Genomic DNA, 62037 nt, shown 5'->3' with positions numbered 1-62037 from the left:
ATTTTTTTCCAAAAGGGAAAACTGTGCATTCTTTCTTCTCCATGGAAATGATTCGCCTGCAAAGACAGTTCAAACCTTAATCTGTAACTTTTTGCCCTGAGGCAGGAAGCATCCCTCTCTCCTCTTCATAAAGTGTTGGTGAATACAGTTGCAGTTGCAGGCGTGGGCTTACACAACTTTGAAATTTGAAGTGCATTATTTTCTGAAGTGGACTTCTGTCTTTTGTGGTTTTCTACTGTTGAATAAGCTGTAACTTTGCCTCCAGCGAGCCTCAATTTCAGTGATTAATTGACCTCCTTCAGCAAGATGAGCCTTGTCTTGCGCATCATCACTTGCTATCAGAACTGCAATCTCCAGGTTGATTAGCTTGTTGGTCTAAAGGACAGCAGTGGTATTTGTCATTAGTGCTCGTGGTATTGGGAGTGTCTTTCTAGCAGCTCACAATGAAGAGCCTGTGTTTTCCAGACATGCCTATTCCTGCGTGCAGCAACAGCCTCATCTGTTCCGCTTCAGTTGCTTCAAGTTTGTTTTGCCAGCACAGTCCTTTTCCTGGTGACATGTAAAGTTTAATTCCAGTAAAATTTCTGCTACCATGAAAAACAAACATACAAACAAACAAAAACAAAACAGACGAGCTGTAACTTTCACTTTTTCAACAAAGATGACAAAGCATCTAGGCTTGCGTTTGTCAGGTTGTTTCACTGCCGTTCTGTTTGCCTGCAGGGGCAAATATCGACTGACACATGAAACTCAATAAAGAATAGTTTGACCTGATAAACAGCATCAGTAGCAGAGTAAGAAACACATCTCCAGCTACAGTGTAAATAATGGCGTTAGTGTTGCACAACATACCACCATACAAAGCAACATACACTATGTGATTACCACAGAGGTGTCACTTCAACCAACAGAGATCTTATCTCTTTAATCTCCATTTCTGCTGTTGAGCTTTTTAGCCTCTTATAGTTCCTTGTTTTGGTTTTCATAGCCTTCAGCTTTACTGTTTACAGCAGCAGGCAGCTGTTTGTAATGAACAAAGCTCTAAAAGCCCAACTTGCCCGCTACAAGCCTAGAGCCAAAAGCCAGACAGACTAAAGAGCAGCTAAAGCGTCGGATAATTTTCTTAGAAGATGGTGGAGACCAAAAGGTAGCTAAAAGGAGACTTAATACTGAGGTTACAGTGCATTCAAACGGAAACATAACTCTAAGTGAGTGCTGATATGGCTGTTTGTCACAGACAACAAAAACACAGACAACTTGTAGTATCAAAACTCACACACTTCCCCACTGTATGTTACGTCTGTCCATTCTCATTTCCAGCTTCTGCACCTCCTCAGAGCTTCATTACATAACACCGCACACCATCTTTTGACCTCACATCTGTTGGTTTTTGCGCATCTGCATGATCAGGCATGTCTCTGCAACGTTAAATGTTTTACAAGCAGAGAAATGCCTTGGCACGCTGCCCGGCTGTTGAGATAAATCATCAGGAAATGGATCTGAACTTGACCTTCTAACTGTCCTTTTGAGGAGTAACGTTACAGTCGAATGCACCGCTGCCAATAAGCCTCTCTGTTTTCAAGAGGAAGTAATATAATATGGCTCCAATACACTGTCAAAATGTTTTTAGTTGTATTTATCACATTGCATTCAGTCAGCAGTAAGCTTTTATTCGTGAAATGTTTCTCACATGATGCCACATGTAGTAGTACAAATAGGCTGTATCACATTTTTCCAAGCTGACCAAGGACTGAATTCCTATTCAATAATCCCCCCCCAAAACAGTTAAAAGTGTTCTCCTAAAGTAAGAGGAGGCGACGCTCCTCATATTCTGACAATGTGACACTCATTCACTCAACAAAGATTACACTGAGGCGATCCACCAGTGTTTGTTGACTTTGCTAAGATAACTCAGGTGGGTGACCGACACCTGTTTAGAGTAGGGACACCTGCACAATCATTAGTCATATCAAGATCACAGTGAACCAATTGTGGCTTCGCATTTGACTTGCAGTCTGTTAGCTTCTTTTTACCGCATCATCTTTCAACCATGAGAATGTTGTTTTAGAGCCAAAGAAAAGCTGAAACACTATTTGAAGAAACTGCCATGCAAATTTTGTTGATGTACTGGATGCGGGTAAAACCAAAAGCAAACAGACTTTTTCACCTAATAGATGTCTGTAAGTGTTTCTTTTTATATGAGCAAGCTCTTTTAAAACTGTACAGCACGTTCACTTTTACTCACAAGGTAATTTAATTGTGTACCATGTCATAAATTCGAAATTTGTATGTGGACGCACGCCACACAGACGTATGCATACACACGTCCACGCTTATTCCATATGAATGGAACACACACATGCGTTTAATGCACAAGCACACACACACACACACACATTCATATCCAATTTCATACTGAATTGTCCAATGAAAGGAGGCGGTCATCGCACACGGTTTGATTTGGTGTGTCTACAAACACTCAGCTGCTAAGAAGTCTTGACGCAGTTTGTGCACACCCTCTCTGTATCTCACAATTAGTCCATTCAGACTGTGGAGAACCATATCAAACTCACTGCACTGGAAATAGAAGAATAGAAAATATGTCCTGGAACTTAAAAAGAAAAAGAAACTTTTTAGTGCTATCAGAAGACTGGCCTTTTAGCGACTTACATGGTGAATTAAGAGCAAGATTAGAGGGGAAAGATTAGATATACAGCAGTCTTAAAGCACCTTTATTGTTGCGAGTGACCACTGTTTTTCTCATTTTCTTTCAAAGCCTTTTCACAAACACCTGTTATTTCTGTGCTTTTGACAGACATTGTTCAAACAGGCTTAAATTGCACAAAAATTTCCTTTTAAGGAAACTGTTATTACAATGAATGACACAGACAGTTTTTGCATTTGTGGTTAAGCTTCACTAACTCTAAATAAAAGGAAACAACAGCCTTTTTCACAAGTGAGTTGCTGAAGACAGTTTCTCTGTCCTCACAAATGTCAACATGATGAGGTAATGTGCAATGATAGAGATCTAAACATGTGCTTGTTTTTTTTAGGTTGTATTGCTGGTCATGATATCACCGATGCATCTGGAACTTTTTTGCATATACGCTCGGAAATCACTGTAACGCAAAATCCTTAACAGCCCAGAGGCCCAAATGGTGTACTGTGACTTTATATTAAAACACAAATATATATTTTCACTTTAGCTGTCCAATGTTGATCCTCAGTGTATATTTACTCATTATGGGCTGGATTTTACTCTAGACATTAGAGTGAATATACTCAGCTGGTAATATGATGACACTAAGTTTTGTTCCAGTCCAAAGAAAGCAAAAGCAAAAGTATGTTATGTTGTGACAGTTAAAAGCAAAAATAGTTGCAATGACCAGAAACATTCATCGAACAGCTCAAGCTACACAGAAGCAGTGTGTTGTAGAGCAACATGCCTCTTTGGAACAGACTGAGCATGTGAACCAGCAGCAGAGAAAAAGGTTTAAGTTACAGTTTTCTGAGAAGTTCCTATAAACATTTTGATTTTTTTTTTCTTCCAGTGTAAAAGCTTGTGCATTAATTTCACTGATTCAAGCTGACAACAGTAACTACTCCATGAAGCCAACAACTATTTATGTCAAGAGGAGGTGAGTAATTTTATTTTAATTTCAGTTTTATGTTACTTTACACTTGACAGCACCACTTTTAAGAAGGGATTTTATAATTAGCTATAAAAAAGCTATGATTACTATTTACTTTGGATGATTCATTGCGAAAGTACCTAACAGTGTATAAAGCAGTTAAAATGATCTCCGCCTTCATCACTTACATTATTAAAAACCTGGCACACCCACACGGGTGTTTTGACATAGACTATGGTTCAGTACTCAGAACCAGGGACTCCCAGAGAGCAGTGCTGACAGTGAATGGATTAACCTGGTACATTGAGTACAGCAAAATCAGGTTGAAGTTGATCATAGCTCTGCTGAAAATTTACAGTATGTAAGGTCACCAAAACATATTTACCAGTAAGAATAATAATTTTTTTTAAAAAAAGCAAAACTAATTTATGTGAGTGAGGGAGATGTTACATTTAGAGAAGTATAATCAATAAATGAAAACACCTGTGGCGCTGTAGCATGGTGTGTACAATCTGTAAATGCTTTTTACATTTTAATGCATCCAGTATATAGTAAAACAATATAAGTATAATGTAAGATTATACTGAGGAATGATTTAAGTAAATTTTGTAGATGATAATGCAAGACTTTTACTTCACATGACCATATGTAAACTGAAAGCAACATTTATCATTTTAATTTGAACTTCCTGTTCAAGCAGGCTTCAAAGAGGTCCCGTCTTAAAGCGATCACAGTTTAAATCAGGCACATAAGAAATAAAAGCTTTTTGAACAGTGCCTGACTTTAACATCTGACTAACTGAGCCTGCTGAAGCCTTCTGCTGAACCCCAAAATACATTTTTATGCAGAATGACGACACTGAAATCGCTTTAGACAGAAATCTCTTTTCAGTCTGTGTGTAGAGGAGGAATGATTACATTGTCAAACATCATGATAATGCTTTCAATGTACACATGGGCATGTGGGTATTGTATGAAGACAGACTTGAAAAATTGTGGACCTATTCTTCAAGTTAAAGGTCATAATCTGGCCACACATTATCCACATTATGAGTAAATATTTAAGTTAAGAGCCACTTTTCATCTTAAAGTTTCCTAGACAAATAGTAATATCTTATATGTGGAGTGATGTATGTTTTTCACATATGGTCTGAGCACCATCTGCATTAATCTATTACCTGTCATTTGAGTGTGCCTCTGAACTGTGAAACTAGATGTTTGAGTGGAATCCAGGTGAGCATGGGGGGAACACACAAACTCCAAAAAGTGAAGATGAAAAACCTGCGGTGGAGGAAGAACTCAGATCCTTTACGTAAGTGAAAGTACCAAAACCACAGTAAAAATATTCCACTACAAGGAAAAGTCCTGTCTTCAAAGTCTCACTTCAGTAATAGTAAATGTAATTTCAGCAAAATGTACTTGTTCTGCATAGAGACCCCTGACACTGATGTATTATTGTATATGACATTATTAGATTATTAACACTGATGTGTGATGTTAAGTTGTACCTGGTCGAGGTAGAGTTCATTTTAACTGCTTTACGTACAGTCACCGGCTAAATCTGAGAAGTCGTGAAATGATTAATGAGATAGAAAAAAAACTTCTGCTACACACATTTGTATTCATACTTTGGACTTCTCACTATTATTTGCACAGGATTATTTTACCCTTTGTAGGTGCCAACTGTTATTTGAATGAAACAATCCTGGAAGGTTTTATTTTATTTATTAATTTTTTTAAACAGCTGACACCTCAAACACATCCGAACTTATAGACAATGCTTTTTTTGTAAAGGAGGTTGGGAGTCAAAATGGTTGGGAACTAATGGTTAAATATTGCATAATATATCTTATGGTCCAAGTATAATCCAATACTTTTTAATATACAATCTTAATCTGAAAAGTTACTACTGTGGCCACATAAATATAGTAAAGTGAAGAAAGTACAACAGTTGCTGTGGAGCAGAAGCAGAGTTCAAGTTGTACTTCAGTACTTGACCAAAATGTGCTCAGTTACTTTCCACTGCTGCACCTGGAACCTTTCAGCTGTGAAACAAAAGTGTTTGTTAAAAAACGTTTAAATTTCTTATAAAGTTTTTTTTTTTTTCAAAGTGATAAAATTCTTTAGTCTCTTATCTCTTTGAATTGTCTGTCACCTAAGCACTGAGGTCAACTACCAGTGTTTGAGGAGGTCTGAGCTAATCTGCAAGACACATGGCACTTCAGACACACACACACACACACACACACACACACACACACACACACACACACACACACACACACACACACACACACACACACACACACACACACACACACACACAGAGGGTTGTGTGCATAAGTAAACACTACTGCCCTATAAATACAAATTGCAGTCAATGGTGCTGGAATTCCTTTGCACTCACTCACCCAGTCACTTGCCCTGGCTCCTTCTCACTTTGTACACACCCCCAGCAGGTGCTTTCACTTGAAGTTTGGTTTGCAGTTGTGCTTTAGGCTGTGACTTTCAGGTTAAGTGTAATTCTAACAAAAAGTGAGGTAGGGTCAGAGGCCTCGGGCTGGGGTCTCTGCGAAACTCATCATATTGAAGGGTGGTGCCCTCTGTCTGCTGCACCCCTGCCCTCAGGTGGCGTCCGCACGTCCCGTCTGAGGCGTGCGCTGATCGGAAACGGGACAAAAGGCCATCTTTCACCCTGAACAGAAGCAGAGCTGCTCCGCATCTGCCATCATCCAGTCAAGTTTTGCCTCTGGCCATCAGCGCATCTTTGCCTTGGTAAGAAGAAGCTGCCTTACACAATGTCTCAGATATGTAATGTGTGAAATCCAGTGTTTATTTTCTGTTTTCACAGTTTTATTATTGTCATTTAAATGGAGAACTTTTGTGTGACACTGGGTGTGGTTTGCTGGCAGTTCATAAAATCAAAATTTCTACTTTTCATACGTTACAGTGAATATTAAATAGTATAGATGTTCCACTTGCACCTGTCTATTACATTATCATCATCTCAAGGTTTACATGCATATGTAATTAATTAACTTAAAACTTTGTCTGTGAGATATATATATATATATATATATATATATATAAGAGAGAGAGAGGAGAGAGAGAGAGTTATAGTTGTTGCGCTTGGTTTTACATATTTTGGTCACAGCAAGAAATAAATCTGGAAATCTTGAAACAGTCTGAAAAGGCGGAAAAGAGAGTGGAAGAGAAGAAGAGCTGCAGAAAAAGCTATTATCATTATCATCATTAATTTACCTTTTCAGTTTTGTTTAATTTTCTGTGTGTATCTTTCTGTATCTTAGTCAGGTTGATAAAAAACAAAATGCGGTAAGATAAAGGCCGTCTGAAGGGTTGTTGGAGGTTTCATGCCAAAACCCACAATGATAAAACAAAATCAAATTAGATTTGTCACTGATGCCCAGGATAGGATGGAGGATTTAATTATGATGAATTTCAAATTAATTTCTGAAATATTGGCAAAAGAAAACATTAATTAATGCATACTTATCCACCATTGTTATGCAACTTTTTGGAGCTAAGTTCATCAACAACTTTTAAACCATTGAAGAGGGCGCAACAAGGTGAAACAATTAAAAGCCACTCAAACCTCCAACGATGTGGAAAACTTCAAAAGTTCAAGGAAATATTTAAGGTGGTTTTAGACTAATGTTTTAATTTGAGGAACGCTAAAACCTCCTCATTGGTCCAGACAGATCTTATGTTTTAAATGTGCCGCCATGTTCACTCTCTTCACTTGAGTGAAAGTTTCAATGGATGTTGGAACTTTGTGAATGAAAGTTTCAAAGGTCACATGCTTCACATGCTACTAAATCTGTTTCCATTGTACTTTGTCGAATTTTGCTTCCACTGATCCTCCAACATTTCGACTCTTTTACAGATTTTCTGCTACAGTTGTTTCATATATATATGTATATGAAATGTAGTCCGGTCTGCCTTACATTTCCCTCAAAATGTATTTACTGTTGCAAATTAGTCGTTTATAAATGCAATTAGTAGGAATCAGCACAAAACAGACAGATGGAAATGGACCTTATGTTTGTCCGCATGCACTTCTAGGCCACAAGGCCAGACCAGGCGCTTTCTAAAGTGCTGCTGATTACAGATATTTTTTGCGTAACTTTTAAAACTACTAAAAACCTGCTCTTTCTCATCTTCTCATAATCAGCACTTTAAATCCAGCCGCACCAGCACATGCCTCGGGCTCCATAGTGAGAGTCTCCATATCTTCACTATCTCTGCAGTTTCAAAACAGGTGACAGGTTCATTTCTCCATCCGTCTGCGGCATGTCTCCAATCTTCAGGTCCAATCTCAGTTATATGACATTTATCACCTACATCATTAACTGTGAATACAGCCCAACGTCTAAATGAATTTGAACCAGCAACAAAAGCATTTGAAATGGTTTAGTGTTTCCTAGGATGTTGGCCTAATGCCATCGCACCTCACTAACAGCCAGTGCACCATCATCCCCCCCACTGGCAGTGGTTACAACCCACTCAGGGATGGAAAAAATAAAGAACATAATAAAACACCAAGAATTTAATGAAATATATTAAAGAATGTAGTATAACAGAGAAAAAGAATGATGTGCAATGGCCTGTTAACTACAGATGTTGTAAACAGCAATAAAAATAGAAGGCATTGACACAGAATCCGTCTTTATTTGCAATTCATAAAACTGGCTAAAAGCCTAAAAATAGATTATACTGCGACACCTAAACCTAATTTATAATGTGAACAAAGCACCTGCACATTACTATTGCCATAAACTAAAAGATGCAAATCACTATCTCCAACCTGCAGGTTTTCTACCCTGCATTCGTCACATTGAGCAAGTAGCTCGACACAATGATGACACTCCTTCTTTCCTTGTTCTTGGAACAATGACTTCCTTAGTTGGTCCAAGTTTCCCATGAGAAACAATAACAAGGAAAAAAAAAATCTCCCTTTAACGCTCACATGGCAAATAGTCACGCCTGGCTGTACACACTCCTTTAACTCCAGACTCAAACAACACAGACCTTTTTCTTTTTTTCCCCTTTTTTTTGTGATGAGCTCAAACATTTTGGTCACCTTTAGGTGGATGTTCTGAAATCTTCCCTACATGTGACATTTTCTTTTTTCAACTCGGATTGAATCAGGTTAAACAGTTTTGAAAGAGTATACCTTTGGTTGTTTTAATCACTACTCATTAACTTTAATCTAAACACTCTGTTGACTTTTGACACAAAAAGGTTTCAGCAACAATGATGAATGGGCTAACGGGTTAAGTTTAAGCTAGATTGGCTGTATTGGTCTGCAAAATATTCTACTTTTATTTGAACATAGAGTTCAGAATCGAGGAGTTTTTGTGATAATTCAGGCTTCTAGCTTTTTATGTGTAGGAAAATGATCCTGAGGTAATTCTCAGATTTATTTTTTTTGCAGAAAAACACAAAAACAAATAGAAAAATGTGATGACACAGCTTCAGTTGTATAAAATAGAAGGCAACCTCTTCATGTTAAATGAGACCAAGCATAAAGGGGGAATATGGTTCCCAGCGTGGAGGTCTGCAGTCCTGAGTCCTTTTCCTTGGGTGTCAAAGGCTGACTTTGCTGAGTAAATGGAGCAAACTCTAATGCTCCTGAAATGAATATCAGCGTCTTGACCAAACTCATTTAGAGATCAGTCAGGGTCTTAATCCCTCTCCCCGGGGGTGTGTGTTTGTGTCTTTTTCTTGTGCCCCCTCTTCCTTTTGGAAGAAGGTAATATGGCTAAATTTGCTTTGCTAATGGGCTTAGCGCAAGCTGTTACAGAGCAGAGTTAACACGCAGCAGCCAGGCTGGGATACCGGTGGCTTTTAATCTGACTCCTGATGGAGTGAAAGGGAGAGTGGGTTATAGTTTACGAGAAGTTTGGAGATAAAAGGAAGACTGGGGAGGTTTTACAGTGGGGGGTTGAGGACCAAAGACCGGAATCTTTTCTGTGGGGGCAGGGAAGATAACTTTATTTATCTTTTGGGGAAGTTTTGTAAGAGAAACTATAAGAGCAAAAAAAGTATTTTTTCAACAGTTGACAGTTGTTAGCAGCTCCATGAGATCACAATTAATTGATTCTTGCTGCATCCGAAGAGCCTCTTCTCTTTTCTGTAAGTGTGCAGCCCCCCCCCCCCCCCCCTTTTTTTTTTCTATGATAAAGGTTTAATGTGACTTTGATAAATGATATTGGCTGATGGGTGTAGTCTCACCATCATTTGGCAAACTTTATGAGACTCTAATTCCTTTGTGTCTTGACAAATAAAGCCATGTCTCTCCTCGAACATGTGCTCTGTGGGAGCACACTTCCTTTACTGTGGCATCAGCAACAACCACTGATAACTTGATGTGTATGTGTGTGTGTATGTGTGTGAGACAGCAGTGTGCCTTCCCATATGCCAGCTGTGGCAGGTGCACATTATGCCATATCAGAATTTACCCTGAGATTACAACACTTGTGCTACAGCTGACGTCCATAAATGAGCACTTATGATGGCAATTTCCTGTTGAGAAAAAGCTGTCGCACCTATCAGTCTAATCTTCATAAAACAGGCACCTTTCTTTTTTTTTGGCACATGGTTTTTGTGCAGAGCGTGTGCACGCTCTTCTCCACATTATCTGGCTTCCATTTGATTAAAATCTCCAGCTGACAGTGGAGACAGAGGGCTGCGGAGACGGCACCTTGAAAGCTGAGTCAGGCGGCGGAGCGGCTTCAGGTCTCAATACGAGTCACCTACCCCCAAGACTTCAGCCATTCTGGGCAACTGACCCACAAATAAGAGACTCAGTCAAATCCATTTTGCCCCATGCCTGTCAGCGCTGTGTGTGTTTTAACTCTCTTGAGGGTCATTTTCCTGGTGTCTCCATTAGGCTCTGGGTTCTTATAGAGACACGAGCAAGCGCGGACTCACCACAGTTCTGCTCGTGACACATTACGTAAGGATAAGGATTTTTGCTTGCAGTTACTCTGATGGAGTTTCTTACAAAGCTCAAACTAATGCTGGTTTAGCAGCCAAAGAATTGTAAGAAAGGAACTGTTGGTAAAGGTATTGTCTTTTTGACTTAAATCGTGACATGATTTTAATCAAAGTGATGCTTGAATGTTGCTTGAAAACCTTTGTCAGACAGGATCATCGCTGATGTGCTCTTGTCGACTGCAGATTTAAAGCATATATTTACCTTCAAATCTTCTTTACTCATCTTTATGTTACAGGCAGATCTGTTGATTCTTTTTAATCTAACACTATTCAGAATAAGTTTACTTTTTTTGTATTAACATTTTGCAATGCTGAAAGGATGCTTTAAAAAGTTTATATAGCTCACACTTCATGACTTCATGTGCAGGTGACAGGTTGGAAAAAGTTTAATGTTGCTTCTTTGTTTTCCTTTATCTTCAGGTACCAGTTATGTCAAACTCAGTGGGCAGTTTATCAGAAGGCACAGTGTATGGGTCCAGGATTGGGATGACTGAGGACTCCCTCGCCATTCTGGAGCGGAACAGGGGCTCTGGAGAGCCCTGGGACATGACGGAGACCAAACCAAACGTGGAAACTCTGGAGCGTGGCATGCCAGGCCTCTACCTCTCCTGCTTTGACATGCTTCTCACCGAGGATGCAGCGTGGCTCGTGAAAGTTTCAGAGGCCACCCCAACGCTGGCTGTACCCATGACTCACATGGAGACCCGGGAAGAACCAGAACAGTGCCCGGTCATTGACAGCCAAGAACAGGGACTCTCCCCGGGGCTGGAGGGCCAGGAGGAGGAGCGTTCTCTGGAGCAGGTGCAGAGCATGGTGGTGGGAGAAGTGCTGAAGGACATTGAAACAGCCTGCAAACTGCTCAATATAACGCCAGGTAGGCTACCTTCCACCACACCTGCTGCCACAGTTTGTCATCCTCAAGCGGGGTGTTACAGTATCAAGAGAAATAACTGGCAAAGAAACAAATCTTTAAAGTAAGCAAAGCTTTTTTCATGACAAAAAAAAAGAAAAAAAAAAAACAAACAAAATGCTGCCTGTTATTTGCAGGTACAGGAATATTGATTCAGAGACGCTTAAGCCACTGGTTCTTGCTCCCAAAATCAACACATATTTGTGTGGATAGCCAAGGCAAGATGACAGATCCCTTAAATCATGTCCTTACTGACGCATAGCCGTGTTTGCCTGCTCCAGGATCTGTTTAATCCTGACCTTTGCATGAGTTTTCTTGGGTTATGACAGTGATGGTTCTTTTCTGCCAGTAGACGTGTACACAGTCTTAAGGGCGAGGTCTCTCATGCTCCCAAAGCAAACACAGGAAGCATTATGTATTGTAAGGCTTCTGGCTGTCATAAACCACCGTGATCCCCACTCAGCTATTCGACTGATTAGAATTGTAGTAATTGCGGTAACCAGATAATTTATTGTAGAGGCAGCTGAGAGTTTTCTCACCGTTTTTCATATCTTTCTTTGTTTTTTTTATAGACCCTATAGAGTGGAACACGGGAAATGTGCAGAAGTGGCTACTGTGGACAGAGCATCTGTACAGGCTGCCCCACGCAGGAAAGTCTTTCCAGGAGCTGACAGGAAAGGACCTTTGTGCCATGAGCGAGGAGGAGTTTCGCCACCGTTCGCCGCAGTGTGGAGACACACTGCACGCACACCTGGACATATGGAAGTCAGGTAAGGGTGTGATATTTATTTAACAAGTTCATCATAGACTGCTGCACCTCCTACAATGACTGTATTGCCTAACGTTTAGCTGTTTTGAACTTCTAAGTGCGTGCACGTGTATATTAGTATGTTTCTGCATGTTTGGGTGGGGGTAAGAGGCATCAAGCATTGATTCACTTGAAGTAAAAGCTTTTTCTTAAGTTAAACATTTGTCTGTCTTTTCCTTCCAGCTGCCTGGATGAAAGAGAGGTGTTCAGCTGGAGACACCAAAACTACAGGTAGGCTTGTTTTTCTTACACACCTACCATTAACAAACTATAACAAATGAAAGGAGCATACATGCTTTGCACAGAGTTAGTCAAAATAAATCTAATGCACTGCTGACCTTTAAATTTTTACACACTTTTAACCACTGGACGGGCAAATCAAGCTTTTGTACTGTGTATTTTCAGTGTCCTGATTAAAGCTTAAGAGCCTGGTACTCTTTGGTATGAGTCTTTTCTCAGTGAATTACAACACAACAACCCAGCATTGTTGTTTTGTTGTGCAGGCAGCGAGGAGCTTTGGTCTGAGGCCGATTCGTCCTGTTCCGGTCAGCCCATTCACCTGTGGCAGTTCCTCAGAGAGCTCCTGCTCAAACCTCACAGCTATGGACGCTGCATCCGCTGGCTCAATAAAGAAAAAGGTTCTCTCATTTTTTTTTTAATGTTGTGTGCACACATGCTCCATCTCCAGCCACTTTAATACAGACTGTTTTAAACACCCAGTAGTTCCCTGAATTTTACCTATCAACTCACAGTTCAGCTGCTTTCATAGCAAATACATAGCAAATTTTAAAGGCTTTAATGGCTTTAACTGTAATTGTCTCTTCATTTCCTTTTACTTGCTACATATGAACTGACATTTCAGCTGCTTCCATCTCTCGTTCTTTAAAGCGGTCACAATTGTTATTTTACAGTAACAATGAGTTGCTTTGCTTGGATTTAGAGATCTTTGTTGTAAGCTTCAGTTCAGCGTTTAGCTTTCAGGCCCACAGCTTCTCTGTTCTGGTTCATCTCACTTGTCTCGTAGTGTCGTTTCCAGAGAGAACAAGGTCTGAAAACACACTGCACACTACCCTGCTCTGCAGTACCAATAAAATACTGTACCAACTGGAACAATTAGCAAAAACAGATATTTGCTTCAGGTGGTGGAGATCAAAAACAGAGCAAAAAGAGAGTGAATATTGGACAGAGGTGGAGTTTGCTACTCCGAACTGATATTTCAAACCCTTTTAGTGCTTCAGCTGACACTTCAGCTCCTCCAGAGCCTCAGTCTCAGCATTAATTGCTTCTATCTCTTTCACCCTCAACCTACAGTGCTATTCAACTTCTCAGGTGATGCAAAAAAAATATTACTATTGAACTGCTCTCTTTATGAGCACACATACAATGACTCTTTTGTACATTTTGTGGCACGTTCTTACAAATGTCACATCTCTTGTGACTCTCACCAGGTATCTTTAAAATCGAAGACTCGGCTCACGTCGCTAGGCTGTGGGGACTCAGAAAAAATCGACCTGCAATGAACTATGACAAACTGAGTCGCTCCATACGTCAGTACTACAAGAAGGGCATCATTCGCAAGCCTGACGTGTCTCAGAGACTGGTGTACCAGTTTGTTCACCCAGTATGAGGCTGCAGCAGAGTGGGAGGAGGAGGGGGAGGAGATGGAAACCTACAAAATTAAAAGGACACGCTATCTCACCATGCACTTGAACACCTAAACCCAAGATGAAAAGGTGACAGAGAACACGTGCACTGACCAACCCCAATGGTACACACTTCTACTGCCAACACTGAAGCAACAGCTGGCAGCTGCTGCATGAAGGCTTATCTGTGCACGGGCCGAGAGGAAGAGACAAAACAATGTGGCTGCTGAGGCTTTTTCCTGCAGAATGAAACAAACACAGTTTAAAAAAAACAAAAAAAAAACATTAAAACGAAATGAACTGCCTTTTCATTTGCATGATCTGCCTGTTTATTTTTCCATAATGTGATTCTCAATTGTCCTTTACTCATTACGATAAACAGTTAGAAGTGATAGCTCTCACGTACCAGCTTCAGGAAAACGCCCATCGCCCACAGCTACATTTGCTTTGTCTTTTCATTTAACTTGCCTTGACCACGGTTTCTGTTTGAATTAGAGCCCGTTTTTTTGACACGGTTGAACATGTGGTTAAATTGTTTTGCTTCTTTTTTGGGTTTGGTCCTGGTTACACATGCAATCAGTCAATCAGCTCCAGCAACCCATCGACTGCAGGACAAGGACTCCTTTTTTTTCTTATTTGATTCAAGGGTGAAAACCTTTGGAGGATTGTTGAAACCCTGCTGTGACTGTGTTTATAATAACACTTTTGTTGTTTTTAGTTTGTTTTTTTTCTGATGTGTAACCTGGCAAAGACTCTTGCATTCCCTAAATATTGTTTCACTGCTGAGGAGCCCTGCTTTGCATTTTATGTTTTCGACTCTGGTTTACACTGCTGTATATTGCATTTTATGTGCTGGGTGTTTTATTATGGAGACCCAAAGTGTTCAAAATAAAATGAATAGAAAATGAAATAAACAATCAGAGACATACACACAGACACGTCATACAACCATGAAATTATATAAATGAATCAAAGGATGATGTAACATTTCATATCTAAAACTTATTTTCACAACATATATTTGATCTGAATTTATTCTTTTGAGTATTTATTTCAGGTTTTATTTATACATTTCATTTTGAATGCTTTGGGTGTCCATATTTCGCACTCATTTGGTTCTTGCCATAGTGCTTACTATTTTCACCTGGAGAGATGACCTACATGTCTGCCTGAGCAAGGATATGATATCTGAGCTTAAAACAAGGCTCAATAAACTTCATTTTCTAGCCCACCATGCATGTGTGTGGTGTATTTGAACTAATAACAGTTAAGCAATATGTGTAAATCCAGCCCATTTTATCTGAAAGCTCACCAGTCATCATGTAATTACTAATGTTGCATGTTTGTTGCTATTTTATTTTTTGTCTCACCTCTAACTGATCTTTCTTTGATTTTGTCCAACAGGTTTTAAGATTTGTTATAACTGCTCTCTCTATGAAGTAAGCCAGAGGGAGACTGGCTGCCAAGAAAACATGGCCTTGAGCTTAGTTGAGCTGTTTAATCTTGCAGGTAAAAAGAGGAAACGCATTCATCCGTGCGTATACTGTACAGGTTTAAAATCTCACTGAGAGAAATGTGAATTTAAAGAATCAAGCGGAGTTAAGATGTCCATGCTGATGTGATAATACCCCAAGAAATGTGTCATGCTTCAGATAATTACAGCCTGTAGAGAACAAACAGAGTTACATCTGTACCTATGGGAAGAGAGGGCAGAATATATTAGTAGGCCTCACCTGCTGCTTCACCGCTGTAAACAACAACAACCATTTTAATCCACCCTGAAAAGATGCCGCCACGCATCCTTATTAACTCCTTATTTTATTTTATTTTACAATTTTCTTATGACTTTTCACCTACTTTGTCTTCATCCTTGTCTACATCAAAATGAATTTTCAAGTTTTGAAAGTTAATTTTGAAAACAGCAGTCTGAGGCGAGCCCATTTCCATGGGAATAAAAAAACATAAACACCATCCAACCACAAAATGTACTTAAAAAAGCAAATAGATGTTTTGTAACTGTTTTTTTTTAGGGTTGACCTAAAATATCAACAGATAACAACCACAAATTATTAGCAATCTGCGCAGGTTGGCTAATGTGGATTCAGTTATTACACCACAAAGAAATGAGGGTACTATCTTTGAAATAATATCTATGTGTTTAATATGTTATGTACCTGTTGAGGAAACAGTCTTGTCCTGGGGCACTGTGGGAATTTGACTGGTCTGGGTAACTGCTAGCAGGTGTGTTGATTGAACTGGATGATACTGAAGGATTGTGTTTGTGTTTGTGGGAATCTGTCTCTTGATCTGATGCATTATATGACAAGTCGCTTCACAAAGAGCTGAATGTGGTTACTGCTGACCTCTAGTGCCAGAAACTGTTATTAAGTTTGAAGTTAAACCCAAGAGGCTGCAGCATTAACCTTAGTCCAACTCCTTCTCAGGCTAGATTAAAAGTGAGGTGATACATTTACATATGTACAATTTTAACGTATGTATACTTTATTTAAGTATTTTCATTTTATGCTACTTTATACTTCTATCCCATTACATTTCAGGGGAAAATATTACTTATATTATTGTGTTTTAGCAGCACTATTGAGTCGAAAATACAGGCTTATAAAGGAAACTGTGACTTGACACATCTTTAAACATCTCTTTACATTTTCATCTCAGGTTCACAGACGCTCAAATGTGCCTCAGAGTTTTCTGAAGACTTCTTTTATTTTTGCTTATGCAGATGAACAGGCACTACAGTTTGGAAATTACAGCACTATGCTAAAAAGAAAAAGAAAGAAAAAAAGAAAGCCCTCTAGAGCTCTAAAAAGTTTTCCTTCAACATTGCAGATCAATGTTTTCAGCATGAGCAAAGGACAGAAAAGAAAAGGAGCATCTGAGCATTTAAAAAAAAAAACATTATTGTGTCACAGGGGTTTCACAGTGGATGCTGCAGCTGTAGCTTTACATGTCTGCTTTTACACACTCTTAGTAAACAGTCCCATCCTGTTTCAAATACAGTTACGTTAAGACAGGTATGTTAAGACAGTTAATGACGTTTAAGTCTTTCCTCAATCAGACAAAAAGGACTTGCGTGCGGTGTCGGTGTAAACTGAGCTGGATAACCTGGAGTCAGATTCCTTGGAAGCGAGCTCTCTTTCACTTTGTTGGAACGCAACTGTTTGAGAGTCTTTGCAGTGGCAGGGCGGTAGATTTTGGTGAGGCAGTATTTTATTTCACCACTCTGAATCCGGTGCTTTCAAGGAGCAAAGCTTTTCAAAAAGCATACAGAGGCATAAACACCATAACAAGACACATTTCCCTGCTTCTTTCTTGCAGCAGAAAAGGCCATTGTCTCATCAATATTTCAGACACAGATCCTCTTTCTGCTTTTCTCGTCGCAGCTTTCTCTGTCTGCATCAGTAAGAGAACACCCCTCTTCCTCATCGATGAGGTTGGTGTTGTATTCACCAACACCTGCAGTTACCAGGAGTAACAAACCAGTCTCATATAACATGTACTGCACTGCCACGTGCGCTCCTTATCTTGGTTTGTATAAAGTTTTTCTGATTAAAACCAAATGTTTAAATGTTAAAATGTGTATAGCCTATATTCAGTACAGTCTGCAATCTTGGTACACAGTAGACTGACAGTGTTATGCAATTTAAATCAATGGCATTATCATTATCATCATCATCCTGATAAGAGTTTTAATTCAATCAAGAATCTGTCAATAATTTGGTGGAAACAAATTGAGGCCATGCACTGGGTCGGTTCAGATCAGAGCTGTAAACAGTGTGTGGGAGCATCAGCATGCAAATAATCACAGGGATAAGAGCTGGAAGCTGATAATACAGAATCACTGACATTCTCTCATAGTAAACAAGTCTCATTACCTGCAGTAATTTAAAAGGAAAAAAAGAAAAGAAAAAACACTTGGTTATGAAATGAAGCTAATCTCCGTATAAAACAGCTGCGGGTTTCCAGGCAGGTTTTGTTCATGGCGTCTGCATTATTAAAAGACCTAAAGACAAAACAGGAGGAGAAACTGAATGAAAGGTACTAGCTATATCAGGCACATTGTTGTAGACGGGTGGGACAGCGAAGGTTAATGTAAACAATCCTTGCAGTGTTTGGTAGACTATGTATTTCCGTTTCAAAGAGAAGCTCTGCAGAGACAGACTGATTCTTTTTTTCTTTTTTTTTTACTGACGGCAAACTGTCTTTTATCCCTCTTCAAAATGCTAATTCAGTGACATGCTGTGGAGTGGAGCAGGAAAACAGCCTAATCCTTTAAAGGAATAGTTCCATATTGTGAGAAATATGCTTATTTCCTCTCGTTGTGAGTTAAATGAGAAGATTGAGCCAGCAGCTGGTTAGTTTACCTTAGCATAAAGACATGAAGCGGGGGTTTAAGCTAGGTTGGATCTGCCTGTAATGCTCACTAAATAACATGTTGCATCTTGTTTGTTTTCTTGTCCAACAGGCAGTGGAGACTTCTAAACGGCAACATGTAGTTGCTCCACTTTTGTTTTGTACAGTTTAAACCAGGTGTTTTCAAAGTCTAACACTGTGAGCCCCCCTCAGTAAAAGTAATATCATAATATGTTTGTGTTAATAATACAAAATAAAATCCAGAGTGTCCCTGACCCATTAGTTCTCAGCTGGGCGTCTGGGACAGATAGACGACCACCTTACCTGAATGAATATAAATGTTTTCACAATGATATTGGAATTTTCCTGACTTTACAATGTGCGCATTACTGAGGCAGCAGGGGAGTTTCTTGAGCCAGTGTGAGTAAATCCAGCTCATTGTCTCTCTGATGTTTTGGTGTAGCTCCTGTAGTTTCAGGCTGTGATGCTGCTGGCATCCATTATTTTCATACTTCAAGCGCCTTAAAGTGCCTCTGTGTGCTTTGTGTCACGGCCACTGCTGCTGCTGACTGTATTGTTAAATGGGTCGAATCAATGGGCCAAACTACAATAACCAGCTTCCTGTTGTGTTTAGAAAACTGGCATGAATCACCTCTCACACCGTCTCTCTCAGCCATGAGTCTTTCTCTTTGGATTAAAGAGATATAGTATGTTAATCATTGAGCTTTAAGAGCAGTGACAAGCTGATTTTGTTAGCTGCCTAGCTGTTCCCAGCCTTTATACTAAGCTAAGTTAACCTAGTCCTGGCTCAGGCTTCATATTTATCATTTGGACGTGGTATCAATCTTCTCATCTAACTCTCAGGAAGAAATCGAATAAGCGCATTTCCCATAAACGTCAAACTATTCCTATGGAGCTAAACATGTAAATATTTAACAAAAGAAGAAAACACTGTTTTCAATGGAGAAAAAAAAACTGTACAAGCATCCAGACTGTAAAAAAAGATTAAAATATGTACATGAAATGCACAATGCATGGCTCATTCTCACTATCCAGGCACAACTGACGATACCATATCAATACTATGATGAGAGAGCATACTGTATGGCATGTTAGCATCACAACTGCAATCACACACAAAAGAGGCTAAAACATTTTGCTTCAGTTGCAAGATCTGGGGGTGATTTTGTTTCACTAAAGTCTTGTCTGTGATGAGTGCTGAGATGAAGACAGCCCGCTGTGCCCGACAGGACGAGGAAGCTTTGCTTTGAAGTCTCTGGCAATGTGCAGTTATGACTGGACGGTTCAGTCTGGGTTTGCCCTCCGACGAGACAAGCGTTCTCAGCCGGAACAGTTAGATCGGCTCCACGTAATTGGCCGGGTAGAGACCCAGCTGGCCGTTGTCTAGACGACCTTTACACCAGCCCTGTTCGTCCTCCTCCTCCAGCTTCGTCAGCTCGTCCCCTTTATCAATGAGCGGAGACAGAGATGTGCAGCGGGGTGAGATTACATGAAACAGTTTTACTTGATGTAATACTGGTACATTCTAACATGGGTCTTACAGCCATTAACAAGAACATGAAATGAATACTTTGCCAAGAAACCTATGTTTTCAGTATTAAACACTTAGTACTCTAGGTTTTAAAGGTAGTATGTGATTCATGGTTTTTACAACAATACAGATGGTATTAACTTGCTTTGGTGAGCTCATGTGAAGGCAAGACTGACGTACTTGAAAGATTTTTTCAGTGGAGAGTACCTCTGACCTTCTGTACCATAGTAACAGCACAGCAGCAGGAACTGTGCTTCAGTCTATGAAATGGTATCTTGAGTCCCAACTGTGATGAAATGGATTCACCATTTTGTCTACAGAAATACTTTTTGATCTGCAAGACCAGCCCTGTTACTGTTACCTTACAGCCTGAGTCATCAGGCATGACGCTCACCTGCTCTGAAGCTGAGCTCGTCCTGCTCTTGGCCTTCGTAGTCGTACAGCGCTCTCACTCTCACACCTTTGCCCACGTCTTCATCGAAGGGGTTCGTCCCTCCGTTGGTGTCGTTGCCTGAGTTCGGGGCCGTCTGGTCCTCATCCGACCACTCTGTGGAGGCTGTGTACGCCTGGTTCTTCTCATAGCTGCTGACACTGAACACATTTCACCAGTTAACAATCATTATATACCATATACATATATATCACTGCTACTGTGTATGCTTTGTGGCTTCTGAAATGTTACAACAGACATTTATAAGATGATCTGGATAAGAGCATCGGCAGAACTTCAATTAAAAATATAAAATTAGATTAAAATCAAGGGGGGAGTTGTAGGTTTCAGCAGTGAGGATCACTTCCGCGTTCAGAAAGCTGCAGTTCCTCGGCGGCTGCTAGAGGCTGGCTCCAGAAGTGAGCAACTCTCCATTGACCCCCATGTTAAAAATAGCCAACTTTACAGCCTGGTACTTTTTTTTGTGTTTTGGTCTCTTTTGATAGTTTCCACCTCCGTGAACACTTTTGGGTGGGGGTGAATTTTTTTGTACCGCAACCGTTTTTATTGTCGACTGGGCTAGGCGGCTACATCCAGAGGCCTCCGGCTACCTTCAGCGGTTGACAGAGGCTGCAGTGCCCGTGTTTGTTTGCCAATGTTCGGATACGTTTTTGTGACAATATGGCTTGTTGTAGTGTGGACTGTACTAACCGACCGTCGAAGGAGTCTGCGTTGCAGTTTTTTCGGTAAGTAAATTTTTCACTGTTTTACCTGGATGTTTGCACTAATTAGCATGTATTAGCATATTTTGCCGCTAGCTTGTGACTGAATTGCCGATTTATGGTCGCTGCTGATACAGATGGACCGGAGGACCGGAGCAGCTAATGTTAGGAACGCTGCTGCGGTGTGTTCCGTGCTTTCAGAGTCCGTTTATTGCGGGAATACTAGGCTATAATTTTATTTCGTCTCATTTTTCTGTTTAAAAAGTCCGACATTGCATGGACAGAGCAGCTCCGTCAGTAAGCGGTTGCTGTTGTTTGTGTGCTGCTGTAACTGTAAGTGGACAGTGGATGGAGGCAGCGGTGAAAGCCTGTAAATATTAAATATTGCTCCGATCTAAGGGGGCGGGTTCTCGGCCGGCTGACCCGTAGAGTAACCGCCTCTCCGCCAAATGTGGAAACTACACTCTCACTAAAATCCAAGATGGCGCAGCTCATTGTTTGGTCACAAAACGGACTCCCCGAAACCAATGGGTGACGTCACGGGTGCTACGTCCATGTTTTATACAGTCTGTGATTAAAATAGATTTTACCTTCCCCGGTCTCCAGCTTGAGCGTGGTCTACTGCCGTCGAGACGTTTGTCAGCGTGACTCCATCGCTGCCTTTCTTTGACTTTTCTTTCTTAGAGATGTTGTGGGTGATGTCTGGGTTGTATTCCTGCAGAACATGAGACCAAACTTGTTTAGAATTGGATTTTCTCCCCTCCACAGCCTCTGCTGTTGAGTATTGTAGTTGCAGTTGAGTTATTGCAACCTGTGATGGTATTTCTGTACCTCAAACTGAGGCCTGTTCATATGCATGCCGGGGCCAAAGGTGTTGCTGAACCACCTCAGATCTTCCTGCGGGCTGGCCGATGTGACGGTGCGTTCAAGTTCTCTGTATATTGTAGTGTAACTATGAAAAAAAAAGCAGTTTAGATTTATTGTCTAGGTAATGACCGTGTCTAATCATATTTGCCATTTTAAACGTCTCAAACCTTTGGTTCTCTGTGAGGTTGAGGTGGCATTTCACATCCAGCAGCACCTCTCTGAGGAAGCTCAGCCTCTTCTCTTCGAACTGCTGACACTGGTCAAACACCTGCTCCATGTTTTCCTTGTACTGAGGGGTGCACTTACTCAGCTCATCCAGAGCCTTCTCATACTTCTCCTTGGCCTAGGTTGTGACACAAAGACAAGCAGCAAACTCTTAACAGCTTGAAGTAAATTGTTAAATGTCGCACAATATCTCAGTGACGTGGGAATGACTAATGTTTTTATGGCATGTCTCGTCCACATGCTCGTGTTTTTCATTTCTGTGGTCAAAGCTGAATCCTGTTAACCTTGAACAGACAATAAATGTGTCGTCAAGCACACGAAATATTCATGGTTCACGGTTGTGAAGGTCAAGGCAGTCAGAGAAGTTCAGAGTCCACATTACTGCACAACAGCTCGTGAGGGAGAGATATAGAGGGGGAGGTGTGGTACTCAGTCACACATTAACAATGCTACACTGACTCCAGCTATGCTGCCTTTATAACACTTGGCGCAGAGAAACCAGCTCTACATCTCAAAATAGCCAGAGAGCTGATTTGCTGTGACTTGAATGTAGAAAATAGCTTTTGCATAATGATGATCCCACAGGCCTGTTAGAGCTGCGGCGGCTGATGTTCTCACTTTCTGTGAATCCTGTTTGCACTTGTCCACTTTCTCCTGGAGTTTCTTCTGCTGGTCAGCTGTCACAGAGGCCTCTGCTTTACTGTTGGCCTCTCTGGTGGACGCCAGCTTCTCTTCTTTGCAGGCCATGTGGTATGACTTTTTGGCAGCTTCGAGCTACAGGGGAAGGATGAAAACACAGTAAATGTAATTAGTTTCAGTAGGCTATTTATTTTTTATTTATTGCCATTTATGCAATTCCAATAAAGCAATACAAAACTAGACATATCCACTACACATATAGTATGTGTAGAGAATATCTAGTAATATAGAAATACAACAGTGCCAGTCAGCCGTGTCTCATCCACCTCACACTTCTTGTCCTGTCTTCAATAGGGGAGAGAATCTTTTTGCAGCCTGATCCGTCCCTGTCAGTCTCCTGTGGCTGAGTTTGTGTGAGAAAACAGTTCATGAATTTTGAAAGATGTAGTGATCGAACGCATTTTGCGTCAAAGCAATGAAAAGTGAGCCACGGTCTGGTCCACACTCACTGCTGCTGTGCTGTGCGTCTGAGGAGTTTTGAAAAAGTGAATTGAGTATTGAGAAATGACAAACTCAACAGACACACAGCCTCTCAGAAACAATGTACTGGTTTCTGTTGTAACCAGAGCAAATGTAATTTTTCAAAGCGCTCAGCTCCACAAACTAAATCCCATCCATCACTTGTGGCAGATTTCAAAACCTGTGCAAGTACGACAAAACAAACTTATAAACTTTTTTTTAATCTTGGTAAACTGAATCTGTAAAAAGAGTCTTTGGACAGTCTGGCAACATGTCCACTGTGTTATCCCTGGACAGACCAGTAAAAAAAAAAAAAAGACACAGTCCCTCACCTCTTTTAGCTTTTTGGCCCAGGGTTTCTGAGCCCTCTTAAAGCCCTCGTCTGCCTCTTTGGTTTCCTTGAATCCTCCCATCATCTGTTTGTGGTACGAGTCTTTCTGCCAGTTCTTCACCTTCTCAAAGTCCTCGTTGATCAGGCTGTTTTTCACCTGCTGGTGCAGCTCGCTCACCTTCTCCGCCTCCGTCATCACCGCCATCCAGGCTCGCTCAACCGTGCCGTACTGAGGCCCTGGTGCAACAAATGAGCGATGAGTAAAACACTGAAGCATCGGTGTCAAAGCAAACAAACATCAGACTTCACAAACACCTCTCACCTTTGTCTACCAGCTGTCTCCATCTCTTGGACCACTCGGTCAGTTGCTGCGCGTAGGCTTTCTCGATTTTGGCACGCTCCTGGATACAGTTCATCAGGTCATTGCAGAGCCGGTGGCCATCGTCAATCCGCTTCACTGTACGTTTGTAGTTTGCAACCTGACATTAAAAACAAGGTCCAAACTTACTTTCTGTAATTTTATTTGATTAAAAAAATCTTTTATTATACAACTATTACATACTGTATCATTTTTACTGTCACTTTTTTCTTTGGACACTGCACTGGTCCAGCCTCTGGGTCTGCCCAGGTGATTAATCTGGGGCCAGGTATTGATTTACTGAGCACCACTTCTCAAATATAATGTATTGAAGGAACAGGTGGACATTTACTTGCTTTCTTGCTAAGAGTTTTGATGACAGGATCGATATCATTTCCATATCTGTGTCTTAAGTACAGAGCTTGGCTTAGCATAAAGACTGACCTGGCTGTGACTGAAGATAACAAAGCCTGCATGTTAATTCGTGCTGCTTAGAGAAGAGCACATCCTCTGAGTTTACTTTAGACTGGGTCCTCAACCAATGCTTATTTTCTTTATGGATCAATCTACAGATGAAACATCAGAAAACACTGAAAAATGTCCCCTCATAATATCCTAGAGAACAAGATGACACATATCAAATGTCTTGTTTTGTCCAAGCAACAGTTCAAACCCCAAAGTATTTAATTTATTATAATGTAAGACCAAGAATAGAAGCAAATTCTCACATTTGAGAACATGGAGGAATCAAATATGGCCAATTAATTTGATCTCTGATCTACTAATCAATAAATTGACTTTAAGTGTCCAAAGATAATTTAAAAAAAAAATCTTCTGCTGCTTTAAAAATTAACAGTTGATGTTGAGATTTTCTAGCTGGCATAAGTTACAAAAAAAAAAAAAAAAAAGTGTCAGTCTCTCATTCTTGACTGTCAGGACTAAATGTGTTATGATTTCACAACGGAGGTTTCATATTATGTTACTGAGAAAGCTGCTGCCCAGTGTACTTCTGTTGTAGGGTTCACTGTATGAGGTGTAGCCTTAAAAAGCCTCTCTCCTCTCAGCCTGCAGGCGAAACAGCAGGGAAGAGACTGCTGCTGCTGCTGTGAGTGGAGCTATGAAACGGGGGGGTTAATGTCATATAATTTACAACTCTCCATGGACACGGGAGCAGCACCCTCCCACAGAGCTGCTAGCTTTGCCTAGAGACAGAGTAAATCCCTGCTTACTGCATTCGTTTCACACCTTTGTGACAGAGAAAAAGACTTTGCGTCTTTGCTGAGTGAGTAATAGATGTTTACCTGCGCCTCACACACCTCAAGACGTCTCAAATGTGGACTAAATGGAAGCAGCTGTGGACAAATGATTGTATTCCGCACCGGCCCTGTGCTTCAGGCAGCCGAGTCAGCGGTCAGCAGGCAGCACTGCAGCAGCTCTACTGTAATGCAGTGAGTGACTGTGATGTAGTGACTGTGTGCTGGAAGCAGACACCTTTGCTGCTCCAGCTGATTCCTGAGCACACTAAAGAGGCAGGATGAGGATAAAACACAGCCGCGCCCGAGGGGAAATGGAATATAGAAACCCGCATGTATGAAGAAACAATACTTATTCTCTGTCTAGAATAACTGCTGAGTCATCCCATCATACATACTGTGTCTAAACATACAGCGGCATGATGCCAGGATCATCTGTGGCCTTAGATGTGGTGAACCTTTTCTTGTTTTTTTTTGGCATTGTGAACAGGCGCCAGCTCTCATATATAATGAATGGACTTCTGGTAACTTGTTGCTCAAATTACATCAAACAGTTCGTGCTGTTTGGGGAAGGTTGCTGGTGATGTAATGTTGTGGGAGAAACCCTGTACAACATACTGCCATCTAGAGCTAAAACAAATAATCAATTATTCACTGTTTTGACAGATGATTAATTTTCTTTATGTGATAGGATGCTGAACATTTTGGGGTTTCACACTGTTGGTCAGAAAAAAACAAGCGATATGAGGACATCAGCAGAGCAAGGTTCACCAATCTAAACTTTAAGACCTATAAGTTATATAACTATAGTTCTTAGTAATATAAGTAATCAATCAATGATGGAAACAAGGACAAGTGTGGAATCAGTTAATAAGTGGCATAAGATTGATGGGTATATTACCAAATTAAAGACATATATATATTAATTTAGGTTTATTTGTATAATAATATTGTCACCAGCTTTATTAAAGAAATGTGAGGCTGTTGAATACCTTCTAAGGCCTTTTCCTTTTTGGGAGGGAACTCAATTCCGTGCTTTTTTTAATACTTTTTGAGACCCGCAGATAACATGTCTGAGGCTTTAGAAATTTGTGATAGCCATTTTGTCCCGTTTTTTAAAAATTTCATAATCTAAACAGTTAATCGATTGAGAAAAATAAACATAGATTGATAAATAATGAAACTTATCGTTTGTTGCAGACCAGATCAGATACAATTTGCAAACTGTTGGTTAGTTTCAACATATGACAGACAGTATAAGGAGCATAAGAACTGTCAAGTTTTATCCACTTATCTATCTATTGTGAATCTACACCTTGAGTTTGAGGTACTGGAAATGAGGTTCAGCTAAACCAACATTAGTAATTTAGCAATTTCTGGAATGGCTTATCCAAGAACAGAAAAGACAGCATGAGGGCAGGTGAGAGCTGCTGTGAACAGTGTCACCAGTAATAAGAGCTGCAGTGGAGGCGAAGAAAAAAAATGACCTTAAACTCACAGCTCATTTAAGAGTCATCAGAGTCACAGGAGGAGTCAGAGCAGCACTGCAGTTATATCCACACATGAGAAAATAGTTGTAGTTATTTGTGAGAAGTCGCTCATGGTTACACTGAGAGCCAAAGTTAATTTTTGCACTTACTTTAAAGGGTAAATGTGTAAGAAGAGGCCAACTGTCGAATTCATACTCCAAACATATAGGGGGCAGAATATTACCAGAAAGCTGGGGTGTTCACCTCTTTGGTTAAGTAAATCTCTCTACAACCCAATACATATATATGTCTTTGAGATAACGTCAAACTGCTATTTCTTTCTTAGTATGTTTTTAGTATGTTTTAAACTAAAACACTTCTATGTTGCCCCTTCAGCTCTTTCATGACAAAAGATTTGGCTGGCTTAGTCAACCCAGTCAGAAATAATGGCCCCAAAACGTAACCGTTAAAGTCATTACGCTGAGTGATTAAAAGTGAATGTCATTAACATATCTGTGCTGGCTCAGAGGTCTGCGTATGTGATCGAACACTGCAGATGAAGCTGTTGCTACAGTATGCATACCGATGAGCACGTGCCTACACGCAGCTGATAAACAAGGCCCCTTTCGGATTCACCTTCTCACCTCCCAGACAAAGCAGGTTCAGTGAGAGTTCATCACCTGGCAGCGTCAGCTCCCGGTTAGGTTTGACCTGTCAAAAACTGTTCCCTGCTGTCTCACCTCCCAGAAACTGTCTGTGGTCTCCTCCTGGCTGGCGGACTCGTCGTAGGCTCCAGACATGGTCTCAGATTTGGCAGGATAGCTTCAGGCTGTGGCGGTCTGCAGCAGAGTAACGCTCCTCATGCACTGTAAGAGAGGATGAGCGCAGAGGAGTGTAAACACAGAGGCTGTGAGCAGCGTGAACAGAGGGATACGTGAGACGAATGAGCATCCTCTGAACTGATTATAGTTCAGTGTATTTAGCTGAAAAAATGTGGCCTCACATGTTGAAACTAAACACCACGCAGTAATGACGCTGTGATAAAACAAGCTTATTCAGTTTTTCTTTTCGTCCCATCACTTGCAGGCGTATTCCTGCAGCTCATGTGATCACAACATCATAGTCTTTATGTTAATTCTTTGTTCATGCTCTTATAATAACCACAAATGTTGTGCCGCAGATTTCAAAGTGGTGGCAAAGTACTTACGTAACTAGACAGTGCACATGAAATATTTACGCACGATGCTCAGAAACAATTAACCACACAGACTAAATGCAAGTAAAGCTGCCTCTTGAAGAGGAGTAGGTAATGTGACTCTATCCATGGTTTCTATTCATTTACAAAAATATCTAAAAATAATTTGACATTTCTGTCACAATTTCCTAAATTCCAAGATGATGTCTTTAAATTGCTCATTTTTTCTTTTCAACAGTCCAAAACCTAAAGACATTCCATTTAAAATCAGATAAAACATAGATTGGCAGAAAAACCTGAGGATTGAGAAGCTGAAGTTGGTGAATTTTGGCATTTTTGCAAGAACCAAATAAATTGAATTACTAATTGATTATCAAAAAAAACCTAGCAATTACTCTTCCGTCAGCTGCCCACCTAAAAAAATGTTTCAGCACTAGTTGCAAATAGCACTTGAGTGAGATAGTGAGAAATGCCCTGGTACACATTTTGTACAAAGGGTCAGACTAAAGGTGACATGTTCAGTGATCACCATCAGGGCAAATCAGAACTGACAGACAGTTTCACTTTACACAATACCTGATGTCAGGGGGTCTCAGGTACGTACAAAACCACAATCACCCTCATAACCAGAGTGCTATTGGTCTCTCTCCTCCCCTGAGACGACTTTATCAATGGAAGCAATGACTGGCTATTCATTTTCAGTGGCATCGACTCGCTCAGCCTCTGTCAGAACACTGAAGTCTAATTGCAGAATAATCTTCTCTCGTTCAAGTCAACTAACATTATGCCAAGGCCTCGCTGGAGCACCTCATGCTGCTGCAGAAATTAAGAGCTCTGACATGATTACTAATGATGACACTTTGCTGAAATTAGGGCACCGAATGACTTCCACAGGGACAGGAGACAGAGAGAGAAACTCAAAACTACCTATCTGTCCGCCCGCCTGCATGAACTACCTCACCTACATATCCATAAATATTATTGAACAGGAACAGCAGGCACAGGCTCAGGAGCCAAAGGTGTTTGTGGAAACGGATAACATATTTTGTTGGACAGTTAATGAAATGACTACAAAGAGAAAGAGACACAAAATGACCAGAAAGATACGTAAAATGAGATGCAAAACAACCACAACAACTACAAAAACAAGCAAAAGAACTGCAAAGTGTTGGAAAACGACCAGAAATAGATGCAAGACCACCACAAACGGACACAAAACAGACGCAAAATGACCAAGAGATCGAAAGTTGCAAAATGACTGCAACAAAACATAACTATCACAGATACACAACAACCACACGAGGATTGAAAACAACTACAAAACGAAAGGTTTATTTGACTTTTATCAGTGCAGTGAAATGTCAGATGCAGCTACAAACAGGTTTCAGTGAGTCTCTGCTGGAAAACAAAATATCAATAAGCACATGATGTGGCTGTGGGAGCATTTGATGAGGATTTGTAATGTGAAGTTGTTCTCATGCAATGGTTGAGACACGTGAGGTCATTTCTGTCGCAGTGCTTCATGTAGTAACCACCGTGTGCTGAGAAATGAGCCTCTAAAGATCCTGTTGGTTTAATCTGTATAAAAATTTTGCTGCAAATACAGAAGATTCCGGCTCAGTTGACACAAAAAACAGAAATTTATCACAAAAGTTAATGAAACATCAAGAGATTGTTCCAGCTCAGCAGCATGTAGTGTATGCACTGCGTATTTATATCTTTTTGTAGAGTAAATTCTGACTGAAACCACTAGCTGATCAGAAACTGACGGTTGGACTGTTATGTGATTATTAACAAAAACCCTGACAAAGCCAAAGCTGCTGATGAAGGAGAGTTTTTTTAATGCAGAAGAGACAGATATGAAACAATAGAGAGGAAAAGAGCATTGATGTGTTTTGATAGGAGGTCAGGGGGAGGGGTGGGAGCTGCATGGGTATTTGGGTCAACCATGGACCAATGGATGGAGCACTTTTCACAATGAAGGGCACAGATGAAATGACAGAGGGAAGTGAGGGGACTAAAAAATAAAAAAAAAATCCAAAATCCAGTTAATCGAGGGAAGTGGTCAAACCCAACAGCTTTGGGCAAAACAAAACGCCTCGACCGGATGCAGCGTGGAGCGTGGGGTAGAGAAGTGGGTGTTTATCATGCTTGGTTAATCCATTAGCAACATGCAGAGAGGGGGCTTTTGTTCAGGGTAGCCCTTTGCTCAGCTCTTACAGAGGTAGTTTGCAGTGCAGGAAAACAACCACGGACTGGCTTCTTCCACTTTTTATTAAAGCCAACAAGTGAAACAGAAAAGATGACATGAATCTGACTATATCTCTGTTTTAGAGGACACAACTACCTAGTGAGTTATTCATTGCAGACAGACAAACAATACCTGCCCTTACACAAACACACACACACAAAACAACCCTAAACATTGGCAGCACCGTCCGAGGTTTGGTCACCATCGCATTGCTTTGATTCATTCTTTACTCTTTCTCCTCTTTCATCAGCACAACCCGCATTCTCAACACGGAAAGATCCACATCCTCAGAAACAAGCAAGAGCATCGGGAATCCCCGTCCCTCTGAAGCAAGTGCACAGGCATCAAAAAGCACCACAACTCGCAGCACGGTGAGCCAGCAGCATCAGCACATGAAGAGAGTCAAACCCCGAGACAAAGGCTCGTCAATACACCCCGAGAGAGGGAGAACACAGCCCCCCGCAAAAGCAACAAAAGCTTACCCCCAGTCCTCCATTAACAGCGGCTACGGCTACAGCTAGGAGAAAAGAGACACGTGGGCTCCTCCAGCAGCCAGCCCCTCTCCTTCTCCTCCTCCTCCTCCTCCTCTTCCTCCTCGGGTCCTCTCCTGTTTATTTTCGCTCAGCGCTGCCCACCGTCCTCTCTGACTGCGAGGGAGCATCAGTGTGGACAGCAGAAAAAGAGGAGCCGGTCACTCTAATCTGTGATCTGAGATCTTCCTGCCTGCAGCACTGTGTAGGAAAAGACTGTGTGTGTGTGTGTGTGTGTGTGTGTGTGTGTGTGTGTGTTTCTCAATGAGCGAGTGATAATCCTGTGGTGTTTTGAAAGGCTCAGACAGAGCAGCAGGCCAGAGGGAGAAGGGGGGGGGGGGGGGCAGGTCAGGCGGGTGGGCTGCTGTATATGAGAAGCACTGGAGATGCTGTAGTGTGGATGCAGAGAAAACTATGCAATTTCAAATGTATTTTTACTTATTTCAGTTCAGCGTGGACATGTTCTAAAAATGTGGAAGGGATGACCAGAGGAAAAAAAGCTGCAGAAGGTGGAAACAGAGGAAGTTTGGTCCAGTGAACCAGGTAATAAAAGAGGCTCCATTTCAATGCATCACAAATTCCTTCAGTATGCTCCAGTAAAAGTCAGGCAAGGTGTGGACTAAGTAATGGGAGATTAGGACATATCAAGCTGAGCATACCAAGGGTGCAGGTGGCTCGAGGACAGATAAATGTAAAAGATAGAATTTGCACAAAGGCCAGAGACCGGGTCTGTACTGTGGACATGGCAGCCGTAAAGTGATTAATAATTAGACAACTTGTCGTAAAATTCAGAACAAAAGTGAAGCTATACAACTTCACTATATACGAACAGAGGTAAAATACTCAGATACATTTCATCAGCCTTCTCCTTGACAGCATTAATTAAAGTATAGTCATTATCCAACACATCCTGTACTTTCCAAAAACCTGTAGAACAACAGAGGGAAACCTCTGTCAGAGTCTCAGCTATAGCGCGATCACGCGGCCGACCCGACTGTCACGATGAGACAAGATCACACAGGGCACAGAGGACGACTGCGTGTCTCTCTTGACTGATTATCTCTGTGTGGAGCTCACAACAGGTGAGGTGGAGGACAGATAGGTCACACTGGTGACTGGTGACGTGAGGATGAGGATGATGAAGAGACGACAGGGAAAAGACTGGGCCCACAGTTTGTGATCAGTGCTGTTACACCAGCGATTTCAGACATCATAACAGAGGCTTCATACCATCAGGGTTGAGCTTCAAATTTTAAAAAGAACGCCTGCATTACAAACTGGAGGCGTGGGATTAGAGGGGAGTGAGCCCCATCAGGTTGCATTTTGGGAAGCGTAGAATTCGTTGTTTTTGGAGTTTGACCCACATGAGTTTAGTACGAGTCAGAATCTCTTGGCTTCTCCTGCCACACTGTTTATCATTCTGTTTTCTCTTGTTAGCTGTTGTGTTTGTTGCTAAAGGTCTTGTTGTGTCAAACAGAGCTGAAAGCAAATGAATCAATTAGAATCAATGGAAAAAATCAACAGCTATTTTGATCATCATTAATTAATTGTTGCAGCCATTTGTCAAGAACGAAAATGAAAACGTTCCATTTTCTGTTTCGATGTTCTGAATTATGATGATGACAATAATCATTAACTGCATTACTGCTCAGGCCACTGCCCCATTACACTGAGTATCAATGTGGATGCATAAATATATGTATCTCATGTTAATTCCTAAGCTTGCCCCAGAAAAAAGTAATACATTGACAACATATTGTTTGTTTTGGTCACTGTAATGTGCAATAAGAGAAGCACATTATGTAAGACTTAAATGTAAGACGTAAATATAATAACCATAAAACCTGAAACATGAAAGTGCTATAAAATAACAGAAGTGAAACAACAGCGCACTCCTCTTCAGCTCATCCATCATAATGGATCTTAGATAAAAGACGTGGCATGGCAGGAACAAAAAAACAAAAACAAAGGCTGCTGACATTTTCCAAAACAGTTGAGAAAAGTGAGGTGACACCTCAAGGAAAAGAAACAGGCAAACAAATCCGTTGCCACATATGGGTCCTGACAGTCACACGGTAGCTTTTTTAGTTTGAGAAGTCACTGGATCGCATAATTTGCACTGTCTGTAACATCCTTATATACCCACAAACACCTCTTGGCCACATTATTCAAATGCAGCACTTTTTCTTTCCCTCAGGACAAACTGTGTTGCTGCTGCTGCTGCCCTCATCAGATTCGGGTCCTATATATAGAGCCACATTCATCAATAATTCACGCCGCTGTTCAAACTGATAGACGAGATGACCAACGTGACTCACATGGAGAAACTCTTTAAGGTTTGATGTAATCTCATGTCACTGTCAACACAATTGGATTATGAAACAAAGAGGGCGATAACAGAGAGCTGCACCGCTAACTTAGTGTGTATGACAGTTTGGTATGTGAGCCCATACACTGTAAAAAAACCTAAACGTTACAGCTAATCCCAACAGCACAAAACGCACGTACAGTGTGTACTGCAAACTAAACACTGCATCAGTGTGTGAGTTATTTTCAAATGCAATGCTATCGTGTTGCATGTCTGAGGGAATTTATTTTATAAAATAATACACCTGTCTCCCTGAGTTTCACAGAGAATAAACACTGATGGCCCCTGATTAACGATTCCAGACCTGCAAAACATCCTGCATCACTCAGCTGGCGTCTCGGCTGCAAACAGGAGTGCTGCAAGTAAATAAAATGTGACTGAAGAAAGGGAATCTTACAGGTGTCCACTCCCTCAACAACTTATCAGTGAGGAAGCCTTGATGAAAGGCACTTATGCCTCAGCTGATCTGATGCAGTTGCTTAATACTCAGCAGTGGAAGATTGTGGTCGTTGTGCAATCGCCTGCTATAAATGTGTGTAACCGTGTGAACAGAAAGGAAGAGCACCGGCTCCTACGGGTTGTATCTAAACAAGACAGAATACACTTAGAAGTCCAGTGAAAAATAATTTCAAAGAGCTGAAAATTTGTTTGTTAAATCATTCCTGCTTCTCTACGGTATTCATGTATCGTCAGTAATACAAGTGCTGGACACAAAAGTAAATAATCTTTATACAGAAAAATCAATGTCTTATTGATCAGAAAGTGCAAAAGATTATTATTAAGTTGGAAGCCTTTTATCCATACAGGAAATAGAACCGGAGATGATCAACAACAGAGCTAGAAAATAAAGAAAAGAGATAAGAGTCAAACAGTATCTGGATGCACGTTATTCATGTTAATCTGTGTTTCTGCCAGTTAAGAAATATTCAGAGGGCGTCCAGTGTTATACCACTGAAATGCCAATGTGAATGTATTGCCTTGGCGGAGGAGTGCCATTTTCTAGTTTCCTGAGAAATTGATGATAACCTCCTTGGCAGAGATAACAACACTCGAGTACATCAACTCAGAACTGTATCGTCTGTTAACCGTGCCATCAGCTAACAGGAAAACGAGACAACAAACAGAAGAAGCTCGCGACCATAAAGCTAAGAACGTAAAGCTAAGTAGACATCCAGACGTGTCATTACAGATCAGAGCAGTTTACTGAACCTGTTCCTCTGTGCGGCCGCTCAGTCCTCGACAGCGTCACTCCAACTAATTTCTGACAGCTCTAAGGAGAACTGACACCTGAGACCGAGTGTCAAAGAGCGTCTCTGCTCACCTGCAACCATGACACATCCTGTGGTCTAGCACTCCTTTTCTACACACACACACATGCGCGTGCACACACTGTGAGACTGAACTTTGACATATCCCTGAGAAGACACATTAGGCCATCAATAATTACCTAGCTGCAAGAAAGGGTGGAGACTCAGAGCTCTCCCTTGTCACACACATTCCTTGTAGTTAGGTGGTCAGGCTGAAAAGAGAGAGAGACAGGCTGATAGAAAGATAGAAAGAAGAAAGAAAGAGACAGAAAGTTACTCATCACCAAGATTAAGGCAGACAGGAAGGACAGAGAGAGGAGACAGTCACACAGGTGGTTAGATAAAAGCCTTTTTTCTTTCCTGTAGAGGACAGACAGGGATGAGTCAACATCGAGGGTATCAGGTCAGCCGTGGTGCTTCTACTCAATCAATACAGATTTGCTGATGTACAATGAAAGCCACGTGTGGAGGCTGAATAGTCTGAGTGTCTTTCAACTTTTTTGAAAAATGATGCACGAATAAATGAATACCTAAATCCTCAAAACAACAACCGTTATCTTAGGAGGACGCCGTTTTTTGTTTTTTCACAGAAACGACAGTACAATGAATGCCAAAAATACACAAAGCCCTTTTGTTATTTAGTGCGATGCTGTGAATTAAAAAGGAATCAGAGCAGGCAGGTGTGTGCGTGTCCTCTGACAATAGACAGGAGCTTCACACCGAAGCATCCAGCCACTTTTCCATCCATCGTACAACACGAGCCGCACGCAGCAGAGGGTAACATCCTGCTGCTACGCTGATCTTGCCCATCGCCTGAAATCCTTAAAGTCATGAATGACTCAAATAAAACCAGTCGTCCATCCGCACGGACAGATGCTCGTCTCCCCAGTATGTGCCATCTGTGTGTCATCTAATCATGTTTCTCCCCGCGGGGCTCGCTCCATTTGACCCCGGTGTTATATCCCATTATTGCAGGAAGTAATTTATGACCACTTCTCAGGCAAAAGTAGAAGTGAAAGGTCTGCAGGTCTGGTCTTATTCCTCGTATAGAAAGCACAATCTTATAATTGAGTCTGTTTTCCTGCTGTGGTCTGATGACATTCTTTTTAAGGGGGGACTGTCATTTCACTTCCATTAGATCGAGGCTTTGGTTTTGTGTCATAAATCTGATGCCATGACGGTGGAGATATCAATATCTAGGTTGCTTCAAGCATCTTGGAGAAGTCACCTCAGTTCCACTTTGGATTTAAGGCTCTCTCAGGGTCTTCTGTCTCTTCATGTTATCCCAGACTGGCTGAGTTGGGATTGAGATGAGGTCTCTGTGGGGCCCAGACCATCTGTGCAGCTTCCAGGCATAAATATGTGTGACTGAGTGAGGTTAATGATCCAATCCAAAAAAAAAAAATGCTTGTTGGATTGTCAGACAGCAGCATCTGAAACCCTCTCTCCTCTTCACACACATTTGTCAGCTCTGGAAATGGAGGGGGAATGTGTCCGAATCTGACGATGATGCCAGCGACTGGCCTGGCGTGAGGAGGTGACAAAGCACAAGAACTAATGACTGGAACTAATGACAAATGTGCTGGAGTCACAGTTTGGTTGGTGAAATGCCATCCGGTATTCTGCATTGAGCCAATTTCTCATACTCCAGGGTTAAAAGAATTCAATCAATATTCCAGGGCAAGTGTGGAGGACCTCTGTGCACTCCATCCCAGTTTGTTTTGTAATCAATAACCTTTTTTTTTCTTTTTCCAACAGCCAGTGCAGAGCAGCAATGTGGACAGGACGTTTATTGAAGCCTCTGGCTCAGCTGCTGGAGTCAAAGTGTGCGCACACACACACTCTGAGCCCCTGGACAGAGGGAGGCTGAGACTGGGCAGGAGTCTCAGTGGGCGAAATGGAGTGACTCATTCAAAGACAGTGCAGCTGCTGAAAGCTGGGACAGCTACACATACACAGGCACAAAAAGCCTCTGTTTGTTGTTCTCATGAATGAAAACTCCTCTGGCTGTTAGAGGTAAGACACACTCAGAGGAAACACACATCAGTGATGCGGGCAGGTATGTGCAAGGTGAACAAGGCCTACAATGCAGTATGATGTAATAAACTGTTTTTTTTTCAGTTTCTGCGTTGCATAAGCAAATAACGCCTCCTAACAAACACACAAATAATTACTCAGTACTTAATTATTAAATTAAGTACACAAACCAGGTAATCTGTCAATGAACGGTTCATCCATTAATGATGAACCAGGTTCATCAATAATGGAAAACAAATCAATGGCTACCGCTGTGATCCATACACACATTCAAGTATATATTCAAACTCAAGTCAATCAACTGGCATATTAACTGATAATGGAAATAATCCTCAATTGCAGCCCCACTTCACAATACACAGACACAGTCATTCAAACTCTTGCAACACACACCATCTTTAACTAACCCTGTCGCCATGGCAACATCAAGCCCTCTTCCTTCCTCCTCGTTCGGCTGCGAAGCACTTCACTGACACTATAAATCTGACACACCGGAGCCCGAGAGGAGCAAAGCAAACCTGCAGCCAACAACGTCTAATAGCCTCTCCTTGTTCCTCTTCAGCTGTGAGGAGGCTTCTGTGCCGTACCATCCACTGTGGAGATGCCCCGGAGATGCACACTGATTTATTACGCCCCGCAAAGTGGAAACATGCGCGTCACGTGATCTGGATTCACAACGACTTATCCCACGGCACTTTGCTTGCTGAAAGTCTAACGAACATTCAAGCCATTCAAGGCTGAGTTAAATTTTAACTAAATAAAAGATGTAGTTTAAGAAATTCTACTGCCGTGCAACAGTCTGGTGAATCCTAAAAATGAAGCCATATCTACAGCAGTTGTGGTGCCCTCATCTCAGGTTAGGGGTTTAAGTTGTTAGGTTGTTGTTCTTCCTTCTCAGATTGTTTGATTTGAACTGGTTTCAAATGTGTTTTTTTATTTCACAAAACAGAAGAAGAATTAGAGGAAAAGCGAGTAAAATAAAAATAGTTTGTTTTACAAAACCAGTTTAGGGCCCCTGACCCCGATTAATTGACTAATCTAAGGCAGCTACTTAAGATTACTGTCTGAGTTAATTGATTAATAAGACTATTTTCTCTATTAATCCATTGCTCTGTTTGGTCTTCAAACTTTTAGGAAAACAATGAAAAATGCCCATCACAATATCCTAGAGCCCTGTGTGACAAATCCAATAGTCCAAATCTGAAAAGTATTAAGTTTACTTTAATTTAGGGCCAAGAAAAACAGCATATTTTGACATTTGGGAACCTGAAACAACTGATTTTTTTTTAAACAAGTAGGTAAAACAATTAATTGATTGTCAAAATCAATGCCAACTGTTTTCTGTCAACTGAGCGAATTCCGCTCTATAAAAGAGCAGTTGAAGATTTTAAGAGGTATCCAAGATTTTATTGAAAAAAAAAAAAAAAAAAAAAAAAAACACTTCAGCCCACTCTGGCAAACTGAGAGCTGGCATGAAAGTAAAAACAGTATGAGTCATTTACTACGTTACAAGTCTGGCAGCAGAACCACCTGTGCTTTTGAAATGATGGCAGAAGAATTTCAGTAAAAAAAAATCTTTTAAAGTGAAAACAGTGTATAAATGTTAGGAAAGGTCTTAACCCACACAGTCGATCTGTTTATAATCTTGCCATCAGGCAGGGACCTGGATGCACCTCTAGGACGCTTCAGCTCAGGATATAAGAGCTGAATGCACGGAGTGTGTCGGCATGAAGCCGTTTGCTGCTGATCTGCACTGTAAGGCCTGCCGGTTAGATTCTGCTGATTCAGGATCTGTAGACACAGTGCAGCAGAGTCAGACGGTGTAGACACGCAGGAGGATTTCTAATCAGTGTCTAGGAAGATGTTTCTAAAAGAGCTCATACATAACACAATACCTAAAACACTGTAGCTTTGTCTTTGACTTATCAGCTGGCTCATCCTGGTTTTTCCTTTTTCCAGCTCAGAGCTGCCTGCCATCTTTAATTACACTCAAACCCCTATTTTTTTTTGATACGTGTCTTTTCCTTTTCCATCATGCACCAAGTACGTGAGAGGAAAAAGACAAAGCAATCAATCGTATCTTTCTCTGCAAAGGCAGGACAAAGCACAAAAAAAGGATTATTGACCTTAATTAGAATCATTTTGTTTCATCTTACCAATTCTGAAAGACACACTTTTGTTTTTTATGCAGTTGTTGGTATTGAACTGCCACTCCACAGTTCAACAGTTGCACAACACAGTACGTCCTGGTGCGAATCCCACCGCACACCATCACAAGTCAAAACCCCTGAATCTTTTTATGTGCGGCATCAGCTGGAAGCGACGGGATGCACACCCCTGGGGCCTTTAAGGAAATGCAGCCTTGCCTTTTTCCCATGATCCCTTGTGAGGATCCTATCTCAGGCTCCGGTTACCTCACAGTTCAAGTCAAAGCCCTGCTCTCTCGACATTCAGCCAGTATGTTTGAACCTCTGAGGATTTATGAAGGATCCTTTCCACTGAGATATTACATACAGACCATAAAACATCATATGGGAATTTTGGGGAACTAACTTATATTTCCTCATTAATTCAATGTAAATATACAGTATGTACTTGTTTTGTATGGCACACAGTGTAATCACTCATTGTGAAGGATTAATTAGGACTTATTTCATCAGTGAGTGAAAATTTGCTTTGCTTTTCTTCTTTTCTTCTTCTTGCTAATGTCTTTTTTATATGTATAAATATTGAAATAATAATGGTCAAAAAATAATGTGAAAATCTTTAGTGAACTAACATAAAATGTCAATTAGTATAATAATAGTTACTAGTTACAACAATAGTTGAAATACCAGGAATTCATTAAAGTAAAACTTTAAGTCAAATTGAAAAGACAGACACTTTTAATCAAGTTGAAATATATTTGCAAGTATAACCTACTAAAAAGCTTAGGGTATGTGAAGCCATATCCTAGGTTATAAAGGTTAAAGGGACAACTAGAGAAGAATAATTGCTTTCTTTCAATTATCTAATGTCAGGCAGGGATTGCGAGCACCAGATGTGACATGCCAGGCTTGTAAGTACAAATGGAAATTGAGAGGAAACTGTTGTGTCTTTGCCCACTGGGAATAACATGGTCAAATCTGTAATTATTTATACACAGAAAGGGGGAAAAAAAGACTATCTAGGATTTAGCCTAATGAATTACATTAGCAATGACACCTCATCTGTCATTCCTCCTACAAGAACAGAGACGAGTTGAACCGGGCGCAGCAAATCAAATGAGTGTTCCTAATTTGTCACATGAATTAATCCAATTAGGCCCTCACTCAAATAAAAGCAGAGACTCACAGATCCACTCATGACTCTCTCTAAATGACCCTCAGCTATGATATATCCATGAAATAAAAACACAGAAAATCCAGCGTTGTGATAAATTTGATTAAAATAATTCACTCTCTCACAGTGTGTTCCTCAGCAACCATCCTCTGCATCCAAATGATCGCTTGTTAAAGCGGAGCTGTATCTTGTTATGGCAGGTTGATGGTTTTCATGTAAAATGCTCATCACAAGACCACACACTGAGTGCTCATGGAGCCTAAATGTGCCTTGGTCCTTGTGTGTGTCTCTGTGGTCGTTTTGCATCTCTTTATAGTCATTTTGTGTCTCTGAGTAGTAGTTTTGTGTCTTTTTGCTGTCATTTTGTGTCTCTTTTTAGCCCTTTGCTATCTCTTTTTGTACGCGTTTCACTGACTTTCCAACAAGAAATAGTGACACTCATTTCAAACAGAGGCTCCAGACCAGGGACCCTCCCTCACCACTTGGGTCCCCGGGCCTGTGCCTGGTCAGTAATCCACCCATGCATTACTGCTTCCAGAGCAGTGGCCAGCCGCCTGTTGTACTGTGTGTAAGATGCAGCAGTCCATCAGGGATCAGAACCATAGAAAGTTCAGAACCGTGGACAGAGCTCACTCAGAGTCGGGGATGAGAGTCTGTGCTCAGATGGAGGTCAGCAGCTTGCAGCAGCTCTGACCTGATATAACACCAGCTATGATAAATCAAAGAAATGTGCTGGTGTGGAGGAAGCACGGGCTTTCCCCAGAGAACAGCTTCTTTACTCTATAGACATCCCTCTCTGTCCTCTGCTGCAGCCTGCACCGGGTCTCTGCTCCCCTCACTGTATGTACTCAGCACTGAAATGTTGTCAGATGCATTTCTTTAGTCAAACTCTATAAACCTATCATGTGTAGAAATCCTGATTCTTTCTAATTCAGCAAGTGCCATGAAGCATGAGAAGCTACAGTCTGGCAGTGGTTCAAGTTACATCCCCTTCACTTCACCACAAACTGCAGGTTTTATCATATAATCCTGAGCCTAAAAGCGAATAACTAGCAACAGTTCACTTTTAATACCATGGACTTTAATTTAGTCAAACCTACAGCATCACTGGTTGATAAATAACCGGCTCTCATAGGCAGCAGATGTAACGGTTCAGCAATATTGGCTGTGAATTAACCTACTTTATCCTCAACAAACCAATAATGGACGTAAAATATGAAGAATAACATACCGAGAAGAAATTATAATCCAGCTTCTGTGTGTAGTTTTTTTTTTTTAAATTGTAATCATTGTCTTCATCAGCAGGCACTGCCTCCGTCGAATCGCCGGTAAATGTCGCTGAAAGGAGCCGCCAGATGGGGGATGGTCCAGCGGCTGTTGTCAAGGTAGCCATTTTGAACAGCATGACTTCCGGAGAGCTCTTTCAAAATAAATGCTACACAGGTGAACTATGCCACTCAGAGAGAGACGTGCTGGCGTTTATGATACACAATAAGGACAAAACATTTTTAGAATATACAAACACTTCTACAACAACAACCACCACAACAACAGCCAACAACAATAATAATATATTTTTTAATTACCCATGTATGCTTTTATTTTGTTGACATTCGCCACGCAGTGGTATTTTTCTACTATGGACATTGACATGACACATGTAGACATGACCAATGAAGACAATATTTTAACGGTGGTGCAGTGGCGACCCTGACGGATCAAGTGGTATAGAAAATGGATGGATGGACAATATTTTAAAATAGGTTTTTAAAAACTCACAATATCTTGAAAGTGTTGTGTGTAGCTAAATACAGCAGTGCAATGTAATTAAGTACATTTAGTCAAGCACTGTACGTTTTCTGAGCATTTTCAATTGAACAGCTTTAGCACAGATTTTTGCAGAGAAACATTATATAATGTGCTGAGCTACCCGAAGAAACGAAAACTGCAGCTTTTGGAACAGCTCTCACAGTCCCTAGACTTGAACATCATCATTGAAAATCTGTGGGTAGATCTTTAAACATGCATAAAAATATCTAAAAACTTCAAGTGATCTGCAAGGAAGCGTGGGTGATTATTCCTGAATCAAGAGCAGAAAGACTCATAGCTGGCTACAGAAAGTGTTTGCAAACTCTGATTTCTGCCAAAGCAGGGAGTTATTAAGTACTGACTTACAGTGCCCAAATATTTGCACATGCCACAATTACTGTTTAATTTTATTTTCTATATCCATTCACCGAGCATGAAAATCCCAGGAGATTAGCAGTTTCTGAAATATACTCAAACCAGCCTGTCTGGCAACAACAGTAATGTCTAAGTCAGTGAGATCACATCTTCTTCCACTGTCTGATGATTGATGTGAACATTAAATGAAGCTCCTGACCTGTGACTGAATTGTTTTATACCCTGCACATCTGCCACATGATTGGCTGATTAGATGAATAAGCAGGTGCACGTGTCCATGAAATTTGAAGAAGACGTCTGTTTGCTCTATTTGCCTCAAAAATAAAAAAAAAAAGTATTTTATCGCAAACTTTTGCACTGAACTGAAACACACAAAGCCTGTTCTCAACAGTATCCTATGTGTAACAACCGACCTGCTGTTTCCCTCCACACCGACAGGGGGCAGCACCTCTTGCGGCCGAGCCGGGCCGAGGGCATAAACCTTCCCCTTCGCCGACAGTCGTTCCTTCCGGCTCCGGTCCCCTAACAAGTGGAAAGGTAACGACAGACCCGGCGTTTTAATCTAAATATATCTTCAACATCTTATGACTTCTAAAGCAATAATGTTAGATGTTCGATCGCTATTAATGCCGTAGTGGACAACGTGAACGTATTTTAGCCTTTAACGTTTTACAACAGTGGATATTAAACTTAAAAGGAGAGCAGTAACCCTCAGTGATGTAGACGAGCGGCTGCCATTTTTCCCGGTTAACGCAGGCCGCCTTCATAAACGTTAATATTTATGAAAGTGTGTAGCTAGGGATGTGAACACTTAAACATTTTCGTGCTTATTATGTAATAAAGCGTTAGTAGGTTGACTTTCTGCTGCTTTGACTTTCCTAAGTGGATGTAGCTAAGCTAGCTAGCTAGCTTGTTAGCTATCTTAGCTAGTTAGCATGCCGTTAGGGCTGAAGCCCTGTCAGTCTGTCACAGTACCTTTTAAAAATTAATTCACACGTTGTCACTTAACACAGATGCTGATGCCCAAGAAGAACCGCATTGCTATCTATGAGCTCCTCTTCAAGGAGGGAGTCATGGTGGCCAAGAAAGATGTCCACCTGGCCAAGCATCCCGAGCTTGCTGACAAGAATGTGCCCAACCTTCATGTGATGAAAGCGATGCAGGTGAGAAAAATGATCATGATGATGATGAAGGATGAAGACTGACCACTAACATTGTAATCGTTTTTATTTTTGTTTTTAGACTGTAAAGTATTTAGCCGTAAGTGGCACATAATTTATGGGTGGTGTTTTTTTTGTTTGGCATTCATTGTGGGCAGCAAAGGAAGAATTTCATTGTACAAGGAAACGTGTTTCTTCGCTGTGCATATGATAATAAACTCTTTGAATTCTTTGATGGGGAAACTATCTTTGTATTCACTGTTCATTCACTTGCTCGGTCAATCATGAAGATCAGAAAACTGTGACACTGTGCATAAGCTGAACAGAACATTGTGTGAAGCAGATCGCAATATCCAAACTACATCACTGCGTTGTAGTAGACAGTTTTTAGATTCACATTCTCTCAGAGCAGTGCTTCTCAACTCCGCCATTTACACCATGATTGTGTCCTGTCATAATTAAACACTTTCATGTCTCCACTACAGCTGAGACACTCAGGTTCTTCTGAAAGCTCTTATATACATGATTCTAGTTATTTTAATCCGACTTTAGTGGATATAGACTTGTTATAACATTTCACATGTAACTCTGAAATCCCACAGCCATTTTTAATTGTTCGTAGATGTGAACGTTTGTGTGATGTAAGGGGAAATCTTTTCCTGTTCCTACTGTCCATCCCATTTGTTGTGAACATATAACTGTAATTAAATAGGTCAGATTAGTTTCTTGACAAAAATTACATTAACTTACATCAGGGAGGGAGGTGGGGAAGCGTAACGTTTTTTTCTGGTGCAGCAGTGTGAGACAAAAGTTTGTGAGCCAACGCCAAGAAAAGATAGACTTACTGTGGCAGCATCAAGAGGATTTGGTTGTGATTTGTTTTGCTAGTAGTCTGCTTGATGTGATAATTGTGTCTATATGCCTTGGTCTTTCTTCCAGTCCTTGAAGTCCTGTGGGTATGTCAAGGAGCAATTTGCCTGGCGTCATTTTTACTGGTACCTCACCAACGAGGGTATCCAGTACCTGAGAGACTTCCTCCACCTTCCCCCTGAGATCGTGCCCGCCACCCTGCGCCGCCAGACCCGCCCTGAGACCGCAAGGCCCAGGCCCAAGGGTAAGCTCTCTGATATGCACGTAATGTGGTTTCGATTTAATGTTACTTGATTGTAATTAGGTTGTTTTCAGCTGGAATGTGCTGTATTTCTCAGAAACCAATACCACAATCTGCAGAACATTGGCAGTGACTGTAACTGGACTGATGTTGCTTATTAGAGCTGGTATCAACCAGTGCCTGTAGTATGCTGATGTTTGAAAGTGTGTCTGTTTTAACTTTAAATTAATTGTGGACTGATTGTAAATTTTGGAATCTCAGAATCTCACTAACTAAACCACAAGTCATTAACTCTTGATGTAAACCTGCTGAGTGGAAGCATACCAAAGAGCTTAACACCACGGAGAGAAAAGGCTGCAGCCGGGGCCCAGCGTTGAGTTCAGCAACTCTGATTGTTCTTAGTTTCCAGTTGTTCATCAGCTCGAGATGATAATGGAAACTGCTCATTGTAGCCACCATTCAAGTCTCAATAAGAATTGAAAGATACTAATTTAGTAGTAAGGGTAGGGAATGAAAAATGTTGTTTGAATGTATCTTGACAGTCACTTCATACTTTGTCTGCTTGTGGGAATGTTGTGATATTGCTGGGGAGGTCTGTTCTGTATGTGCCGTTCACAGCTGAATGTGTGTATTCTGCTCAGACTTAGACCTCATTCATAACAGACAGCAGCTGAAAATGAATAGCACCTTATGGACTATTTAATGCAAAACTTGAATTAAGTTAAGATAAATTGTGATTGCTTCAGCAGTGTTTATGGGTTTTATTATTTACCCCTACGGCAAACAAGTTCTTCAGGTTGGTCACGATTAATCTGCACATAAAGGAGTGCCTAAGGCTGAAATTTGATTCTTTTCTCCCTTAACAAGCACATGTATATAGCGAGACCTCTCGGCATTAAAATGAAATAGCTCTCACTTAAATATACTGAATGTCCTCTTATCCTTGTTTTCAGCTCTCACCTTGAATGATGTTTTCTTTATTGTGTTTTGTTTCTGCAGGAATGGAAGGAGAGAGGCCTGCCCGCCTTAACCGTGGGGAGGCTGACAGAGATGCTTACAGGCGATCTGCTGCACCCCGTGCGTATATTTCAGTAATACTACTCACCCCTTTGCTTATGTGGTCTCATGCTGTGTTAAGTTTAATGAGTTGAACTAAATCCTTAAAATGAGGCCGTTGGCTTGGTCTTTTAATTTTTAAGATATGATGATAAATTAGCAACAATTCTCCAACTGTGAAGAAAGCACATCTGTAATTCAAGTAGATTTTAAAGGATATTCAACAAGGTGTGTGGAAGTTTTAATTAGCATTTGAATGATTAGTCAGTTAATCATTTAGTCAGTTATAGAAAAATAAACAATAGCTGTTTTGATATTTGATTCTTTTGGTTATTTTTCAAACAAACGAAATTGCAGGATTTGTTAGATATAATAAACTGGAGACCTTTAGGCTTGTAGTCAGATATTTGAAGACATCACTTTAATGGAGAATCCTTTCTCTGAAGTACGCTTATCATTGTGTGTGTTTATTTTGCCGCTTACCATTGGCGAATGTGTTTTTGAGGTTGAGTCATGAAATTTATTGGCTGACTTGTTCATTCACTGCTTCTCCATCAGCTGGTGCTGACAAGAAAGCAGAGGCCGGTGCTGGAGCTGCCACAGAGTTCCAGTTTGTAAGTGCTTCTCCTTTTTGTTTTCCCTTTTTTTACGTGTGGGTATTTTGCTAAACGTTGTATTGGTGACAAGCATATTTTGGTTTTGAATCATTTTTTTCCGGCTACGGCAAATGAGGAATGTTTTCTACAGTACAAAGTACAGCAAACAACAATCCACATTGCTGCCTGAAACATTGTTAGGTTATGGGTGCGGTTTTACACTGGTTTCAGTAAGGAATGTCAGGAAACTAAATTTAGTTTGTAGAGTTTGTCTGTTGAACTTCATTCTGCTGTTGAGTCCATGTTGACTGATGTATTAACAAATCTTCTCTCTCTTGCAGAGGGGTGGCTTCGGACGCGGCAGAGGACAGCAGCCTCAGTAAATTTCACTGTTTCTTTGTGTACAATAAAGAAAAAAATCAAAATACAACTTGTACTTCTCAGTGTTTTGCGGATGGCGATTGTGTGTTGGTGGTTGCTTCTTTCAGCACAGACTTTAGTCAGCAAGTTCGAGATTTAGAAGAATGAGCCCAAGTCAGTTTGTTGAGATGAAAGTGACCAGATTATAAACTACAAAAAACAAAACAGGATCTAGTTAGTTTTAAATCTTTAAATTAAAGAATTGGGATTATTGTTATACTGCCTGGAAGTAATGGTGATGAAATGATAAATAATTCTAGGTCATATTGTTTCCATTAGACTTTAATATATTTGCCATTGAGATCGTGAAACGGGTATTAAATCGCTTTCTGTGTGGGATGATAAAATAGATGGTTAAGATGGTGCCTGTGGTTACATGCACTTATCTTCCCATCTGACTAGATGCAGGATCTAGTGAATCACATACCGGTAAAACTTGCCACATGTGTTCTGTCCTTTGTTTTTTGTTTTTTGTTTTTTTTTACAGCAGCAGACATTTTGACTTGTCTCAGGAGTTACTGGTAACATTAATGGTGGCTCTAATATGTTCAAGTGTGCCAGGAAGCCATGACAGCACAGAAAACACCAGGACTCAGGAACTAGAGCTGCTAATTGTAATTAAGCTATCGTTAATTATACAAATGTTCTTAATTATGTCAAAATGTCCTCCTTAAAAAAGGCCCATAGCTCATTTATTTTGCTCTGGGTAGTGACCACGATAGGCCAGGAAGGGGGTGGATCTGTTCCCGAAAAAGGTGTTTTCACTTTAACCCTATCAGGACTGTGTGGGCCTGTACTGACTGTCCTCTACAGTATATGTTACTCAGCGTGCTGTTAGCTGCACCCGTCAGGGCAGGTCAAATCAGAGTTTTACCATTTATTATTAGAATATAGTTTTTGGTGACTGCCTAAATTCAACATGGGTAAAGTTTTAATCAAGCCTGTGTGGATGTGCACGGACTGTAAACTTTGCCATATATCATCAGAAAAACAACAAAAAAATACTAATGGTTGTCTAGACAGTGTAAATTGATGTGAAGCTTACTTTGAAAGTACAAGGAACAGCTCTCGCTGGAGGGGAATGAGTGTGCACCACCACACAATTCACATGAAAAGGCACAGGCTGTTTTTATGACTGCTTTTGATGTGAAATAATACCCATTAGCTGGACTACCTTCCAGTTTTAAACAGGTTTTAAGTATGTATTGTGTTCAAACTTGAGAAACTACTAAATGAATTATACTCCAAAAAAGTCTGTATGCATATAAAGAGCTAAACCTTTGACTGTTGGTGATGTATCTCTCTGCCCCTTATTGCAATTCACAAAGGAAGCGGATGTGTATTTCCAAATCCATACAACACTCCAACTGCATAGACTATAAATTGCAGGTTGATCCTGATAGTACACGATTTGTGCAAAGTATGAAGAAATAAACATACTTAGCTGTTTTGTACTAACGTGAAATGGCCCTTGCGCCATCAAACGTCAACTTTATTATTCACCTTCCACTTCACAAAGAGACAGCAAAACTCTTTCCCCCCCAAAAAATGTAATTGTTTTTTTTTTTGTTTTGTTTTCTGATGTGTTCCCGGAGCTCCTCCACCACCATCCACAATTAATTTAAATTTTTTCCATCCGTGAGCCGTTCCTCCACTTCCTTTGTGCACTGCATCATGGAAGAACAGTTTGCATCAGCAGCCCGCTCAAAACTCATCAGATTTTAGTAAGCATGCAGACTGCATGAGGTATAATTCATTTTGGTTTTACATACTCAAAACCTGCTTAGAATCAGAATGTAGGACTGTTGACAAGTCAGCTCCAGACCGTATCTTAAAACAAAAATAAAACCAAGTTGCAGCTTTTGAAAGACATTTAGCTTTCTGTTTGTGATGTTTATTTGCAGGAGCGTTGTGATGTCGCAGCCTCGCTGACGATTGACGGCGTACACATTGGATCATTTCCTGTCAGTACAAGACAGTAAGTATGTTCATCTCTTGTATACAAAGTGCAAAACCAGTGTAAAGATTTGTGTTACGTACATTGGAGCTGCAGTGATGCAACTACTTTGATAATCGTTTTAATCATTTTTCAAGCAAATTACAAACACTCCCTGGCTAAAGATTCTCAGATATGATCATCTTGTGCTTTTCTTTGTCATATTTGTTTGTGAACGTAATATTTTTTATACATTTTTGCACAAACGCCTCTGGACACCTTTATTTTTTGACATTTTATAGAGAAACCATTTAATCAATTGAGAAAACAATCTGCAGATCTTTTGATAGTGAAAATATTTGTTACTTGCAACCGTACAGTGTATACTTTATGTATTTATAGTATGAAATTTGGACACAGCAGTTGCTTGAAGACAAGAATTACGACTCTGGCCACGGATTTATAACATTTAAAACTTGCTATACAAAAAGAGAAAACAGGCAACCAAAGGTCAGTCAGTCTAGTTGACAAAAATCTATATGCAGGCCTTTAAATCAGTCCCCTGCTCTACATTGAAGCGTATGATTTATTTGTGTGGCAAAGGAGTACTGACTTACCGTACAAACAGTACAAATTGTTGAACACAAACACAGACACTGGCCTGAATGTGAAATACTGGTGTTTATTTGTTGGCACATTTATATTACAATCTTTAGTCTTCTCGCACTGGTTTTATTCCATAGTCTCAAATGACAAAAGAGAGGAAAAGAAAATTCCAGTGACACATATACCTTGGAGAACACAATTTCAACAAGTATGTAACTTCAAGGCTGAGGTCAACAGCTACAAGTGCACGTGTTTAGTTTGTTTATTCAATTGCAAGTATACTGGGGGCAAATGTTTTAAATCAATTTCTATATATATATATATATTTTAAAGTCATTCCGTTGATAAAATGATCTGACCATGATGCTATAGGAAACTGAATGTTACAATCCTCAGCTGTTAAGTGATGTGCTTATTATATTTTTTGCTTTGGCCACAAGATGGGGCCAGCTAATTGACGTGGCAATACAATATTTAAATCATCAACTTTGGTAAATTAAAAGGAAGTGACTTTATCTGAAGCCGCAATTGTACTTTCACTAATAAATCCTCTGTTTTGCCCAAGTTCAGAAGACTCCAACGTACAAAGGAGCCAATTACAACAGCAGAAATCTCCAGGAAGAAAGGGTAGATGTGTTTGCTCCACATAACTCCATTTATGTGGAGATATTTATTTCTTAAATTCCCCCCTGAACTCCAGCCTAAATTACTCTATTTATGACAGAGTTACAAGGAAGTTTTTCTTGTTTTTGTCTTTTTAAATGGACACTAATCCTTATTGACCAAAGCCAGTGTTTGTCCTCTGGCTGTATGGGTGCTGTGTTAGCTTTACACAAGACATAGTTTGTCAAAAACAGAACCAATTAAAGGAGAAACAAAAAAAAAAGGATGAGTAAAAAGTGGTCATTAATAATTAAGTCACTGTCTGTTATTTGTGGAAATCCTCCTCACATTCATTTTGACAGTACCTGTCACCCACACCAAACCACCAAGAGTGAATTAGATCATTGCCAATTACCCAGGGTTGAGTTTTGTTTTTCCACCATATACAGGTTCATCCCCTTAACATCTAATTGCACATTTAGATGAAGACTAAAAGCTCTAATCAACACAAAATCTCACAGGAAGTGCCAGGTAGGGCATCATAAAGCAAGACTTTGGCCACCACACCTTTCTGATACACAGCAGTAAAACCAGCTCAAAGTCTCAACTTGTTGTGAAGGAGACTTCAGACTCCTTTCACTTATGCTGTCATTCAGAAAAAAAACATTTGAATTCCTGGATTATCACAGGCTCATATAAGGAGTCTGTGTAAAGCTCAATTTGCTGGGACAGTGATGCCCGCTTTGACGATGAATGGGAGAAAGACTAAGAAAGACAGTCACCACTAATTGACAGCCACTGCTGCCACTGTAAAGAGCCTTCCCGCCTCTTTTCCTGGTTAGCGTTTGTTCCACTAGCTGTCAGTTCTCAATGTGATTTCCAACAAAAGGCTTCTCATCAGTTTGTACTGACGTTTTCTGTCCATATTCAAACTTAAATTGGAAACTGCTCCTTTACCGGACAGTAAACCTTGAGCACCTCTACATTTTAACCAAGGCTAAATTATTTTTGTTTGCAATCAAATCATTTATTTATCTTTATTTAAATGATCAAGTGCTCGAAGTTATTATCCAACAATGAGGTAAATGGTGTTGGTGTTAACTAGCTGTTAAATAGTGTTAAATAGTGGAAATTTATCAGCTACAAGAGCCATATACTTCCCTCAGGGTTTGGTGGAGACCAAAAAGGAGCTAAAAGGAGACTGAAAACCAATTCAACCGATGAAAGCCAATGTTTTCCCCATTACTGCTGGATGCATAAATAGGCAACTGGCAATTGCCAACAATTTAGCCATATTACTGAAAAGGTGATAACATGTCATTGTGTGTTTACAGTTTGTTTCAATGGCTCCAGGTGGCCAAAAAAATAAGTTATTGCAGGTTTGAATATAGACAGATAATTACAGTATGACGTTTGGGCTCTTAAGTAAGACCAGTGAACGAAACTCTCCCTGGGAAACTGACACTGGTGGTACAGCTGCTAGCTTGAAAAAGACTTCAGGCCTACAAACTGCTAAACAAAATAGTGGTATTGAAACTCAGACTGCAGTTGTACTTCATTGTATAACTTGGCCAAACGTAAGGGGGGGAAAAAACAGTAATTCCTTACTGTTACACATTTGTTTAGGTAAAAAAGGATTAAGGATTTTGAGAAACAGGTTCTTCTCTCTCACCCACAATCACAACCACGTTCTTCGTTCTTTAGCCTCAGGTGTACTCTACGCTATCTCAGGAGAAAATTCCCAACGGCTCCAAAATCACCGGCATGAGTTCAATCAGTTCTTCCAGCCTCAGTTGAAATGACATGTAGCACTCACAGATGTGTAAGATGTGTTTTGTCATTTGTACTCTCACCTTTGATCTATACAGAAATAAACAATTTACAATAAAAACCTCTTACATGCTATCTACAGCGCCTCCAGTTTCACAGTATTGAGCCAGCTGCCTCACACAACAGAGGCCAAGTGACGCAGCTCGGCTAAAGAGACTTTTGCCAGACGTTAGAGAAGAAAAAACAAAAAACAAAAACTAGTATCCAAAAGCATTTTACATGTTAAAAACGAGGTCTCAAACTGTACAAGGCTTGTTTGTTCTGCATCTTGCCAAAGACAGCATCATAGATTCCATTACTTTCAATGTCAAGCAGGTGTTTCGGGTGTTTTTGGGGATGCAGATTAAATACTCAAAAAGAAGGGTTAAAAAAAAAGAAAAGAAAATATCCATAATGAAACGTGCCCACTAAAGTCACCTGTGCTATGTTACGAACACAATGTAAACAATTGCTTTTAACCAAACTGAATGTGAGGAGTAAAATACGGAAATGGGTTTTAATAACTTAAGTGATATGTGCTGCATTTTGAAATTACAAGGTCATGATTTTGAAATCTACTACTTCTACCCTCTCAGTATGTGGAGGAAGACTTTGTAGTCAGTCACAATAAAGCATAAAAAAACAAAGGGATTAAAAGGAGGTAAAGACACTGAGGAGAAAGGTGGTTCATTTTACATTGTATGCTGACATTCTTTCACTCCCTGTACAGTATATATGCTCCGTTTGAGAGCGAAACCTGTAGTGCTTGGCTAGCTTCCCAAATAAGAGAGAACATACTTGACACTTGAAATTGAAAGACTACTGAGGGCCATATCCTTCTGATAAAAGAGACACCAACAAGCACGATAAAGAGCAAAAAATGAAGAGAATCCAAAGACCTTACCACAAGTCTGTTGCACAGTCAGCATCGGGTCACTCGAGCGAGTGTGACACAACATAACGGTGCTCATGCAAGACAAGTCACTTCCCACAATTCTGTTCATTCAGATACAGACAACATTTCATATCCTTATAACAGGGGAGGGACTACGCTAATGGGCACATTCATTCACAGAAAAATAACCGAAAAAATGGAGGAGACGTTAAAAAGACCACCAAAAGCCTTCAGCTTAAGCACTAAGTATACACTTTTACATTACAACAGTAAAAAGTAGTTCTTGCATTCAATAAACACCACGCTAAGGGCGCGTTAATGAAAGAGAATGAAGGGAGCGAGGGGACATTTCATGCAGTTGTCAGTAAAAAGAAAAAGAAAAAAAAAGGAGGGGTCAAAAATTACATTTACATTTACAAAGTGTTTCAGACTATTCACCCAACACTTGTCATCAAGTCTGTGCCACAGTTCTGGCACAAAGGAGTTGGCAAGGCAAACCATGTTATTGAGACAAAAAAAGGAGAAGAGGATAGAAGAGAAGAGAATAGAAGAGAAATGACACAAGTAAGAGCGCAAGTGGTGGCGAAAGCTCCTGGGGGGTGTCAGAGTTACGGTTTTAGTTATCTGATACCCGAGACAGAGCTCTGATTGATGCTGTAGGTAGGGGAGAGGTCCCCGCCTATCGTGGTCACCAAAGGTGTTCCGTTACTGGTCAGGCAACTCTCCTGGAGAGCCTCAAAGTAGGTGGCCTGCACAGGCTTGTGACACTGCAACACTTGTATGGCATCGTCTATTTTAAACCATTCCCTTTTTCTCCCTGTTGACAGAACAACACAGCATTGTCAAGCAAGTTAATACATGTGAGAGACAACATGAGGTGGAAAAAAAAAATTGTGAATAATAGGTTTTGAATAATTATCAGTGCTATACACAGCATTGAACTGAAAATCACAAGGGCAGGAACAAAGCTGGTTTTATAATCTCCCCCAGTAAACACACAGTAAAACCCCTGAACTCTAATAGCACTAAGTCCTAGGAAAGAAAAATAAAGCTACTGACAGCATTTGACTGCCTGAGAACTTTGTCCATATGATCCCCATTTGCCAAGTAAACAAATGCAGTGCTTTACCAATATTGACCGAGTCCTCCCAGTCCTCCAGCACCTCTGTTACAATAAGAACATAGACGTAGGTTCTGTGTTTCCTCTCTTGGTTCTGTGGGGGAAAATTGTCATATTTTCCATTCTCATTCACAAACATGCTGCACGGTCTGTTAATATTTGAAGACCAAAAAAAGTATACAGCAAACAACTCACCTCAAATACTCCAACTAAGCGACCTAAAGTCCCCTTCACACCGGCCTGTGGAGGAAAAAAAAAAAAGATAAAATGGTTAGCAAATTTATACCACAAAAAGTATTGTGGTTTAACCTAATACAGTCATATGACCCATAGAACATACTGCAATCTAATAGCCCTGTTGAGCCAGTGTCAGAGTTGTTGATTTAACTTCATTGCAGGTATTTCTTAAGTCTGTGGTTTGTGTTGCAGTGAATTACATTACATCATAACTGTTTTGTTTATCCTATCGCTGGGCAGCTGCTGAATCCTCAAAATAAAGCACAAATAAAAAACTATATATATGTATATATAAAAAACAAAAACAACCAATTAGTTTTACTTGAGCAAAGGTTTAAATCGTGCTGCATTTACTGATTTTTTTCTTTATTTGTGCCGTATTTTCAGTGTTAAGAGGTGTAATTTAGCCAAAGGCAAGATAAAAGATGTTTGATAATCTAAATTCAGACATTTACATTCACAAAAGTTATTTAAGTTATTTAATCTACAGTTATATAAAGCAGCGAAATGCAGCAAATCCTCATATTTGAGAAGCTGAAACCAGCAAATGTTGGTACTGACCAAACGTGTAAACAAGACTGTTCAGCTATCACTTACGGTCACATACAGACCGCTTCTCTACAAGATGCTTTGAGTATCAAGAAAGATCACATATAAAGGTCAGAAACAAAAAAAAACAGAATAAGCCCTTTGCTGTCAGCTGCCATTACATTTTTCTCCATTCAAGCTAAGCCACACAATAGACAACCTTTCTGTCAGAGAGGACACCTTGAACACTTCTCACTGACTGTTACCTTTAAACATATTCTAATAACAAAAATAATCTCCAAGGTAGATCTTAATTCCCAGAGGTGAGTGGCAGGTCAGATTTAGATACAGAGCCAGGCCACTTGCTGACATCTTTGCTGCTGCTTCTTCTTCAGGTTCCAGTTTCAGTCTATAAATAAATGTTGACTCCACACACTGTACCATGGACTCAGTGTTGTACTCTTCAGGCCTTCAGCTAGATCATATGGAAAAGAACGGGCCCACCCCTAGAAACCCCAAAGACGTGCCAGGGATTAAGTAATAGGCCAAAAGTCAACCTGTATGTTTTTATGTGATGGAAAATGTCTCCCAGCTCAGGCATTTGTGTAACTGAAGACTTCTGGGCATCATCTTGGAAGAGGATGCACAGCACTGGGGCTGCACTACAAGATATGCAATGCTGTTCTGTGCAATGCTGTCTTCATGGTGAAAGTCATGAGTGCTGTGTTTTCACAGTCATCCCTGACAAAACTCCAAACCAATGAGCATAAGCAATCACTGGTTGCTCATATGGTCATCAGAATAAGCTTGCGAGGATTAGGATATGTCCTGTTACACCACCGTCCAATAAGAGGCTTAGAAAGCCACAGTACACGGTGATGCATTGTGTACCACTCAAAGTCACCGCAAAGTTTCTGAATGTGGCCTTTTAGCACTAACAAACTTCAGTAGTGACGTGACATTGCTTTTGACCCTGTGGAAATGTGTTGGCATGGCCTCCTGGAACCGCCGAAGCAACCACACAGCAGCAGCCAGGATAAGAGATGATATCAGCATCCATCAGTGTGATGGATCACACACAGAGAACAGGCTTTATGTGGTCAGTGACCCGCCAAGAGCTGACAGCCGGGCGAGATTCAGTGTCTTCAGTGCCCTCTCGCCTTTTTAATCAAAATGCCCAAGAGATGAACAGCATGTACAGTCAAGGGAAGCCTGATTTGAGGGACGGACGTAGGAAATATAAGCAGGATATTGATTTCCAATGAGCTTCAGAACTGTCCTAATTGCTACACACCCTCCCCAACATAAACAAAAAAAAAGTCATATTTGTCCTTCAAGATGCCTCTGTAACACGGCCACTGTTGTAAAAATAGATCTGTTCAAAATGCATAAACAATGAAAGTCACTTGTTTTCTGTTGATCTACTGTATTTGTGGGATTGGATAGAACTGCAGTGGAACCGCTGGGTAGCCAGTGTTCAATCTCAGTGTGACCTCCTTTGACACCTAAACACTACTTTGTAACATGATGCTATGATACAGCTTACATGTTGCTAGGCTCTCTCTCTTTCTGTCCATGCAAACAGGATGACTGCACTGACAAAATGGGCTTTGAGAGCAAGGTATTAGGCTCAGTGTTAAATACGGACATGATTTAATAGAAATGAAATACAATACAGCTTACGAGCCTATACTCAAACTAATATACCAAGCTGTAAATGGAAATCCATTCTCAGAACAATATTCCTGGCTGTGAACTAAGTCTAGAAAGGCATGTTTCACCTCCATGTTTCAAATACAAGGGTCAAGTAAAGTTTGCCAGTCACAGTCTATGTAGCAATGCTTATCTGACAACACAGTCAGCTACAAAGAATATAAGAAAAGGGGCACACAATATAGGATTAAATTAAATGTTATAATTATGAAAACAATGAAAGAACAGACCTCTTCACACACTTCTCGAGCTGCAGCAACATTGGGCTCTTCTTCCGGCTCCATTCCCCCTCCAGGAACTATCCACTTGTCAGGATGTCGACTACTGCTCACCAGCAACACCTGCAATGCCATTCAGGACTGGTTAGGCACTACAATCGAACGCAATGTTGTTTGCTGGTGTGTTCACAGTACACAAGTGCTGCTGCGTGTGCAAAGCATTGGGTGATCTGTTTTAGTGATGAATGCAAGAGCCAAACCTTAACATGTGACACAACAGCTACCTGTCAGCTACTACAAGCAAAACTATCAAGACTGTAACTGAAGTGACATGGGGCTAAGCTTTCAAGCTGGATATTGTGTGAATAACTTGCTGTATGGCTGCAAGTAGATCATGCACCCCCACCACCCCAGTAGCTGGGGAATGAGTCACTGAGTTTGCTTCATTCAACACTAGTATGGTGAGTTCGCGGTGTCAACAATCTGTTTGGGAAAAGCTGAAGCTTGGCTGATTGCCGATCTAAAAGGCTACAGTCTTTGGTAAAAGTTTCTTGCTACGTGCTGGTCATACTGATGTATTTCCTGTAATCAACAGCCCATGTTGTTCACAATCCGGCCTCTACTTCCACCAGAATGAGGAATTAGTTTAGTCTCATTTCGTCTCCTCCCCTGGTTAAAATGTTTCCACTACAAAGACATCTTTGTGCGTGTTGTTGACTGGACATCAGCTTCCCAAATCGCTTCTGATCTCAAATAACCCTTTGCAGGCTAGTTCGAGCGGCTTTCACGGGAGAGCGCACGAAGGTAGCAACTGTGGTTCATTCACAGATAAGTTACGTGGTGAAAATGTGTACACACCACAACAAGTTTAGAGTTTGACAGTAAGCTGAGCTGATGCTCCAAATCTTAGCACTGTTTATTTAAACTCATAAAGTAAACAACGCAAAATGCACAGTGTTGTAAGCTAACCGGGTCTCACTACCAGGGCTGTCGTCAGGCTAAAGCTAACACAGCTAATAGCTGCCTTTGAGTCCAATGTTTGGCTAGCAGTACCAGTTGCATTAACGCTAATACAGTTAACATTAACAGTCGCTTTGCTCGTCAAATTGTGTCGTACACGAGCATGACTTAGTCTATCACTTTAAAAATCAGAACAATGATTTCCATCTCTCCAATCGCTCTTTATGATAAAGTCACCAGTCGCAACAGCCTGATCTCTGGGCTGTGGTCGCTGGCCGAGAGCCGGCTGCCCACAGCTGCTATACGGCTAGTTAGCAAGCTAACGTTAGCATGCAGCTAGCAGGTTAGCCCCATGAAGAACGCTAGGTATAAAAGCCAGAGGCTGCTACCTGCACAGCTAAAGAGGCTTACATAACACTGGCTATGAGCTGAAAACTGACGTTTAATTCAGAACCTCAGAGGACGACACGGAAGCCTAAGAAAGGGGTGAGTAATTGTTTCCAACTGCGATAAAATCACAGCTGTGTAGATAAATAGATCGATTTACAGACAGAGAAGACAGCGAAAGCAGCTACGGCGGCTAATGTTAGCTTGGCCCGCCAGACAGCAACATCACCGGCCTCACCTCCTCCTCCGTCTCGCTCCTGAAGCACAGACAGGCGGCCCGCTTCTTGTAGCCATCCCCGTCGTACGTCCGGGTTTGATTTGACTTGAGCTTCATCATTTCGGGGGCACAAAAGTTCAAAAGTACAGCTAAGTTTACCACGTATAAAGATGATGGTTAAAGACGCAAAGTCCTCCTCCGGGGAACCTCGGCGTTTTACTTAAAAGAAATAACTTCTTCTTCGCTTCATTTTCACAAACCTAGGCACATCTACGGCACGGTCGCCATTACAAGGAGCCGCTACGCCCACGACGTAATTTAACCTTTAATAGCTCGGAGAGCGTAAGAAAATTACCTATCGTGCGTTGAAGAATCGGGACAACAGATCGGGGGGGAAAAACGCAACACCACGCTGTGACTGGAGTGAGCCGGTGAAGGAAACTGGCACTTTTGACTCCCACTAGCTTGCCACGGCCACTTGTTTGAGGCTGATATAATTATAATCTGGCACCGCCTTACTTCGAAGAGTTAAAACGCAACGTTATCCACGTAGTATGCTGTCAAAACTGCAAAACGGGATGCAGGGTTGGTTCATCAGGTTCAGCACCGCAGGTAATGGACAGCGCCAGCATGATCCTCAAACCCGATCCAGCGACGTGAAGTAAAATGGTAGGCTGGTCTTACACAGGAGTTCACCAGTGCCACATAGCAGTGTAGACCTGAAACAACTAGACAACAGCCAAAGGCTTGATCAGAAACTATTCCATAATCAGTTAATCATTTCATTCTTGAATGCCAATCATTTTCTGGTATCAGTTTCTCAAATGTGAGAATCTTTTTTTAATATTAGTCAGATTAAATAAGCAATTTGAACATTGACCATTTAAAAAAAAATTCTGACATTCCATAGATAAAACATTTAATCAGTTTATTGAAAAAAATTCTCAGACATCAATTACTCATTAATTACTACATCTTAAAGCATTATACTGTTTTGTGTAACGTGAAATAGCAATGTTCTGCATACATTTACACAACAGCAGCAGGGAAGCAAACAGTGCATGCACTAATAAGAGTGTTGATGTGCCCAGGACGTGATCTTCTTGTACTCCACCCCTGTCTTCTTCCTTTTTGCATTCAGATGACATTTCTGAGTCTTTGTCTTTTTCTCCAGAGAAAGGAAAGCATGAACCTGTGAATTGGTGGAACTAATGGTTTTGCCTCTTTGTCCAGTGCCTTCATGCATTTTCAACATTTTCTTCACAGCTATAACCTGTATTCAGTATGATTTTTCTTATATTTGCCTAGTTACAAATGGATAAGCAGTCTCTCTGCCACAATTTGGATTACTTCATCTTATTCCCAAAATAACTAGTGCCTGCCTCCTACAAATAAGCAACTGACAGAAACAAGTGACTATAGTCAGTCTGTAAAGAGAGCTCAGTGACAGGTCTGTTGATTCACACTGAATTTCCCCCTCGACTCACTACCTGCAGTAATGACAGAGCAGATGTGTAGCTGTGGATCAGAAACCTTCAGTGTCGGGAGTATCATTAGAGACAAAAAAGAAGTGTTCACCAGCAGTAATATGTCACATCAAACAACATGAGTTCAGTTAAGTTGAACTGGATAACAGGCAAAGACATAACAGCAAACTGGTAATGCATTAAAATTAAACAAAAAAGTACTTAATTTATGTAAAAAAAAAAAAAAAGAATTTGTTTTAAATTTATTTCTTCTCTTGCTTCGCAAGCATACAGTTTATTTTTTTCTACAAATTGTCAGGTCAGTAGTTTCCTACATGATGCCTTAACTGTTTATTCTGTTCCACTGATTGTTCGTATTATCTGTGTCATCTTATTACTTTTTCATACTCTTTATATTGTTTGTAGTTTTTCTGTTGAAACCCCATTGCTTTTACTGCTGCAGCAATCCAATTCCCCACCATGGATCAATACAATTTCTTCTTATCTTATTTACTTATATTCCCTCTCAAGCTTCTTCCCTTAGATGCTGACATTTTGAAGTGCGTCTTACCTTCCCGTGGGTAAAACTGAGATGACTCTCCATTAAAACAAGTCTCTGCTTTTTCTATCCAAAACTGTTTTGTGCCAAAAACACTTAACCTACTGTTTCATACCACAGATGTCTTTGGCTGGAGTTTGTAGTGTTGCACTGGACTACATTTTTGGATAATGTTAGCAAAAGGCAGCTGACACTTGGTCCCTTTTACTCCAGTTTTAGATTAAATTTAGCAACTCCCAAGAAAGTTTTCATAGCTAATTGCACAGCTGTTGTCTTGGACAGCATTACAATCAGCAGGTGCTCATGAGACTGTGTCCATTCCGTGTGTTGTTTAGTTAACATACTGATTTATTAAAAACATTACAGGATTCAGAAAAGAAAAGTGTACTTAGTCGGATGTATTGCCCCAGGCCTGCTATAGGCAATGAATATACCACAGTAGCATATAATCGTAATTATAGACACAATAAAAAGATTTTTTTAAGCAGGAGCCAGGAGTCAAACTAACATATCCTGAGCTGAAGGGAGAGAAACAGTTTGATTTACTGTAATTATTCTCACGCAGCACAGTTATACTGTTGACCACTGAGGGACCCCTCAGTGGAAACATTACACAGAAGTGCAATATGACAAAAAACATGCAGCAAAATCTTTTCTCTACGAAAGTATGCACTGCACACATCCAATCCCAACTTCTAAACTTGGTTTCACATACAGCTATTCTGATAGTAACTGATCTCTCAGGCTGCAACTAATTTTTTATTTTTAGTATTTATTTACCTCACAATTTGCAGATTGCTTTCTTGTATAATCAATCACTTATTTGGTCTATAAAATGTCAGATAATAGTATAAAATGCCAAGATGACATCTTTAGATGTCTTATTTTGTCTGATCAACAGTCCGAAACCCAATGAGATTCACTTTATAATTATATAAAAGAGAATCAGACCAGATAGGGTTTTTACTTAAAGAACTTGTTTAAACCATTAAGCAGTTATCAAATTAGTTGCTGTTTAATTATTTGTTAATCTACTAAACAGTTATTCAACTAATTGTTTCAACTCCTCAATATGGAAAATAGGAATCACATACTTAATCCAACCCAAGTATCAACCCAATCAAAAATAAACTGTATTAAATGAATTTGTAGGTTTTTCATGTTTTATTTCAAAGACATTTTGCAAAAGCAAACTGTAAAATTCATCATCTAAGGGTTACAAATGTTAACACAGCAAGAAAAACAGATCCTCTCATGCGTTTCATCCCGTGCTGCTTTCTGGCCGTGTCTTTGCTTTGGAGGATGAGAGCAGGCTTTTCACAATTAAACATATCTGTATAGGGTCATACTCGAGAGGTTGCACTTTTACTATCTGCAGTTGCTACGGCAACCCATTCTCTTTGCAAGTCTCTGGTGAACTGTTCACACACAGGAGCAGAGATGCAGTCCCTGTCATGTCCAAAAGAGGGTGCTCACTTCTTTTAGTAAACACACAAGGCAGGTTTTGAAAAAGAATGGCACTCAACTGTAAAATTATTGTGGACTATTTAAAAAAAAAAATTGAATTATTTGTTATTTGGTCATAAGGAACTTCCTATTAAATTTAGACAACTTCTACTCCTGTCTTCTCCATATCGACACCACTTATTGCATGTCTGTCAGTTTGGGAAGAGGTTGTCTTCCTGAGATTCTTCTGTCTGAGGCGAAGGCTGAAGCATGTAGTTGCACAATGTTCAGGTTTGTGAGGAAAATTTGTCATTTTGGGCCATAGCAAATAAAACTAGCTTGACTTGCCATGACATTCAAAGCATTCAGCAATGTCTCTGATGTTGGCTATGTCTCATGTATTTGCTTCTGTCAGAGAGCACTGTTGTGCATGTGGGTGCAGGTCACAAGGGTTGTGGTAGACTTGCCAGCTCACAACTGTATAGTGAAACTCTATTCTTTGGTAAGACAAGTCAAAGGGCATGATTCATGCATGGAAAAGTTTCTGATACCAGAGATGTGCTAGGTAGTGGCAGTGGTGAAAAAAATAGTCAGGTCCATTACTTAGTAAAGTAGTAGTGGTAAGTAAAAGTACCAATACCACAATGTAAAAATACTCAAAGTAAAAGTGCTTTCAATTGTATTTAAAGAAGAGAAAGCCGCAGAAAACTGTTCTCCTACAAATCTAAATCCAACACCCCTTTAATGTATTGTTAGCCTCCCTAAAACTTTCTGTTTACATAGTTGTTTGGTTTTGAATGGACTGCACTACAGGTATTTTCTAGAAACCAATTTATGCACTACTAAAGCCTGAAACAGTCTTTTTTGTTTGTTTGTTTGTTTGTTTGTTTTAATAATAATTAAGTCACTAGTTTGAAACTAAGTAGTTGAAAGTAGTCAAAAACTTCAGAAGGATTTAACTTAGAAACAGATTTACGAATATCTCGTCAAACCCAGCCTGCTGTACGTTTCAGCTAAGTGTTTGGACTTAGAGACTTTTAGAAGATAATATAA

At 40.5% G+C, this 62037-nt stretch overlaps 4 protein-coding genes across 6 annotated transcripts; 2 read left to right on the top strand and 2 right to left on the bottom strand.

The window, feature by feature from the left end:
* The first annotated feature begins 3559 nt into the window (after nucleotides 1-3559).
* On the top strand, nucleotides 3560-16677 carry LOC121179724 (SAM pointed domain-containing Ets transcription factor). 3 transcript variants are annotated; one of them, XM_041034714.1, is made up of 8 exons: nucleotides 3560-3638; nucleotides 4846-4943; nucleotides 6260-6406; nucleotides 11072-11525; nucleotides 12134-12331; nucleotides 12553-12600; nucleotides 12873-13007; nucleotides 13818-16677. In XM_041034714.1, exons 4-8 carry the CDS (start codon nucleotides 11081-11083, stop codon nucleotides 13994-13996), a joined length of 1005 nt encoding a protein of 334 aa, XP_040890648.1. In that variant the 5' UTR covers nucleotides 3560-3638; nucleotides 4846-4943; nucleotides 6260-6406; nucleotides 11072-11080; the 3' UTR covers nucleotides 13997-16677. The 3 variants fall into 3 exon arrangements, with proteins under 3 accessions (XP_040890648.1, XP_040890649.1, XP_040890647.1); XM_041034715.1 differs by lacking the exon at nucleotides 3560-3638 and having other exon boundaries at nucleotides 4771-4943; XM_041034713.1 differs by lacking the exons at nucleotides 3560-3638; nucleotides 4846-4943 and having other exon boundaries at nucleotides 6042-6406.
* Nucleotides 16678-19274: 2597 nt separating this feature from the next.
* Nucleotides 19275-27548, bottom strand: pacsin1b (protein kinase C and casein kinase substrate in neurons 1b). The gene is made up of 9 exons (XM_041034712.1): nucleotides 27489-27548; nucleotides 23991-24147; nucleotides 23670-23905; nucleotides 22798-22953; nucleotides 22122-22297; nucleotides 21919-22039; nucleotides 21678-21802; nucleotides 20330-20526; nucleotides 19275-19847 (listed from the first exon to the last, which is right to left on the bottom strand). Exons 1-9 carry the CDS (start codon nucleotides 27546-27548, stop codon nucleotides 19738-19740), a joined length of 1338 nt encoding a protein of 445 aa, XP_040890646.1. The 3' UTR covers nucleotides 19275-19737.
* Nucleotides 27549-42427: 14879 nt separating this feature from the next.
* On the top strand, nucleotides 42428-46291 carry rps10 (ribosomal protein S10). Its single transcript, XM_041035064.1, has 6 exons — nucleotides 42428-42478; nucleotides 42955-43104; nucleotides 44041-44215; nucleotides 45212-45289; nucleotides 45827-45882; nucleotides 46206-46291. The coding sequence occupies exons 2-6, from the start codon at nucleotides 42955-42957 to the stop codon at nucleotides 46245-46247; spliced, it is 501 nt and encodes a 166-aa protein (XP_040890998.1). The 5' UTR covers nucleotides 42428-42478; the 3' UTR covers nucleotides 46248-46291.
* Nucleotides 46292-48881: 2590 nt separating this feature from the next.
* Nucleotides 48882-57925, bottom strand: nudt3b (nudix (nucleoside diphosphate linked moiety X)-type motif 3b). Its single transcript, XM_041033774.1, has 5 exons — nucleotides 57535-57925; nucleotides 55962-56072; nucleotides 53449-53493; nucleotides 53263-53347; nucleotides 48882-52950 (listed from the first exon to the last, which is right to left on the bottom strand). The coding sequence occupies exons 1-5, from the start codon at nucleotides 57631-57633 to the stop codon at nucleotides 52754-52756; spliced, it is 537 nt and encodes a 178-aa protein (XP_040889708.1). The 5' UTR covers nucleotides 57634-57925; the 3' UTR covers nucleotides 48882-52753.
* Between the last annotated feature and the right edge of the window lie 4112 nt (nucleotides 57926-62037).

This window comes from Toxotes jaculatrix, chromosome 3 (assembly GCF_017976425.1).
Source record: "Toxotes jaculatrix isolate fToxJac2 chromosome 3, fToxJac2.pri, whole genome shotgun sequence".
Lineage (NCBI taxonomy): Eukaryota > Metazoa > Chordata > Actinopteri > Toxotidae > Toxotes > Toxotes jaculatrix.
Note: the sequence above shows the minus strand (reverse complement) of the source record. Positions and strands in the feature narration are given on the sequence as shown.

What these genes read in the sequence shown, in the direction of transcription:
- LOC121179724 (XM_041034714.1), top strand. Translation starts at nt 11,081, where the DNA reads ATGTCAAACTCAGTGGGCAGTTTATCAGAAGGCACAGTGTATGGGTCC. An exon ending in TGGAGACACCAAAACTACAG is followed by an intron (nt 12,601 to 12,872) that starts GTAGGCTTGTTT and finishes TTTGTTGTGCAG; the next exon opens with GCAGCGAGGAGCTTTGGTCT. An exon ending in CTGGCTCAATAAAGAAAAAG is followed by an intron (nt 13,008 to 13,817) that starts GTTCTCTCATTT and finishes GACTCTCACCAG; the next exon opens with GTATCTTTAAAATCGAAGAC.
- pacsin1b (XM_041034712.1), bottom strand. Translation starts at nt 27,548, where the DNA reads ATGTCTGGAGCCTACGACGAGTCCGCCAGCCAGGAGGAGACCACAGAC. An exon ending in GAGACAGCTGGTAGACAAAG is followed by an intron (nt 23,906 to 23,990) that starts GTGAGAGGTGTT and finishes TTGTTGCACCAG; the next exon opens with GGCCTCAGTACGGCACGGTT. An exon ending in AACCTCACAGAGAACCAAAG is followed by an intron (nt 22,040 to 22,121) that starts GTTTGAGACGTT and finishes TTTTTTTCATAG; the next exon opens with TTACACTACAATATACAGAG.
- rps10 (XM_041035064.1), top strand. Translation starts at nt 42,955, where the DNA reads ATGCTGATGCCCAAGAAGAACCGCATTGCTATCTATGAGCTCCTCTTC. An exon ending in ATGTGATGAAAGCGATGCAG is followed by an intron (nt 43,105 to 44,040) that starts GTGAGAAAAATG and finishes TCTTTCTTCCAG; the next exon opens with TCCTTGAAGTCCTGTGGGTA. An exon ending in CGCAAGGCCCAGGCCCAAGG is followed by an intron (nt 44,216 to 45,211) that starts GTAAGCTCTCTG and finishes TTGTTTCTGCAG; the next exon opens with GAATGGAAGGAGAGAGGCCT.
- nudt3b (XM_041033774.1), bottom strand. Translation starts at nt 57,633, where the DNA reads ATGATGAAGCTCAAGTCAAATCAAACCCGGACGTACGACGGGGATGGC. An exon ending in GGAGCGAGACGGAGGAGGAG is followed by an intron (nt 56,073 to 57,534) that starts GTGAGGCCGGTG and finishes ATGGCATTGCAG; the next exon opens with GTGTTGCTGGTGAGCAGTAG. An exon ending in CTCGAGAAGTGTGTGAAGAG is followed by an intron (nt 53,494 to 55,961) that starts GTCTGTTCTTTC and finishes TTTCCTCCACAG; the next exon opens with GCCGGTGTGAAGGGGACTTT.